The 72,089-nt window shown below is 39.8% G+C and overlaps 1 protein-coding gene across 3 annotated transcripts; it reads left to right on the forward strand.

Annotated features, from left to right (window-relative positions):
- Positions 1-6,531: 6,531 nt before the first annotated feature.
- GXYLT1 (glucoside xylosyltransferase 1) lies at positions 6,532-43,147 on the forward strand. 3 transcript variants are annotated; one of them, XM_053943800.1, is made up of 8 exons: positions 6,532-6,823; positions 14,574-14,666; positions 30,223-30,397; positions 31,345-31,470; positions 32,279-32,530; positions 38,572-38,695; positions 39,015-39,187; positions 41,284-43,147. In XM_053943800.1, the coding sequence occupies exons 1-8, from the start codon at positions 6,624-6,626 to the stop codon at positions 41,443-41,445; spliced, it is 1,305 nt and encodes a 434-aa protein (XP_053799775.1). In that variant the 5' UTR covers positions 6,532-6,623; the 3' UTR covers positions 41,446-43,147. The 3 variants fall into 3 exon arrangements, with proteins under 3 accessions (XP_053799775.1, XP_053799777.1, XP_053799776.1); XM_053943802.1 differs by lacking the exon at positions 31,345-31,470; XM_053943801.1 differs by lacking the exon at positions 14,574-14,666.
- Positions 43,148-72,089: the final 28,942 nt, after the last annotated feature.

Below are 72,089 nucleotides of genomic sequence, written 5' to 3' on the forward strand. Positions count from 1 at the left end.
GTCACCAAGCGTGAGGGTGCTGGGTACCTTAGGCACTTGTTTGTGACTTGGCTGTTCTATTCAGTGTTAAAGAAGCAGTCAGTAAAAAGGGCAATATTAGTGTCTTATCTCTTCCTGATAATTCAAGTACTAAGTGCTTTAAACTACCATATTTGACTGCTTTTGAACCAGACATGGTTTTTAATTTGTATTTATGAAAATTGAGCAACCCTTAGAGAAAAAGATGTAGAAAGACAAACAGTAAGAATTTATTTCTCTATCTCTGACATTGTCTCTATAGGTTTACATGTAAAAGTCTACTTGAAGGGGGGATAAAACCAGGGTACAGATGAAAATAAAAAGGTAAATAAATTGGCAAACTCAGTCAGCGCTTTACCTGGTTTGATTGACTGACCACTTTCCAAAACACCTCCTTACTGAAATAGTAAATAAATCTGTTGTCTTTTTCATACAAAATAGCAGTGACTGGCTCAAGTGTATCATCTGGCTTGCATTGCTAAATGGCTCTCAGAGACCTGACAACTCTCTTATACCTCTCTTTCCACTTACAAGGACAGCTGGCAGTTGTCTAATTTTTTGTCTAATTTTTTTTTAATTTTAGCTCTTTGCTAGATATAGTTTCCAAGATGCACTTTCCAAGATGCGCAGCCTTTTTTTGATTGGAAATAATAATAAAATGCATAAAATTTTTATATCAAATATGAAAAAAAACCCACCCCTAAAATAAAAGGAGTGGTTTTTTTTGTTTATGGTGTGAATATTTCCTGGGCAAAAGCATTCATTTTAAAGATCTTAAAAAAGGTGAATAGGATAACATACTTAGTACAAATAGTATAAATTCACTGTGTGGAATCTGCACTGTTACTGTGAAATGGAAAAGGTAAAAAATACCTTAGATAATTACTATCAGATTATTTGATACATTTCATCTTAAAAAATGAACTTTCAAGGCATAATGCAAAGTTACTGTTGTGCATGGTTACTGCTAGTAAGTAGTTTTCCTATTAGAGATAAAAAAAATGTAGAAATGTAAAAACCCTGATCTGGGTATCAGGACTCAAAACACCTGATGCTGTAGCAAACAACAGCAGGACACAATAAGGACTTTAAAGTATAGTTATGTATAAATAAACAAACAAGTAAACACCAGCCCTTCATGCCTTATTTCTGTATTTATTGTATATGGTACGTATTTGCATAAGTAAGTATGTTTGCTTTGACTCTTTGTAAAAGTACTTTAAACACAAATCATAGAATCACAGAATGGTTTGGGTTGGAAGGGACCTTAAAAGGTCATCTAGTTCCAACCCCCCTGCCATGGGCAGAGACACCTTCCTCTAGACCTGGTTGCTCAAAGCCCCATCCAACCTGGCTTTGAAAACCTCTAGGGATGGGGCATACACAGCTTCTCTAGGCAACTTGTTCTGGTGTTCAGAACATCTCCATAGCAAATTTTTTCTTTCTTATATCTAACCTAAACCTACCTTTTTTCAGATTAAGGCCATTCCCCCTTGTCTTACCAATTACATGCCCTTGTAAGGAGTCCCTCTCCAGCTCTCCTTTTGGCCCCTTTAGGTACTGGGGGGCTGCAGTTAGGTCTCCCCAGAGCCTCCTCTTCTCCCAGCTGAACAAGCCCAGCTCTCTCAGCCTGTCTTCACAGAAGAGATACTCCAGCCCTCGGGTCATGTTTATGGCTCTCCTCTAGACTCTCTCAGCAGGTCCTTAGGCTGGGGATACCAGAGCTGGATGCAGTACTACAGGTGAGGTCTAATGAGAGTGTAGTAGAGGGGCAAAATCGCCTCCCTCGCTCTGCTGGCCACGCTGCCTGCATGCAGCTCAGGACCTGTTTGGCTTTCCGGGCTGTGAGCACACATTGCTGGGCCATGTTGAGCTTCTTGTCAACCTCTGGTTTAGAGACAAGGATATCGCGTGGGATGTTTCAAATGTTTTGCACAAGTGCAGGTATATGACATCTCTGCATCCATCAACATTCTAAGCCCACTGCAGGACACCAAATTTGTCAGGCACAATTTGCCCTTAGTAAAGCCATATTGGCTGTCACCTATCTCCACTTTATTATTCCCATGCCAGGTACGGTCTTTGGAAAGTTTTAGATGATGCAAAGAAATAAAAGTCCAACACTGAGAATCCCTTCTGGACTGATGTTCGGGAGCTCCAAATGTAGAAATATTTTCAGAAAGAAAAGCACTTGACACAAAAACATTGAAAAAAAAAATTATCTTTGTGCTCCTAGAAAATATTAATTCTGCTTTTTTAATGTAGGAAACTAGTAAATAGTGTGCAAGTCTACATATATAGATGCTTATTGATTTAGAGCATGAAATTTGAACTTTCTTAAGAGGAACAATGCAAGTATTTTGACTAATGTTTAATAACTTACAGAGGATCTATTAAATAAATTTTGAAGTGTACTATTGATAAAGAAATAATTGATTCAAATTAGAATAAATTAGGAAATTTTCAAAGTAACACACCACTTCTTAAACAGTTTACAAAGCAGCTTACTTAATTTTTGTGCACTATTGTCCTAGATGTTTTTCCTATTTCTCTTGTCCTTGGGTGTTATTGTGATTATCAACATTAATTGAAAAATATTTTAAGCTCCTGCTTGAAGTAGGTTGGACACACTACAATGCTAAACAATGACAGCTAAATAGGAAAGGAATGGGGGAAGGTAATTATATTTTGGTTATCAATGAAAATTGATATTGAGAATTTTTGTTAATATTTTTATACATTAGGAAATTTGAAGGGGCAGATGCAATAAGAGTGGAAGGCAGTTGTACCAAACTAAGTCTTTTTCTTAAAAGTTAATAGGCAGGGAAAAAAGTGATTTCTGGCAGCAAGAGAAGAGTCAATTCCCCAAAGAAGTCTGATGATACCATATGTGCAACACATGGCAGCAAAGCAGTTTCTTCCTACTTACCCAACCTTGCAATCTATCACAGCCAAGTGCTGACACTGCAGCTTGTATGAAAGGGCACGTGAACATCAAAGAAATTGCCTTTGCCTTTGAAAAACCCTTAACTGGTCTGCATACGGGCAGTGTTGACACAAATCTATCAGCACAAAATCTTACTGCTTTACCAACTTAATTAATGGTTTAATTTTGTGAAAGAACAAAACCGGGGGGGGTGATACAAATGATTAGGACTGGTTTTTTTTTTTTGGGTTTTTTTTTTTTTTTTTTTTTTTTTAATTTAAGTTGATCTGATTTATCTCTTTATCTAATGACTTGTTAGAATGTTGGTTTCCTTTTCTGGCTCACAGTGACTGCTCTTATGACCCTTATGAACACACTTGCAGGAATGCTGGTTCTTTAAAAAAATTGATTGTCACCTGTAGTTTATTAAGATAGTTTTTTTTCCTGGATTTGAGCTGTTTTCTGGAGGTAGTAAATAGAATTGAATAATAAAGATACAAAAGATACATGGCTAAATAACTAAATTCTAGTCAAGAAAAGGATTGAAGATTTCGAATCATTAATAAAAGGAGAGAATCTTTCATCTGATTGTAACTCTTCATATTAAAGACTAGCAGACCTTGTAGCATAAATTGTTACATATTGTTCATAAACTATTCATAGTAAGTAATAAAGCTATATAATTATTAATCTTTAAAGAATTTATAAACTTAAATTGGAAATTATATACTATCTGATAATGTTGTTTTCCTCAATGATACAATTTAGGTATGGCATTTCAGTAACTTTTGCTTTTTTCCATATTCACAAAGCCAAGTTTATAGTAAGAAGCATTTTATGTTTTATCAGATGAACTGATAGTTAGATTAAATTGACAGATTTTACAGTTTGAAAAAAAGCCTTGTGTGTGTAGGTTTAGCTGTTTTTTTTCTCCCTAATAGCAACAGAGGGGTTAACAAAGATGCCTTCTCTCTGACCTTGCCTTAGTTATATTCTTAGAACACTTCACATATATTCTCATTCATTAATTATTCACATATTATTGAACAGCACTGAATGAAGAGAAGTCCTTAAATTCATACTTGGGTAATGACATGGTTGATGATAATAATAAAAAAATTCTCCCTCTGTTACCTCTCTTTAGCACTCCTTATTTATTCTTTTCTCCTGTAAAAATATTATTTCTTTTTCTGAAGCATGAGACCGTGAGTACTACCCACCTGCCACATTTATTCTTGGTGCTACTATAACACCCTTCAGACCTCATTTTCCCTGGCTGGAACACTCTTCCATATAAAAGACAAATGTCACACCTCAGCAGGGAATAACTGGTCTCTGCTTTAAGCTTGCTGTCAGTAAATACTCCATTATATCTCTCTACTCTGACTCTCATGTCTCTGTGTTGCTCATTCCCTGCCATATGGACTTGACAGTGTGTGTAAAGGGCTGTGAAGTGGGAGAGTGCAAGAATTCATGACACAGGTCAGCAGGTGCAATGAGAGCAATGAACCTGATTTTGAGCACAAACACAAAATCAGGAAAGCTGAATGGCAGGCTGTGGCAGAAAGCATAAGAAACATAGAACAGAAGGGCAGAAAGCCCAGCTAAGACCTTGAGTGCTTTCAGAACTAGTTCTTCCAGCAGTGCAAGTCAGTAACATCTTTCCAGAATTCTTTTTACAAATCCTCTGCCATTTCATCTATGACTCCCACATCACCACCCTGCTATCTCTGGCCCTGATTTCTCTTCATCCTCCCGAGTTCCTTATTTCTCTTGAATTCTATGTTTTGATTTTTTTTTCTCAGCCTCATTTTCCCTGCTTGTATCTTTTAATAATCATCCCAGTATCTCCACTGCAAACAGAGTTGAGTAGCCCATATTTTCTGAGGGCCACCTTTTCTCCTAATTTCTTTTTTATTTTGAGGAAGAGGTGATGAACAATTTTGGCATTACTTCTCTTCCAACTACCAGAGTCGCCAGCTGGCATCCTGCTTTCCCCTTCTTTCAAGCACAGCCAAGAACAGCAGTAAGCTACGGCTCAGGTTTTATGGGCATTCACATATAACATACATCCTTAGACCACAAAAGCTATAACAGAACTATTTTTTAATGGTTTACTGGAAATTATGTTGGCATTTTTCTTAAAATGGAGGGTCCTGAATGGGGATATTATCACTTGTTTTAAAAAAAGGATGTTTCTAGTCCATAGAAAAAATGTGAGCCAAATGCACTGTTAAGGGCAAAGAAGTAAGCAGAATTATTCCAAACTTGTATTTTTTTAAAGCAATGTCAGAAGCTGAGTGTTCAGGACTGAATAATGACTTTAAAATACTTACTTTGGCAATAGTATAGATTATTTAAACTGTTAGGCCTTTGCTCAGTGGTCTGGGCTAGAGAGAGAGGATGCACTACTGTGTTGGATTTAGCTGAAACCCAACCAATATTTCCCCCACCTAGCAAAATGTACAGCTATTATTTATTCTGCCACTTCCCAGACCTACGTTTTGTTGTCCAGAAGCATGACCTGGTGGGCTAAAATACCCCCATCTTTGCTAGAGACTGCAAACAAATCCTTCAGGCTCAGTTCTCCAAGCTTCTCTGGCCCAGCAGCACCCACCTGTTCCTCAGTCCAGGGTGCCACACAGTCACCTGTGTGCCAAGGGCAGCGAAGGGAAGGGGCCTGGAGTCCAAAGTGATTTGCATGCTCAGACTGTGTCTGTACAAGGAGCAAGGACATCTGTGTAACTTCCGTTGTCTAAGGAATAAGTGGGCATATAACAAAATGGGTAAAGGTTGGAAGGGACTACAGTGGGTCCAGCCTCCCTGGACCAGAGGGTCCTCCTAGAACACATTGCATAGGATTGTGTCCATATGGTTCTGGAATATCTCCAGTGAGGGAGACTCTACGACCTCTCTGGAAATCTGTTCCAGTGCTCAGTTACCTGCACAGTAAAAAAAGTTCTTATTTGTATTCAGGTGGAACTTCCTATGTACCAGTTTGTCCCATTGCCTCTTGTCCTACTGCCTGGCACCACCAAGAAGAGTTTGTCTCCATCTTCTTGGCACCTTTCCTTTAGGTATTTACACGTATAGAACATCCTTGTGTAGAAGCAGCTGTGAAGCTTTCACAGAGGAAAACTTAGTGCAGCAGAAACACTGAGAGCGAGGAAAGAGTTTCATTTTGAGGGAGCTTTAGTCTCACTTTTGCCTGTAATGAAGACACGCACTCTCTAACAGCTTTACATTCTTCTTATTTTGAGGTTCTCAAAACTGCACACGGATTCAAGGTGAAGCCGCACCAGTGCGGAGCAGACCGGGACTGCCACTGTCTCCACTTTGGATACTTCGTCGCTCAACTTCTCCCAGGGACCCACGTTTGGGAGGCCTGAATGGGGGCGAGACCACGCTGAGCGCAGGGCCGCGACGGAGGGAGGGGTGCAGCGGGAAAAGGGGGGGAGGGGGGTGTGCGGCTTTTTTCACTTTCGGGGCAAATAAACAGTGGGCGCCACTACGGCCCCGCCCTGCGGCCCGCCCGGCCCCGGCCCTGGTCCCGCCCCTGGCCACCCCCGCCCCGCCCTTCGCACGCCGGGACCGCGCTGGGGATCGCGCCGCTGCCGCTCCCGTCGTGCTGCTGCTGGAGCCGCGGGGCCGCCCGGCTGTGCCGGCGCCGGGCGGGAGGATGCGGCGCTTCGCGCGGGTGGCGCTGCTGTGCCTGGGCTGCGCCGTCTGCTCGCTGCTCTACGGCCTCAGCCAGCTGGCCCTCTCCCTGGAGCAGGAGCCTGGCGGCGGCGGCCGCGAGAGGCAGGCCCGAGACCCCGCCACACCCGGCGCCCGGCAGCAGGCAGGGAGCGCGGGCCGAGGCGAGGCGGGGACCGGCAGGTACGCGGCGCGGGGGCCGGGGCCGGGCGCGGGTGGCGGGTCCCGTCGCATTCCTGCGGGGAGGGCCGGGAGGCGCGGGAGCGCGCCGCTCTCCGTGCCGGCCGCGGGCGGAGCGGGGCCGCGGGCGCCCCCGGCTGCGCGGCGCCGAGGCCTGGCGGCGCTTTCGGGCGCAGCGGGCGGTGGTGTCTCTGTGCTCCATCCCGGCCTCTCGCGGGCCGGGTACTGGGGAACGGTGGTTGGGGCAGCCTTAAACAAGCAAGGAAAACTTTGAGGAGTGACGTTGCCGGCGACCGAGGCCGCCCCCGTGCGCGTCCCCGCGGCTGCTTGGTGGGACGGCGCAAGTGAAGCGACGAGGGTTGCGTTTCCTTCTTCCAGAGGAGAAAATTTCACGGTGCTTCTTCAGGTCTGAAACTTCGTAACTTTTTGGTTATCAAATATAATTTCAGTGAAGCAAACCTGTTTGTTATGCGATGCCTTAATACAGCCAGTCTTCCCACAGCAACCAGTGAGTTTAGTTCTGTAATTAAAGGGGTGCATACCCGAGCATCTCACACTCTGCATAGTTCTGTTGCCCTCTGTCAGCGAAAACTTTAATGTGGCCAAGTGGTGAGATTATGGAATGGAAATTACTAGTTTTCCTTTAGATTATAGTTTCACAATCCTGTTCACCTGTGGCTACCATAACCCTAAAGCCAGGAAAAGAGGAGTGACGAGAAATCTGTTGCTGAAAATGGAGGGAAAATTAGGACCAGACCATTCTGGGCCAGTGTAGCTCTACTTCTGCTCAAATTCCACAGCAGTTTAAAGCAAACTGAGTTTATTAGTTTGGCGATGGTCACTGCTTCCCAGTGCTGTACAAGCTCCTGCGCCCCCCAGTCCTTGTACTGCTTGTGCTCCTCTGAGCACACAGTGAGTTGATCTGGTGTGGTGACCTGTTTGAAAACTACCTAGTGTTTGGCCAACTCAGCGCTCTGTATTGCCTCATTATGTAATTATGAAAGTGTCGATGCTGTCGTAAAGGACTTACGGAGGATGGCAGGATGACAAACTCTGACTTAATAATCTTGGAATACCTTGAAACAGCATTCTGAGTTACTAGGGGTGGAGTCAGCGGAAATGTGAAACCCAGCTTTCGACTGGTGTAACTACTTAAAAGAATTTTTCCCCCGTATTTTTGCATTAGTTCAAGTGAATACAGATTTTAACATGAAAAAAAATGTAAGGATAATTGTGCCTCACTTCCAGTTTGTGAGGAAGAACTTCTTGTGAGTGGTTGAAATCTACTAGTTCTAAGTAAAAATACAATGAAAAAACCTGTATGTATGATATTTGTTTTACTAAAGAAAACATGCAGTTTAAATGAAGCAAACTTTTATTGGGTAGAAGATAATAATGTAAATAAATTATTTATACCATTGAACAGTGAAATGACTTTAAGCTGCATCATACTGCTAGTAAGCAAAAGAAGAACCAAATTTATTTTAAAAGCTATACTGTTCTAGTATTTGTACTAAAAGTGTAGTTTTTAAATTAAATATATGAGTGGAGAACCTCAGCAAAGTGCAAGAAGCTTCTTGCTGCAGTTATATCAGGTGAGATATAAATCACAGGGCCCCGTGGTTTCAAATAGAAAAGTTTTACTAACTGACAAAGTTCTTTTCTAAAGGTCTCAAGTGCCACAAAGCATTCCACTGTATACAGTTTTTTGGGGGTATAACTCCTTGCAAAACCAGTGTGTGTTGTCACCTGTGTGGGAATTCTTTACCTATAAACTGCTGTCAAGCTGAAGGCTCACTATAAACATCCCCTTTTGTAAGTTATTGAAACATGCTGTTTGTACAAAAAGTGCATGTGCAAAACTTTTTTGTGAGTCAGACTCTTAGAAAAGAGAAAAGGCTTTTGTTTAAGAAAAAGCTCTGTCCTGTGGCAGTTAAGAAATGTCCCACTGAACGTTCCTTGAGATACATTTGGAAATTATTCTTGACTGTTAAACTGCATTACATTCACTATTGTAAGTGACACACACATCTTCCTGAATATATTGGTGTTTTTTAGTTTTTACACATCAGCTACTTTTCCAGTAGATACTGAGCACTATGGCCACATATCTCTATTATGCCCACTTCTGATTGTCTGGTGATCATGTAATATCCCAAAGGGCGTGTAACCTTACAGAGTAAATTGCATTTAGATCACCTTCTAATCCTTGAAGTTTAACATTTTGTATGCATTAATAGTAGCTTTCATAAATGGGTTGCTTCAGCTGTGTTCACTGATAGCTTTAAAATACTATTCAGCAAAGCAAATATGTCATCTGAAGGCATTCATACACTCAGCAGTGTTTTTCTGTTTTCTTTAGTCAAGAAGTGTTTTCTTTGCCTGAATAGTCTAGTTTGGTATATTCCACAAGGGCAGAAAGCTCGATCATGCTCTGAGATACGAGAGGGAGACATTGAATTTTCTGTTAGTTTTTGGAAACGTGCAAACGAAAACTTCAAGCATCGAATAAGGCTTTGGACTACTACACCTGGAAGAATTTAGCAATGGTGGTGACATGTTTAAAAGAAAATAACTTAAAAGGATGTACCATATTGAAAGTAGAATTACAGGTTGAGGCAGGATCCTCCAATAAACATAGTAATTCACAGGAATTTATTAGGTAATCAGTTTGGTAAGGAGTTGTTTGTTTCAAACGCTGCTCTAGCCTGAGGAACAAGAGGATTGGAGGCTTGTGTCTTGAGACTTGATATAAACAGCTGAAGAACACTTTAAGAATTTAATAGCTAAACATCTTCATAAATGCCTTGAATGCAGGACTGGAAGGGATACTAAGCAAGTTTGCAGATGATACAAAACTGGGAGGAGCTGTTGACTCCTTCGAAGGCAGTGTTTTGTCAATATTGCCACTTCAGTTAGGTAGATAATGTTCATCTTTCTATTCAGGTCCAAAAAAGTGCTATTCTAATAGAAATTTTGAGATACACAGGAAGAATCAGTCTGTTATCCAGTTCTGTGAATTTAGTGAGGTGAGTGAATTTGACCCTATTAAAATGGAACATGTTTCCCTTGCACTGTAGTTTAGCATTTTTGTGCTGCCAGCCATACTGTTCTGCTGTGTGTGGCACTGATGCTTGATTGTACCAGTCTCTTGCTCTCTTAACTGTTCTGGCAGAGGGAGAGTTAAGTGGATTATAGTGCATGGAAAGGGTAAAAAGTATATCCACAAGCTTAGCAGAGGAGGGTGGTTATAACAAGGTTCTTTCCTTTGCCTGTTCACAGCTGTTTTCATGGGTATCAGAGCTTAACCAGCAGTTTCACTAGGTTTGCTTCTCAGCTATTATTTTAAGAAATTGGTCCAGAACCTGCCAAAGAACTTTAGCATATGAAGTAAACTTAAAAGGATGAAACATTCAATTATTTGAAATTGAAACTTCATTTAAAAACTCTGCCGAATTTGACAAGCATTTGACCAGCAAATATTATTTTGCATAGGAATGCTGTGAAGCAGTGAAATGTTATCAAGATTTTTCCAGTTAAAAAGTTGAGGTGAGAGACATCTAGGCATTGCATCGACTATCTCCTATCTAATAAAGTCATTGCTTCTATGACTAAATATGTCATAACAAATTTATGGTATTGCTGCAAGCGTTCAGAAAAGCTGTTGAGGAGAATTAGAAATTCTTAGTGCATTTTGGAGTTGAATTAAGCATTTATCATCCCGGTTTCTTACTCCTGTGTGATTATGAACAGGAAGGAAATGCATCCTTCCTGTTTTGCTGCACTTGTGGGCTATGCTGTAGGAGAGACGTGAGTCTGTTTATTGGTTGGTTCATGCAGTTGATAAAACTTAAGTTGTTAATGAAAGGAATTATGACAGGAATGTAGTCATCAGGGCTGCATCCCTCACCATTTGGACATTCTGCTAAGTTTGCTGTGGAGTTACAGTAGTACAAATGTGCCGCATGGATTGAAAAGTATTTCTGACAACCATGAACTCCATTAACAAAAGGTTACCACTGATTGTTGAGGGATTTCTTAAAACTTGACTTGCCTGAGCACAGGGCCTCAGTCTTCATGACTGCAACTTATGCACTGCTGTGTATTTTGAACACTAATTTGAAATTGTCCTTTCATTCCGAAAAGTTTTCAAGTCACAATGTAGACACTTCTTCTATGTCTGCAGTACTAAAATTTCTGCTACCCAGGGATGTCAAAGCTGGATTAACTGATAGAGGTAGTTAAGAAATGGCTGGTTGCCTAAGGAAGAGATGCTTTGAATTGGCAAACAGATCACTGAGAATGCTTCTTTATGACACCAGTGATTTTTGAAACTTCCTATTTCTTCTTTTTTGTATTTTTGACGGTGGTACGTGTTAGGAATTGTCCAGCCCAGTAGTGTGATGAAGTCAAGGCTGCTGCATTTCCATGTTCCTGGGTGTCCAGGCAGTAGCAAAGCAGAGCATTTATTCCAGTGGGATCATAGGCTCCTAGTGCATACACACATGGCTGGCCACAGAAATCAGCACACAGGTAACAGTGCTTGCACGACCACGAACAAGTGTCCTGATCCTGTTCCCTTCTCTGACTGATCAGGGTGAAAGGCTTTAATGAAAAATACATCAGTGTGTGTAAGGTGGATTCCTCCAGTAACTGGCTTTAGACACTTGGTCCATCCAGGAACTGGCTCCTGATCCTCTGGCCTCTGCTGTTGCTGACCTGTGTGTGAATCCTTGAGGCTTGCAGACCCAATTCAGTTTCACGTGCTCACACCCTCTTGGATGTGCAGACACATGTACAGGTGATTGTGCTGGATCTTTCCAGTTAATGGCCTTAGCCTTGTGGCATCAGGCCACAGGATTGCCTCATGAAAGGGAGTCTTCTGGATAGCTGGTCCTGACCTATAGCCTTAAACATTAGCCACTTCTCAAACCCCGGGTGGCCAGCTCAGACTTTCTGATGCTTCCAGTTGCCATCCCTCAGACCCTGATCTCTTGTGGCTATGTGAGAGAGGTTCTTTCAGTAGCTCAGACTCGCTGTTCTCTGCAGAGTCTGGCCCAGTCTTACGGCCTGTCTGACACCTGGCTCCCCAGCCTCCTGCTCTGCTTGCAGGCTGGTCTGGTTGCTGGTGGTTACGTGCACCAGCATGCACCCGCCCACGCACGGTGTGCACACATGTCTCTCCGGTCCCTGGCACCACAGGCTCCTGGGCCCCTAGCATCTGTGGCCATCTTCTCACTTGCAGGCACTCTGACACACCCAGGAAAACAGAAGTCTTCACATGTGACTGGAACCTCTTACCATCTCTCTGTTTTTTGCATTCTCCTTCCTCCCCAGTCCACCTTTGATCCTACAGTGAGTCCTACACCCTTTCAGGCAGTAACCCCATTAGGTAGTTGGTAAACTGGCCTGGAGAGTGTCTCCTGTTACCTAGGCTGGTGGATGGATCATCTGCCTGGTTCATGGGCTCTCTCTGCCCTTGCGAATTGGGGCTGTGTTAGGATATTCTGTGTGCCTTGTTTAGTTTGTTTTACCTCACATCATTTTCTGCTTTCTATTTGTGGGGACTCACCTTTAATCACTTAGCAATAATAGATGTGAGCAAAATATTCCTCCATAGTACTGAAGGTGACTATTCCTGTCCGACTAGTAACCTCTCTGAGGTAACAATGACTGTACCTGTTTGTGAACAGGTACAATGCATCTCCCTAGCTGTATAAAGCAATTTTTTGTAGTCCAAGCTTTCATCAAATTTCATTTCAAGTAAAAAAATACCTTGATGAGTAGGATTTTAAATGATGTCATTGTGAATGACAAGAAGAAAATGTTGTCCAGTTATTCCAGTCTCTTAATCCTTTATATGAAAAAACTTTGGGGAATATGGTAGCATGTGGTCAACTGAGGGAGTTTGCTGTTGACAGGAGAATGTCTTGAGCTAACATTAGGTAAATTGCATACATACATATCCTAGTAACACTGGTGTTTTAAATATGCAGTTTATGCATCAAACCCAAGGCTGATAATATTTTGCTAAATGGAATGTTTGAAAGGCCTAATGTGTCAGAGAAGTGACACAGCCATTACTTCAGATTTGCCTCTTGCCTTGGTAGTTTGGGTAGGGTAATACTCAAGACAGCTAAGAAAACTCTCTTTGACAACTGAAAGAGGAATCCTCTGTAATAATAGCATGATAGTCTTCCAAACCACAAAACTCTTTTGGAGAAATTGTCTATTAATTTATCTTAAAAGTAATGAGAAACAGTTATTTCAAAAAGCTAGTAGTAGAGATCATAAAGATTGTTCTTCAGATAAATGCAAGGTCTTATGTGCCTTGGAGTTTTTATAAAACTTCAAAAACTTCAAAGAGTAATGTAAGAAAGAATATGACAGAGACAACTCATGATTTTATATTTTGTTAAGGAGTAGTGCAGATATCCCTGAAATAGAGTTGCAGTCTATATTTTCATTTTTTGTACCTGGGTTTTTATTTGTGGAGAGCATTAAGTCATGAGATGAAATTACTTGAAAAGTCTTGCAAACACATTTATCTACAGAATACAAGGATTTGCTGTGATCTACCAAAGAACTGCACCATCCCTCACAGCACTTAAATGAGGCTTTGTGAAACACTGTGTTTATCAGGTCGTTTTTCTAAAGTGTTACAAAAATCAGAAATTACAAATCTTGACACTTTTTGATGCTATATTAAGCTATTATTGTCTGGTATTTGCAAAACATTGGCTTTCACAGGTTTCAGATTACACTACCAAGATGGTACTGATTAATTTCAAACTTGCAAAGCCAACTTTCAGTAGAGTTCTGAGCTATAGTCCTTAAATACCTTTGTGTCCGTTTTCTTCTTGCCCATGTCTTTCATTTACAGATACTAACTTTCAAAGGAGAATAAACACTACTGGCTTTGTATCACCAGGGCAGGGAGCAGAGAAGGTCACTCAAGAGAGTATCTCTTGCTTTACAATATTCTGCTTACTCATTTCAGATTGTAATTCTTGATTTTTTCACCACAACCTTTGAAATATACACTTTTGTTTCTATTTAAAAATATTTCCTATATTGCTGTTGCATAAAATGTAATGGTGAACTAGTAAACCCTGCTTTTTTTAGTTGTTAATGTAGCACAAGTCAATAAATTATTAGTCTTGCTATTAGTATGAAGAAAGAAAACTTGTGAAATGTTGTGATTATTTCTGTATTGCATTAACCATTTGTTATGAAACAGTGGAATTCCTTGGTGCTGCTAAGTCCTGTTTTTTATTAAAAATCTGATTTGCATATTTGCACTAACTAGAGTAATGGGCGAATAAAGTATTGTGTTAAATGGACAATGTAACCTCAAAAAAAAAAAGTTAGAGTTGTCTTCTGCTTTGAGTAGACAAAGGTATTGAAAAGGTGCAGTTCTTTCTAGCAATAAGTGTTGCCATTCACTCATTACCTATGGGCTTAATTTAAGCCTAGAACATAGAAGGATCCTCAAAAATCCTTCTCAGCCCCTCTCTTTTTCTCATTCTGAAAATATATGAAGAGGAAAGGGTAAAGGATGGGACTATTCTACCTCTAAAAAATTCTGATTGGCTTCTAATACCTTCTCCTTTGTATTCAAGTTGCATTACATAGCCAGTTTTCTGCCAACTAATTAACTGTTCAAGTTATGCTTGAGCTAGGGGACTATTCATTTAACTTTGCCATAAAATCAGTAACATTTATATAGGTTATTTTTGTCTTATTCTGTTAGGTGTAAGAATTTGTCTGTATCTTTCTGGAATTCCTATTGGATGCTGCCCTCTGATGTTTGTGGAATGAACTGCTTTTGGGAAGCTGCTTTTAGGTAGGATGTTGTTAAATAGTACTTTCTTGTTTGATTGCAGACAGATGTAGCTGATGTTTTTTGGCTCTTTAGTAAGGTGGCAAAACAAAATATCTTGATTACTTCACATGCATTTCACCTGCTTATACTGTGGTTGCCTTTAGCTGGCTTTTTTCTTGTTACCTTATGTTCTGGAATTGTAGACTCAAGTGTTACTACCAAGAGTAGATTTTTTCAATTATATTGGTTCATTAAATAGAAACTTGCTAAAATCTGTTAAAAGCCTGTCTGAGTATAGTCTGAAAAGTTAACAACAAATTATTTTCCTAAAATAATATTTGCTGCACACTAATACCCATGATACAACTTGTGATAAAATTATATGCTTAGTAAGTACATGTGGATTTTTTTAAATTCAAGTTACATGTTTATAGAATTTAAGGAGGGTAATTCATCCAAAAGCACTGAAGAGATCGTTTTGAATGTTAACATTTAGTATGTTAAAGAATAGACTGTCTCGTTAATGCTGCATCTTTAACAGTAAGTTTAAATGTTTTGATATGCTGGCTCAGATGTTTTAGGCTGTCACATTACACAGGTAGCTTGAAAAGAAGTAAGCTGCTTGTCATGTAGTTCTCTAACCTGCCTAGTTTTCTTCAGTATATAACCAAAGTTGTAAGTCAATTTTTCTTACATTTAAAATTTTGCTGATTATCCTTTGATATGGTTATCTGCTCCTGTTAGTATGAAGCTTGAATATTTCTGGGAAAGCAAAGGGGAAAAAAAGTTTAGCTTCATAAGACTTATTATTTTTTTGAAAATTATTGTGGGAAAGGCTTTAGATCCCTTATTCCTCTCTGCTTGTGTGTTTTCAGTGCTTTTTAAGCTCATCAGTTGTCAATAAATTCCTTAAAGAAGTTACTTAGATTGATTTTTATTCTCTTAGTGAACTTCATCTGCAGTTTGGAGCTGCTGAGTTTTTCTCATTGCCCTTGGTAGCGATCCATACTGTGTCAATCCATAGGGATTTACCTGACTTTGTTAGGCAGATTTAGCTATCTGAATAGACAGAAACAACTTTTTTTTTCCTTATTGGTTATGTTTTGAGAGTTTAGCTTTATGAAGTTTAGCGCAGTGGGATAAATCAAATGCTGTTGTGATTGAGGGTGTAGGAGTTTAGCTTATGCTAGGTGGAGGTACAGGATGTGATTGTGGCTTGGACATCTGGCCAGTCTAACACTTGTGTTAGACTGTGCTGAGTGCTGAGACAGGAGAGGTCTTGCTGTCTTCTGACCCCACTAAGCATGAAGAAGTCCATGAATACAAAGTAATGCACAAAAATAGCAGAAAACCTCCTTTCTGAATATTCTGTCAGGCTTGAGGCAAATGGAACCTTGGAACCAGAAATGGACAAATTCCTTGCAGTTTATTTGCACATACCTTAAGCTGTAACTTGTATTAATCTATTAAAAATTCGATATGTGGCTGTGAAGACAATTCTGTTGAGGTATGCATTGATTATGACTTCTGGATGAGGCCACTTTCATGATGAAACATGGTTCATGGTGAACCCTAATGTTTGCAGAATTTCATGTTTATACATTTTGAAATTGAAGGGAAAAAAAGCTGCTTAAATGAGTAAAGGTTGTGTGGTGCTCAGATTAAGCATTACACATTAAACTGGGTTGTTTTATTAATATCCTACTATTAAATTAATCCCCATATGTTATGCTGACTTCAGTGCTTGTTGAATTCCCCAGTCAGATGCTCTGATTTATCTCAGAGTTAGAATGTCTCCTTTCCATTTTCCACTAAGTTTTTAAAACACTGTGAGCTTTTGGATTTTTAAGTATTTTAGTTGAAAAAAAGCTTGTTATGTCTCTGTTTCTAACTTGTAATTTCACTTAGCTTTTTTCCCTGAATATCAAAACCACAGGGATTTGTTTACCCTTGACAGAACTTGGCATTGACACTTTTGAAATGCAGTTTTCTATGTTATTTCCTCTAAGTAGCTCTAAGTGTATTAAGTGAAAACTAATGTTGTATAGATTTTTAAGATTCAAGTATGTGTGATAGAAATGTTGGAGACATATAGAAGAATCTGGAAAATTTTTAATAGAGAGATATGTGTATATAGACTTCAGTAGGAATTATGCAATAGTTGAAGATCATTTGAAATTGATGAACTCTGAACAGGTGTTGGTTCTAATAATGAATAATAAGGATCTTCAGGTTAATCAGTGTAAGACCAATTGCTTTTGCTGTTATGTGGGAAGGATTTTGTAGCTATTCTGCACCCACATTTTTTCACCACCATTCTGATTATCAACTTTATTCTGGCACAGAGTATTTGTTAGCTTTCACCATGACAGAGGAAGCATGGTATTGCTTTTATGTGCAGTGGTATAGATTTTATCAAAACTTTATAAATGTTGATAAAGATAACATGAGGCTCAGATTTTGCATGGTCTATCTAGATGATGCTTTTCTTTTCTAGTACACCTTTTAAAGTGCTCAGTGTTGTCTAGCTGATATGGCTGCTTATTTCCTACTGGGACTGACTAAGAAGAACTTCTTAGGGGTCATTACTATGGCTATCTGACCAGGCTGATTTCAGTTGCTGGATGTTGCAACTAAGTGGGTTTTAACTTGTGTTGCCTGCTAAAGTAGACAGTTTCACGAAGTTTTTGGGTATATTGAGCTTCATGTGGTATGGTTATATTGAAATTAATTCTGATAGTCCTGAAATAAGGATTTTCTCTGAATTATCAGGCTCATTATAGAATGGGGCTTCTATTTTTATAGTCAATTTAAAATTACTCATATGTTGTAACTTCAAACCTAATCTACTAATTGAGTTGGCATTGATTAGATTACATTTGGACATCATATGCAGTGGTATCATTAGCGTACTTTTACAAAATAACCTCTTGATTATGACATGTTTTAAATGCAATACTGTAGTAGAATGTTAAGCTAAGTAAAAACTAGAATTTTCATCACTTTCAAATCCAGATAATGTCTGTAGTTACCTTGATCTTACTTGTAATAAGTGTGGGAGTGATTTAACAGCTGGATTTGAATCAGTGTAGCTTTGCTGCCTTCTTACTGTGCCTATTTGCTTTGTTTTTCTGGTGACTAAAAACTGGGTTAGGCTTCTTAGTGGTTGATTGACTTAGATCAAACAGGGTATTAAAAGGAAAAAGGATGCAATAAGTAAGCCATCTGTATTGTACTTACATATCTACCGTTTAATTCTCTGAGGTATATTGTAGTATCAGCTTTGAAATAATACAGTTTGATTATATAAAAATACTTTCCCTGCACAGTTTAATGAATATAATTAACATTTATTATGCTAATGATGAAAACCACTTCTATTACACCAAATTAGATGGAACTGTATACAGGATATTCCTGAGGTACCCTCTCACCTGTGCTTTCCATGTGTTATGTGAGAATAGGAGAACTTTACCTTATACAAATAAAGGTGACCTCTACTGCAGTTCCTTGTGTCAAGTCTAAAGGACAGAGCTAAGCTTTTGTGGAACTGGTGGGTATTTTAGTGCCAATACAATTTGTATTGTTTTTTTTTTTCCCAGGAAGTGCAGCTGGGATGCCATTAACGTTCTAGAAAAGTATAATCTGTCAAAACATACCTCTGTAGCTTACTATATACATATATATAGCTTATATATATATAAGCTAAGCTTATCTATATATAAGCTAACTTACTTATATACAATGTGTCATGGTAAACATCTTTAAATATAAGGCTGTGTCTTGACAGACAGGTTTTGGAAAACCTTGTTGTAGCAGATTCACTGAGGATATCCTATGTTCTTCTCTCAGAGGTTATTAACAACAGAATTAATCAGTATAGAATGAAAGTCAACACTTGGCACAGAAATTCTTCAGGGCAAAGCTTGTACCTGGCCTTTTGCTGCTGCTGAGTAGCATATTTTAAAATATATGTTTTTTATTCACATTGTCAAAAGTTGGATGTTTTAAATGTGTTTCCTAAACTCATGGGAGTATGTGTGGAGGTTTGTCTCAAGTGTTTTGTTTATTTTTACTGTCCCTACCCCTTGCGTGTAATTAGTATCCTCATAAAATTGAAATTCTCTTATTTCTTCCTGAAGACTCAAATCCTGTCATGGCATCCTGCTCAGTATCTTTTACTGGGTTACAGGTGCCTTCTTTCTCTTCCATTTTAATTACCAGAGGTTTTTCTTTCCCTGCAGGAGCTAGGACTCCCACATTATTGGAGATCTTTTTTTTTAGAAATTAGGTCTGCCAAGTTTTCTTTGTTAGTCTATCCAACATCCTTACTAAAATACAGTTTGTATTTCCCTCTATTGTTGCTTTTTTCCAGCCTTTCCACTAGGTTCTCCCACACCAAAAGATGAAGCTATTAGTAATTAGAAATGTGCATATAAAAAAAAATCTATGTTTGTGTTTTTATGCTTCTCAACAAGTTTTTTGAAAGTATCTCCTCACTTTTGAAAGCATCTTAACCCTTTCAGCACCTATATTTGGCTTTCAGTAAAAGTTCATACCAGAGCTGTGATTCCTGATATCAAGCCTGTTTAGGTTCAGACAAATTACTATTCTTGTAGAATAAATTTCATTTTACTCATTATAAACTCAGCAACTGAACTGCTAAAAAAGATGTATTACCAAAAGATCTTGTGTCACTTGGTCATAACAGATACCAGACTAGTTACCTACATGAGCACGGTTTTCCTTTTTCTGGCTTCTGGGAAGATAGCTGCATGCCTAACTGCAGTGGAAGAATGATGGGGAGAAGGGTTACAGAGGTGGGAAAAGAAGGGAGCAGTTGAAGGCAGAAAATTTTGGAAAAAAGTCAGTGGAAAAACTAAAGCCATGTAGACATAATATTGGAGAAGGAAGTGAAACAAATAATGAAAAACATAATTGACTCTACGGGTGGAACACATTCACATAGAAGGTGAGACTGCAGAGCTCAAGCTGAGAAGCTCTGCTGAACAATTTACGCTTTCGTGCTGCCTCTCACATCAGAAAGAGGAAAAAACGATGAAAGATGCTAGTAGCTGAGGGTTATCAGTAAATAGTGTTCCTGGATGAACATGAGGCTAGGACTTCTCTCTGGGAAAGGACAGAGGTATATGTGAAAGGGAGAGGAGCAGCACTGAGGCCTGCTTGCTAAAAAGGAGGCTGTGGTTCCCAGTGGTCTGTATGCAGGGAAGTCAAATGCTGCTTAAAATCACTAAAGGATGTCTTTTCATGGAGTCTGGAGTAAGGACCACAGTTCTAAAGTCTCTTAACTTTGGCCTTAATACATTTCTGAGATCTAATATGTCTCATTCCCTTTGTAGTGAATAGTCCACAGAGGGAATGGTGGCCTGTTCTTTCCAATGGCTTCTTGCTCCATCTGCTTCAGGGATAAACTTTATGTTGTGAATTTATGGACCTGAGTTCAGCTGTTTCCCATTTGGTTGTGTGAGCAGAGTGACTGTAACAGCATTATAACATAATCAGTTTTTTGTTGTGTGGCTTAAAAATGTTCTTTTCTTCACAGAGGTCACTTGATGCAGAAATAAAAAACTACAGTCTTTGAATCTTAGTGTATTGTGGAGTTTCTTCATCATAATTTTTGACATACTTTATTCATGGAAAGCTGTGTGTTACCTGTAGTTCAGGAGCTTGGCTTTCAGCTATGCAGTTTGTGTAGGTTTTGCCCTTATTTATCACATGACCTTGTAATATCACTGTAGGCTCTCATGACTTCAGGGTTAATTATTGTAATTCCCTTTTCAGTGGATTAGTGATGAGGTTAATCTGCTGCTTGCAGCTTGTTCACACTGTGGCAGTGTATTTATTTCTGGATTTCAACTACCCTCATCATATTCAGGTTGCATTGTGTTTTTTACATTACTACTTACTACATGGCGTAATGTTTTAATTAGCTTTATGTATAAAGGTCTGAATGGGCATGTCTTGATTATATTCTAAGATTCTTTTTTTTGTGAGTGTGTGTATTAATCTGAACTAATTTTCAGATTTTGCTTCAAGATTTATAAAAAGTTTTAATCTGCAGATTAAATAATCTGAATAGAGATGTTTACATATTGGTGTCTATGTCAGGGAGGTCTTAAACAGTCACTAAAATTGAAAGGGCATAAAAGATGATCCAGGTGACCACCATTCAGCTGTTGAGATGTAAATGGTTGGTGTTAATCACTAAGCACTTGGATATCCTAGACATCTTAGGACTAGTAGACACAAAATGATCTCTGAAATACTCAGCATCTGGAGATCAAGTGGAATATTCTAGAACTCCTTAAATGGCACTATACCTATGTCAAAAATCGATTCAGGCCTTAGGTGCTTACTTTGAAATAAAGTGGATTACTCTCTTTGCACCATAACCTGCTCATTAGATCTCTGTTGGCTTTAATGAAACTTCAGACACAGTTGAAGTTAGCATCTTCATTTAGGTACCCTATTTTGGATCTAAATCTGACCTAAGAGGTCTTTCAGCCATGTGATTTTTTATAATGCTTCAAACCTTCACTTAAGACTGGCTGCATAGTCTAATTAAAATTTTATTTATCTTAAATCCCTGGATTTAAGATTGGGGAAAAAAAAAGAGTTTTTTTTAGTTCCAGGGCACTAAATTCTTTCAAAACTCAGAATGTTTTTTAAATGCAGCAATTATTTATGGCATTAAAATTCAGTAGTTTTATAATGATAACTTTGCTTATATTTTGCCTTGTGGAAGTAAACATGAGTGTAGCTCTTCTGTGCCTTAAAGAGGCATATTTGCATATTATCCTTGCAAATTTAAAGGAAAACTTGTATGTATTTACATGGTTGCATAAATTGAGTGGAGATTATGTGCTAAGAATCACATCTGGTCATTTCTGTTTTGAAGCATCTCTCTGCGGCGTGGGTTTTTGCTCTCCCCGGCTGCACGCGGCTCTTGGGAGCCCGGCTGTGGCGTAGCTTCCACGTGCTGCCGGGGTTTGCTGCCGCGGGTTCCCGGACACGGCTCCGTGTCTCGGGCGCGTGGGCTGACTAGCCTCTGTTACCGTGCGCTAGGGATCCGGCAAAGAGGTGAGGAATTTGTCCATTTACTCTGTGCTTGGCAGGAACGGTTTATTGGTCACGTGGCGCGGTTCGATGGAAAGACGCGACCGCTCCCGGCACTCGCATGGGAGAAAATGGCGCCTGACTGCCGGCGGGATAGGGCTTTATAGAGGGGCGGGGCGAGAGGATCCACGGCCTGCCGGCCAATAGGGGCGGCTGCCGTGGCGGTGACGCCAGCAACAGCGACCAACCAGAGAACCCCGCAGGGGCGGGCACCGAGCCTCGGGCTGAGCGGGACCGTGTGGCTCGGGGCGGCCAGCACGGGGTTTCCCGGGGCCGGACGGCAGGGTGGTTACAGGAGCGGCACAGGGGTAAGGATCCGTCAGCAGGCAACATGGGGCCAGAAACCGCGGGGGGGGAACAACGCGGGGGAAACGCGGGATTACAGAACTTAACATAAATTAAAAACCCTAATCTAAACCCAGACTCCGGGATGCAACATCTCCCCACTTAATAAAATATAAAAATAAAGCAGTGGTGTTGAATCAGTCTCTCAAGCGGTGGCCTCTTCTCCCAGCTTCTTCTGGTGCTGCAACTGTGGTGACTGCTACGCAGGTGGAGAGGGCCTGGAGATGGTGCTGGGGCTGGTTCTTCTCAGGGTGTTTAGGGATAGGGAAACTAGGAAGCAACTTTATTACAAACACAGGAACTGGGGGTATAACTGGGCTGAGGTAGCTGTAAGGGAAGCATTGGTTAGAGAGAGGTAGAATCTTTTCCTTCCTTGTGGCGTCTGCGATTGGATGCAACCCCTAGGTTGGTGGGATCACAGGTTGCATCCACTGGCACTGTATCACTCTGACTCACTGACTGCTCTGCTGTGTAGGGTTTAACATGCCTCCTGGGGATCCACCTGACTCCTGAAGGCGTAGACACGCAGGCATATCCCCGTCCCCAAGTCAAAAGTGGAAATGGACCCTGGATTTCTTTAGAGTCCGGATCCCTCACTAACACTGGAGGCTGCTCCTCTGGCTGGAGCTCCTGATGTTATTTGAAATGTCTCAGGGCTGGCGGTTCTGGTCTGTCAAAGGAACAGTTTAGGAAATTGATGGTAAACAATGCTTTACAGAGCCTCTTGTGCGGTGACAGCACTCGCACATCCTTTCGCTGCTTTTTGAGGACTTGCTTTAGAGTCTGGTGGGTTCTCTCTATTATGGCCTGGCCGGTGGGGGAGTGGGGAATCCCGGTCTTATGCTGAACCCCCCAATCTTGCAGGAAGCTGCGGAACACCTTGGAAGTATAGGCTGGACCATTGTCTGTTTTAATAGTGGTTGGGACCCCTAAGGTGGCAAAGGCCTGGACAAGATGTTTCCTGACATCTGTGGCCCTTTCCCCTATGTGTGCTGAAGCAAAAACTGCCCCTGAGAAGGTGTCCACAGTTACATGGACATTCTTGAGCTTACCAAACTCAGGGACCTTGGTGACATCCATTTGCCACACCTCACAACTGCGGAGACCTCTGGGATTCACACCTGCTCCCAGTGTTGGTAAAGTTGCCTCCTGACAGTTGGGGCATGAGGCCACAATTTCCCTGGCTTGGTCACGCCGCAGATTAAACTGGCGTACCAGCCCCGGGGCATTCTGATGGAACTGCTGGTGGCTCAGCTTGGCCTGCTCGACTATGCTCGGCTGGCCTCCTAGGAGTACAGGGGCTGCCAAGGCGTCTGCTCTGCGGTTTCCCTCGGCAATAAAGCCTGGGAGATCCATGTGTGATCTCACATGTACCACATAAAAGGGATGCTCACGGTTAGAAACCAGGTGTACTAATTTTGAGAGCAACCCAAAGATGACCTGATTTGGTACCTCTTTTACAACTGCATGTTCAGCTCTAGACACTGCTCCAGCTATGTATGCCGAATCTGTTACCAAATTAAATGGTTGTTCAAACCTCTCAAAAGCTCTCACCACAGCATCCAACTCAGCCACCTGTGGGGAACCTTCTACTACCTTAATATCTGATTCCCACACCTGAGTCTCTGGGTCCCTCCAAGTCACCACTGACTTGTGGGACTTCCCTGACCCGTCCGTGAATACTGTTAGTGCTCGGAGGGGTTTTTTGCTCTGTAATTCTTTAGGTAACAATTTGAATTCAGTATTGAACAAATAATGGCCAGGATGTCTGATCTTAATTTGGCCTGAGAAGCTGTCTAGAGTGAACTGCAAGTTCTCATTCTGCCTTAGCAGGTGTTCAAAAGCCTCTTTGGTCATCTTCCCCGTGGATGTTTTGATGGGGAGATGGATACATGTAAAGTCACAGCCAGCTAGTACTTGCAGACGAGCCCTGGCCCGTATTATGAGCTGCGCCATCAGCTCCTGTGGCCTGGTGATACTCTTGGACTGCCTGTGGCCAAGGAACACCCACTCTATTATTAAGAGGGGGTCCCGTTGACCCTTGTCCCACTGAAATATCACACCATACAAATGGGGCAACTCACCCAAGACGATGAATCGGAAAGTCAGCCCTGGTTGGCAACGGTGGGCCTGCCTGCTCGTGATGGCTTTCTGGACCTTCTCGAGCGCTGCTCTGGCCTCTCGGGTCAGGACTCTCGGGGAACCTAAACCCTCATCCCCCTCCCTTTCTGCTAACAAATCAAAGAGGGGGGATAATTCCCCCGTAGTGTGTCCTAGCCATGGCCTGATCCAATTTAATGACCCGCACAGGCGCTGGAGATCATTCAGCGTCTTGGGGTTATCATTTATCTGTATCTGTTGGGGTCTGATCGTCCGGTTGTTAATTTCCAAGCCCAGATACTTCCAGGGTGGCAGCAACTGTACCTTTTCTTTCTGTAACTCAAATCCGGCCATCGACAAGGCCCTAACAGTGTCCTCCAGTGCTACTTGCAGGATCTCGCTGTCAGGGGCACAAATCAGCACATCATCCATGTAATGATAGAAAATACAGGATGTCCACTTGGCACGCATTGGGGATAGAACCCTGCCGACATACCACTGGCATATAGTAGGGGAACATTTAAAACCCTGTGGTAGTACCGTCCAGTGGTAGCGCTTCATTGGGGCTTCTCTGTTGATGGAAGGCACAGAGAATGCGAAACGGGGAGCATCATCCGGATGGAGTGGGATTTGGAAGAAACAATCTTTAATGTCAATTACAGCCAAATTGTAATTCTGGGGTAGCATAGATGGAGATGGCATACCCGGTTGGAGGGAGCCCATATCTTGCACTGCCTCATTAATTTTCCTCAAATCGTGGAGGAGTCGCCACTTGTCTCTCCCCGGTTTTTTTATTACAAACACAGGAGAGTTCCAGGGGCTGTTTGTTTCTACAAGGTGTCCTTTTTCTAACTCTTTGTTAACTAATTTGGTGAGCGCCTGCAGCTTTTGCTTACTCAGCGGCCACTGCTCCACCCAGATGGGCTTATCTGTGAGCCATGTTACTTTCTGTGTGGGGCGCTCTTCAGTGGCCGCACCAAAAAATGCTGGGGGACCGGAAATTCCAATTTGGCTCCCCACTGCAACATGGCATCCCTCCCCCATAATGTAAATTTGCAGTCGATCACGAATGGACGCACTGAGGCCAGCAGCCCATTCGGACCCTGAATTTGGACAATGTTTTTGGATTATCTTGCTGGCTGTGGCCCGCCTAGTCCTAAGACTGGTGTGGCCACGCTTTGCAGCTCCCAGTGTGACGGCCACTTGTGTGGTGGGATGACTGTCATGTCTGCCCCTGTGTCTAACATCCCCTGTAGGTGTACAGATCGCCCCTCGCATTTGAGTTTGCACCATATGAGGGGTTTTTCCTCTCCCAACTTCCCAGCATAAAACACAGAGAGCTCCAGGTCATTGCACAGAGCACGAGGAATGGGAATTGCTTGTGCAATTACCTGGCCCTTAGGCAGGAAGAGGGGGGGGTGGACACAGCGTGCTGAGAGATAGAAGAGCCTCGGATTGAGGGTGGAGATTACTGGAGGGACTTCTATCTCCAGTGGAGTGCTCTTTGTGTCCCCCACAACGAGGTACCTGCAATTTAAGAGATCTTCCTTTTTCCTGGTCTCACAGCGGCAGATGTACGATAGAAGCTCTGCATCTGCTATGAAAAACTGCCAGTCCTGGGAACGGAAATGAACAGAGTTAGTGAGTCGGAGTCGATAAGGCTCCCGGTTGTCACTAGTTGAGAGGCAGCCGCTTACTGATGGTACTAGATGGTGCATTGCGGCTCCTCTTGCAGCCGCGACTTGCCTCATTTTTGTCTGAACGCGTGGCAAGTGCACATTCACGGGTCAGTTTTTTTGGACCGTGGGGTTCCCATTCCCCCTCCCCCCTCCCGCTACTCTGGGTAGCGCAGTCCCTAAAAGTGGGCATTGAGCCTGGAAGTGTCCCTCCTGATGGCAATGGTAACACCGGCGTGTGGATGGAAGTCGCTTCAGTGCTGGGTTCCTCGAAGGAGCAGTGGCCGAGGCAACTTGCTTGTCCTTTTTCTTTGGGGCCTCTTCCTCTTCCATCAGGTGCGCCTTCAGTGTGCATTCCTCGATGATCTGGCTGAGGGTTGGCGGTGGTGAGGCCGGCATTGACATGATGACTCTTTTGCACATGGCGTTGGCATTCATGTGCACCACTTCTAGGATCATTCCTTCCCGGCGTTCAGGTACTTCTATGCGTCTCTCCACGGCTGCCCGGACCTGATCTACAAAATCTAACATAGGCTCCCCCACGGCTTGCTTGACTGCCGTGTAGGGTATCCCGGGATCCCTGGCGGGCATGCCCAGGAACGCACGTTCTGCTGCATTCCTGGACATGTCCAACACTGCTGTGGGAATTCCCCGAGCTTGCAGTTGCCCCTCACTCCATTCTCCCTCGCCCACAAGATGGTCTAGGGTGATTTGCTCTTCCGCAAAATCCAGGCCATAAGGCCCCTCGTGGATTTCGGGAAGCAGGTCTGCTGCTAGCCTTTTGCACCTCCTCTCCCACAGGTCGTATTCAGAAGGGAGAAGCAGGCAGTTGAATAGACGCTTAAGGTCAGCCGGCACTACAGTTTTAGATGTTAAAGTGGCTTTTAGAATCCCTTTAAAAAAAGGACTCTTTCTGCCAAATTTTTGCAATGTCTTGCAGACCTCTTTGAGTGAATCGTAGGAGAGGGGTGTCCACGCAGGGTTTTCCCCTCCCCTTGTGTAGGGGACTGGAGTGTGGATCAACTGCTCGACTTCATGGACTGGGCTCCGTTGCATCCCCCCTCCTCCCACCACCCCAGGTCTCCGAGGAGCGGGAGGACGCGGGGGCGGAGCGCGAGGGAGAGGACAGACAGGGCGGGGAGAATCCTCCTCCTCGGAAGGTGGGAAGGAGGCTACTGAGCCCTCCCGGGTGGGAGAGGGCGGGGCTGCTGACGCGGCAGGTAGAACATGCAAGGAGGGAACACCTACGCCTACCCAAGGAGGGACAGGGGGAGGGGTGGTAACCCGATGCCTTGAGTGGGCAGTTCCCGCACCCACCGGGAAGCAGGAGGGGGTGGGGTCATAGGGAACAAAGGGAAGAATGGGCTTGCCATGTGGCCGCCCTCCATCTTGGGAAGACAAAGAGATCGACCACGTGGCCTCGGCCTCCTCAGGGGGACAAAGAAAGGGGTTTAAAGAAACAGAACTGCGCGGGGTAGCGCCGAAACTGGGATTTTCAACTGGGAAAAAGGGATTGGAAGGAGGGTTTACGGTCATGGCCTCAGCGAATCGACCGATCTCGCTAAGGCGGGGACGCCGGGGTGGCTTGGGGGAGCCAGAGCAGGGTCCACGTTTGTGCCCTGCGTCTCAGATCGACGGGGTGCCCCCCCTTGCCCACCTGGGTTAGGGGAAGAAGGGGTAGGAGAAGGGGATGGGAAAACAGATTCAGAGGGAGTAACAGATTTTCTGGATGGTTCTTTCCTTTCCCCAACCGAGTTTCGCGCGGGGTCTGATTTTACTACATCTGTGATCAACAAATGGAATTTAGGGAAGCAGTCATCTATGGAGGGATCCCTACCGATCCCCTCTGCTAGCCTTTTTCCCACTTGCTCCCAAAATTCTGTTTTGCGCGCGTCCTCAGTAGACAGACGGGGGAAAGCAAAGAACAACCACCTGACAAATTTCTTAACTAAATTTTTTGGGTATCGGCCCTTCACCAAAAGGATTTCCTTAACTTGGGAATAAAATTCCTTTTGTTGGGCAGATAGCACGGTCCCCATGCTTCTTCCACCCAAACCACCTCACCCCTGGGGCAGTAAAAAAGAAAAAGAAAGTAAAAAAACACAGGCGACTCTCATGCTGCGCGCCGCACGTCCCAACCTCGGGAACACGGCCAGCCCTCCCCGTATTAGCTGGACACGTTTCCACGACTAATACTTACCAGACTGAAGCCTCTGCAAAGCAAAGCTGCCACCAGGGTCCGGGAGTCCCGGGAAGTGTTCTTTCTTCTGCCCTCCTGGCTGCGAAAGTTTGCACTTCCTGTCCCACGCGGGACACACTGTCTGGTCCCCCGTGGGCGACGGAGACTTCACTGACGTACTTTGGAGAGCCCCTGCTCTCGGTTTCCATCCGGCACGGAGCTGTGGTCCGGCGCGGACCACTGCCCGCTCTGGTTTGGCGGCAGCGCTCCCCCCTTGGCGGCGGCGCGGCCCCTGGCCGGCGGCGGCTTCCGGCGCTGTTCCTGGAGCTCCGCGGTGAACCTCCGTCCACGCGATCAGCTCAGCGCTGGCCTCGGCCCCGCGTTGGGCGCCAATTGCAGCGTGGGTTTTTGCTCTCCCCGGCTGCACGCGGCTCTTGGGAGCCCGGCTGTGGCGTAGCTTCCACGTGCTGCCGGAGTTTGCTGCCGCGGGTTCCCGGACACGGCTCCGTGTCTCGGGCGCGTGGGCTGGACAGCCTCTGTTACCTTGCGCTAGGGATCCGGCAAAGAGGAAGGAATTTGTCCATTTACTCCGTGCTTGGCAGGAACGGTTTATTGGTCACACATGGCGCGGTTCAATGGAAAGACGCGACCGCTCCCGGCACTCGCATGGGAGAAAATGGCACCTGACTGCCGGCGGGATAGCGTTTTATGGAGGGGCGGGGCGAGAGGATCCACGGCCTGCCGGCCAATAGGGGCGGCTGCCATGGCGGTGACGCCAGCAACAGCGACCAACCAGAGAACCCCGCAGGGGCGGGCACCGAGCCGCGGGCTGAGCGGGATTGTGTGGCCAGCACGGGGTTTCCCGGGGCCGGATGGCAGGGTGGTTACAGGAGCGGCACAGGGGTAAGGATCCGGCAGCAGGCAGCATGGGGCCAGAAACCGCGGGGGGGGGAACAACACGGGGGAAACGCGGGATTACAGAATTTAACATAAATTAAAAACCCTAATCTAAACCCAAACTCCAGGATGCAACATCTCTCTTCAACAAGTTTCTAAGAATGGGTGATTTGTCAAGTATTTCTCTATTGCTAGTAGTTTGGTAAAGTCTTTTCTAACTTCAGAATTGGTTTTGTGTGCATAATTTGGCATTAAACTTGTAATTTAAACCTACAGATACTTTTGGTTCTATTAGCCCTCTCCTCCTGTAGTCTGTGCAAAACAGCTCAAGTGGATAATACTGTTTTACACATGGGCTTTGAGTTGATGTGTGTTTAAAAGCTTTGAAAGCTTTTCTTTCTAAATCTGTGAAATCCAGGAGATTTTTGGTATACCCACTGTATTTGCCACCAAGGTATTGACCTGATGACAATTTTAGTCTATTTTATTAGTAGTGAAATAACTTTAAAATGTGCCCTGTATAATAAATACATTCCAGGCACATGTCACGATAACTATTGCACAGGTGTAGTTAGGAATAAAGGATTTCTCAGTCCCCACTCCTTGCAATGATTTAGCTTCAAGGCCATGGACAGTGTGTGTGGTCAGTGTACCTGAAGAATTTCCCTGAACCACTGGGAGCACTGAAGGGTGTGTTTGACAAAAAAGGACCTACTGGAGCAGAAAATGGACAAAACCTAGATCAGTCAAAAATGTTCTTAACAGAACTTCTTGAAAGTAGGTGTTATCTCACTTTTGTTGTTGAGTTCAACTCTGCTGTATTTGTCATTTTTTCCTATGTCTGTATGTAGTCCAGGGAAAGGGGAAAAACCTCATGTATAAACTTAATGTGCTGTCTGCCTTTGACATTTTGGTGTAACTTCATGTAGTCTTTCTTTTAACATAGCTATTTTGATGAACTTCTTTGCTAGTAATGAATAGTAAGATTGTAAACAATAAATGCTTGTGTATAGATCTTCTAGACCTTTTTTTTTCCCTTTGTAGGCTGGGATGGTGGCAGTGATTATGAGAATAGTTCAGGTGAAATGGAAGCATACATATGAGCATGTTCTGTTGAGCTATACTTTGCTGGTTTAAGTATGGTAAAGAGTATTTTGTTAATTACTTGCTGCAGTAAATAGTAGAGTTTTTCTTTAAGCCTGTGTTAGAAATAATGTCAAATGAAAAAATATTTTTGTATCAGATATGATTATATGAAAACACATCCTTCTGAGAAAATGCATCTAGCAGTGGTGGCCTGTGGTGAAAGACTGGAGGAGACTGTTACTATGTTGAGATCAGCCATTATTTTCAGCATCAAACCTCTCCATTTTCATATTTTTGCTGAGGACCAATTGCATGAGAGTTTCAAAGACATAGTAAGTATTCAAAAATGTATTCAATCAAATTGTAGCATGATTTGTAGCACAATGTTCAGCAATTCTTCTTGTTTGATAGTATGGCAGAAATGCAGGAGTCTAAGGTAATGAGGCATTATTATAGTGTTGGATGGGGATCTTTGAAATTTTTTCATGTGTAAAGAATGCCAGCTGCTGGTACCAGAGTTTCTCCTAGAGACAGACCAAAACTTTCTGATTTGTCATCTTGAATCTGTTAAATACAAGCCTGATGTTCTGAACACAAACCAGTTACCTTGTGTGAGCTTATTTAGAGTTGGCTTTACAAGAAAAATTTGTAGATCTGTCCTTTTTTTTTTTGTTTCTGTGCTTACAGCATGACTCAGTCTTACATTGTTTAGAGAAAGTGAAACGCCAGTTTTTGAATATGGTAGATATGGTTATGTCTAATTTTAGTAAATTTCAGTTAATTAAAATTACATTATGACTGGAGTAGCAGTTTTAGAACCTGATGAAGCCAAAACTGTGGAGGGTTTTACTATTTTTTTGCTTAAAATGTCATATTAACTGTGACATTAGTGTGTTACACATGCTAATTTATATACACTGTTATGCAAACAGTAGCTGTGGCAAAAAGGGAATAAGATTAAATTTGGAGATATTTTGTTGGTATTTGTTCTGTGGTAACTAGTTAAGAGGGGACGAGTTTTAATTTGTATACTTTTTGTAAATACTAATTTATTTTGCTTCCTCTTTCTTTTGCATGTGATCTGATATGATGTGTTTTCTTCATAATGGCTTGCAGGTGCCACTTTTTGTTCAAGTCTTTTGAATAGCTGACAAATTCTTGGATTTCTATTACAGAAAAGAGGCATTGCACTTGTGTTCAAGTATCAATTTGAATGGCGAATTGATTTTTTTTTTTAATAGAATTGAAGTAATTTTTGTGATTTGTTATTTTCACATAGCTTGAAGAATTCCCCTATGAAGGAAAAGTTAATTACACATTATATCCAATAACATTTCCATCTGAGAGTGCAGCAGAATGGAAGAAATTATTTAAACCATGTGCTTCACAAAGACTATTTTTGCCAGTAAGTTACTTTGTAGTAGGACAATCCAGAAGTCTGTTTATGAAGCATCAAGCTGTCCTTGTAATCTGATTTCTGTTTGGTTTTAAATGAAGAACTACTACTACTCATTAAAGTCACTTTTTTGACATCTGAAAAAGCCCTCTGAATTTAACATTCTTCTGTGGCACTAGTACCCTCTGGCATAAAAGTCCTTTTCTCACTTGATACATTATGGCACAGTATCCTCAGAAAGAAGTATAGGTCATGTCATCATCTCAGAGGTAAGATGGATTTATCAAAACACCTCATCTCCTCATTCAGGTGGAAAGTCTCCTGTATGCATGGGTCTGAGAAGTGCTAGAGAAAAGGAACCAACAAATGGGCTCTTGTTGCAGTGTTTTGTGCATATGCTCATCTAAGACACTTTAGAGAACATACTTCAGGCATGGGGAATTAGAGCCATGGCAGCTGTCTCCCAAAGACGGGCTCTTAACACTTGTTTGATCAGCTGCATGGGAAAGCAAGGGAGCAGGAGTGAGAGAGGAGCTCCTCTTAGAGTAATGTTACACCTGGCCTGCCCCTACTTCTAAGGAGCCCTGACATATGAAATGTAGAATGAGTGCCTTTGCAATGCTCTTCTATATGAAACTTATTTCCCTCTACAAAAATTGTTTAAAATGTGAGAAAAAGGAACGATGACAATTTTATTGACTGCAAAATGTTAGTGAATTTATTTGCATATGACAAAAATTTGTTTATTTCTTGTGTTTTTTGAAGAGAAGTTCAATAAAACTTACCATTTTGTTTTTAAATTTCTTTCCCTTCACAGTTAATCCTCAAAAATGTGGATTCACTACTGTATGTTGATACTGACATCTTGTTTTTGAGGCCTGTTGATGATATTTGGTCTTTTCTGGGAAAGTTCAACTCCACACAAATTGCTGCAATGGCACCAGAACATGAAGAGCCTCGTATTGGGTGGTACAATCGATTTGCTAGACATCCCTATTATGGAGTAACTGGAATTAATTCTGGAGTCATGCTAATGAATATGACACGTATCAGAAGAAAATATTTCAAGGTATGTGTGTTGTCTCAGTTGCATTTTTGGTGGATTTACATATTTTAATTCTATTTCTGCTTCATATTCATATGTATTTTTCAATTTTTTTTCCCCTGTTATTGTAATAATGCTCTCAAAGTACACTGTGTTTAAAATAGGATCTGTTTTTAAAATGTCATTCACTTCAAGACTTGAATTTCAAGTGTGTTGATTGATTTATTTTTTCTTAGTCCTGAGAGATCCTTTGACTTGATACAATTTGCTGTGAATTACGTTTGCCAATAGATATGCCCACATTATTTCTTCACTACAGGCATCCCAGAAAAACAATTATTGTAAACTTGTAAAATTTGTGTAGTTGTATGACCAGCAGGTGGTGCTAAAACATTTAGTAAGTTATTGAAAATGAAGATTTCCAAATTTTTATCTTTTACATTGTGGCCAGGTGATTATCACCCTAAGCATCTTTTTATTTGCTTTGAAGTCTTAGTTTTTGTAGACAAAAATGTTTGTCATGAAAGTAGCTACTGCTACATGCATGGAAGCAATACACACAGCAGTAGAAATAGTCATTGCTTCTCAGACTAGAGGTTTTTTCTTATGTACTTGAAGCACAAGTACGAAAGCAGTGTTGTGTGATTATGCTTGGGGGAAGGTACATCTCTGTTTAAGAGAAGTTTGATTAGGGAAAAATAATCATGCAGTCAAAAACTTCTGGAAGATGCATCCATAAGAGGAGCAATATAAATTTGCAGAAGACATTAATTCTCCCCCATTTCCAGTGTAATAAGCAGCTGTGATCATAGCATTCTTGCTATGTATTTTTCTTGAAGGAAATTCAGAGAACTTAAGAGAAATGGAGAATGGATTATCTCAGTTGTATATAAAAGTAGAAAGTTATGGTAGCTGTAGTATATGGCTGCAGTTTCTCCAAGAAAACTTCTCTGTCATATATATATATACATACATATATTTATATAGATACTTAGATATTGCATCAGTGAAATCTTGGTCTGTTTCATTTGTTTTACTGATTATAGCATATGGAGAAATAAAAGTACTAAAAAGTATAAAGAGAAAAACATGGGATTGAAAGCTACATATATCTTAAGCTCTGACAGTGCATTTCTGTATAGTGATTTATTTTCAGTGTGGTAAACACTAAGATAAAGTTGGTCTTTTATTCACATTGTGCCAGATTTCTGGTTTGGTTTCTCAGTACGAGTTAGGTTAACAAATAATTGGTAACTTTATGCATTTTTGGGTAAAATTGGAGTTCAAATTGTCAAAAGCATACAGATTATGTAGGATACTAAAATTGTCAATAAAATGAACTGTAGTTTTCTAGAGGACTACATGAAGTCCTTTCTCCTTAACACCTAAAACTTGTATTTTCTTCAAATTTAAGTGTATATATACTTAAAATATAAGACTTTATTAAGTGAAATAATTCATGAGTATTTTGAAATTCAAAATTAAACACTGTACTTTCCCTTGGTTCTAGAGGGCTAGAATATTTTTTCTGTGATTCTGTGAGATGTGGGCTATGAGAGGACTGAGCAGGGGAACCATTTAGTTTATTCTCCCTCAGTACCTAGACTGTGGTCCCACAAGCTTGTAGAGTATCACAGTGCCCGAAGATGCACAAGCTTTATTACAAAAACTACTGTTCATGGAAACTTGCAGAGACTATGTTTTCATCTTCAGGTTCCTTTAATATCTTATTATAAAGAGAATTGGTCAATATGAAAAGTTGTAGACATCAAAGCAAAACTTGGAAAAGGATTTAGTGTAGGTCAATCTATACACAGTGGGCCTGAGAGTGTATGACTTTTGCTTGTGACTGATAGCAAAGGAGCTACTGTTCTCAAACCTTTGGAAAAGAGGTAGACCAAATTCAGGAGCAGGGACTGTCCTAATACCCCTTGCCAGTGACACTGCAGATTCTTTTGGGTCTTACAGGTAACACGTCCATGTTGTGTGCCATTAACTATTCCAGTGAAATACAGTAGAACTAGAAGATGCTTCCTTGTCTTATGGGAAGGTGTGAATTTGTTTATATCCTTTCAGGAGGCTCAACAAATTCTTCAAGGAGCATATAGGTTCTGGGAGTTTTTGTATCTTTTTAAAAATACCTGTAGACCTTTTTGCATGATACTGTAGAGTATTTATCTGAAGTGAAAGTTTTGGATCAGGATATTCCTCCAGTGCTATGGAATTAAAACTGTGGGTTCTTTGTCTGTTGTAGCCCAAATTGCAAGCTGAACCACTTGAGGCCTTTAAGCATCTTTCTTCTGTTGTCTCATTGATTTTTAAGAGTCAGGAGGATCCAGAAGATGGATTAAATAAAAAATAGAACCAGAGACTTTAGCCAATGGTTATAATGTTCATCTGGGTAGCAATAACCTGCCATGTACTGCTCCAGGATTAAGTCGTCTTTTATCTACTTACCTCTTTGAGCCTCCTCAGTCTTTTCAGGAGTGTCAGATCAGGCCATTTCAGACAAGCATCCCAGCTCCTTGGCTGTCGCTGGTGCCTAATGGATGTTGTTCCTTCTGGTCCTGTCTTATTTGTCTTGTGTGTAGAGTCTCTGTGTGTATGTATGGCACAAATACATGCACTAAATAATGCATACATGTGTATGCTTGTATACAGATAGATGTGCATGCACAGATGTGGTGCTGAATGTTGTACTGCATTTTACTTGTCATTATACTGCATAACTGCACATGAGAATTCATAATGAAGCTTCTGATGGTTAGTGCCTACATGTTGTCTCTGCTAAGCAGCAGTTAGAAAATGGGAATGTAAAGCATTCAAGACTTTTTTTTTGTATTTGTATACATATAGATGTAGATTTTTTTTTAAACTGGAAGAGATACAGCAAATGCTACAGGTACGGTACTCTTAAACAAAAAGATCAATGAGGCAATGTGAATAGAGAGGAATGACTTCTATCACATTTATTAAGGTTAGTTGTGATGCCTGAGATGCAGGCAGTCAAGGAAGGGAACAAGCTCTTAGCAAATCAAACAAGCCCCAAATAAATTAACTTCAGATAGAGTGTGCAAAGCAGAGGTTCACAGATATGCTTTAGAAAAAAAAAACAAAAAAAACCCCAAAAAAACGAAGTTCAGAGAGCTTATCTGACCTAAACCATTATAACCTTTTTTTTACCATTCATTGTTGCTTAGGGCTGTAGTTTCAAGAAATAATGGTGAGCCTGTACAAAACCAAATTGCTTCTAAAAGGAAGGTTCAGGTTCCTGTTTCTTACCAGATGCTTTTCCCTACTTTTCTTATTTACTTGGTTGTAGCCTTTGGTGTTTGGTCCTTTCTGTGATTCAATTCAATTTGCTAATAGTAGAAAAAATAAATCCTTCTGCTGGGTTATTAAGTATATCAGCTTACATAAACATGCAGTCAGTGTTAGCAGTACATTGTTAGTGTAAGAACAGGGTAGAATCATGTAAACAGAAGGCAGGGGTCTGGCTCTCCCTTGGCATTAAGGAAATTTAAATTGGTCCGCTGTTTGTGGGATGCAGCTGCAGTTTGTTTAGATATTGCTGTGTGATTCAGAATTTTTTCTCAGCTTTATATTTTCTTCTTAGAATTTGAAAAAAAAAGTAAAGGCTAAATGCGACAGCTTTTTTAAGTCTGACTTCAGCCTTGGCCAGGCAGAAGTTTTCTGTTACAGAAATGAGTAATGACCAAGCTAAACAAACAATAAACCAACCCAAAATGTAAGAAAATACTTCAATGTTCCTGCATATTTTGTTTTTCCACATTTTCTTCTGCTCAAGTAAACTATAGTTTTGAGAGTTCTTAAGCTGTCTGTATCAGTTTGATGTCATCACAGAAATGCCTATTATGATTTGGGGTTTTTTTTCTCAAATTGCTAACATTCTTTGCATGTTGTGGAATACTGGAGGAAAGGCTTATATTCTGGACATTTTGAAAATTATTGTAGCATTTTTATTTTGAGTTTTTTTACTTGAGTGACTTCCAAAAAGCAGGTCTATCAGAATCCTACTTCTCAGACTGTTTCACCTTACAATGGAATATTTTAAAGAAGGAAAACAAGTAACTTTTCAAGTAGTTTCTCTTGCTCCTACACTGGTGTCATTATATATCACTGCTTTTTTATTAATATATAGCTGTTTTCTATTTATGCAAAGGTTATGGAAATATTACAGTTTCCAGTTCTTAAATCTGACAGCGCTATTTGTGAAGTAGTATTGCTTCTAGACATCTGACTGTGTGATGCATGTTCTTACCTGCTTTGCATCTTCTTGGGATATCCTCTGGATTTCTCTGCTATTAAAGCTTCACAAGTGAAAAGAAAATTCTATTAAATAATGACTTTAACAATTTAAACTTCTATTTCTATGTGTTACTCTAAAGCTGTATTTGTTACTGTATATTCTCTTACCATGATTTGCCTGGTATGAGTGAGCTAATTTAATTCTGTTTTTAATTCTTAGCATTTTGTCTAAACTTAAACCATAGGTCAATATTCTGTGAATTGCAAATTTCAGGTGAGGGAGTAATCTTTACTGACTGTGATTCAGTCTTATTTATGTGCTTTTTTGGAAGGGTTTAGCTTAGTGTTAAAGCCTGTGTTTTATTTCATTTAATCACTTTCCATTGAATCTGACAATAATTCTTACTAGCAAAGAATTTTCTTGTGCATTTCTTATGCCTGCACTCATCAAATACTTGCAGGCAATCATAATCATAAATTTTTTAGGAGAGTGGGGACTGTAATATTCTGTTTGGCTTCTTGCATAATATAAGGTATAGATCTTTTTCTGTATTAATTCTTGTCTGAAATCTTGTAGTATTTCTTGGTTTAGACTTCACTTCTGAAAGCCCTTCATATTTGATGGCTGAAATGTTTTGAGGGAAGAGTAAAAAACTGAACTGCAATTTTGTGCACTTTCTTCTTTGTCAGTGTAAAGCTCTGAGAAAGAAGTCTTTGATACTGTAAATCTCAAACTGAGTATTTTGCTCCTGGTAATATGTCTCTTAACATGATATTCCTGTATGCAAATCTGAAACTATATTGGAGTTCTAATACAATTTTTTTCTTTTGGCAACTTGCTTAAATAGAAGTAAGGGTACAATGTTTGTAGTCTCTATGGGACTTAGTGCTATTCCGTCCACACTCTCAAAACTGTGAAGTACAGGGTACAAAGTGAGCAGCCTTGTTCCTTTTCTGTTCTAGTTGAGCTTAAATAAGGTGTAAAGATAAGAAATTACCTTTAGAATATGTAACCATTTAAACTACAGATTTGAATCCCTTTGTTGACATGGAGTTCAGCGTAGGCCAATTTACTCTTAAGTAGCTGCTCCTCAACCAGAACCTTAGAAGAACTCCTTTTCTTTTGAAGTGATTCTGCTAAATCAAGAATTTGGGAATTGGTATCAGCTGTTCTTTTGGTTCTTACTGACTTTTGCTAGTGAAAAGTTGTCCTGTTGATGAGGAAATTCAAGTTCAGTAACTAAAATAAATAAGATAAACTTAACGAAAATACGTCTGAAAACCTTTGAAGGATTTCTGTATTTTTTACACTACTTTGTAGCCAGTATTTTTTATCTGTATGTGTTTAGAACTATTTAAGAATTAATTTTATATTGAACTGGTATGAATTTTTGTAGTTAGTGTTAGAACCTGTGTATAGTATAACTCTGTGATAAAGAGAGAAATTGCATGATGTGTGGATATTTAAATACTCCCTATTTGCTGCATGATTTAAACACAATTTTGGTATTAGATCCTACTGCTGTATAAAAAATCCCTTGCTATTCTTAGAATTCTTGGTTTAAGATGTTAGAGGGAAATTTTTTGATAAGTTGATCATTGAGAAATAAAACACATTGGAAATGTCTGTAACTAGTTTCCTTAGATAGGCTTTTTGGTTTAAAAGGAAGAAGTTGTCTATACATTTGAGATTTGTACTTTTGAAGGGCAAGCTACTGTGATTTGGTAAGGCATTTCCTTCTGTGTAGGTACAACTGTCCTGAATGTGTGTTGTTTTGCTTTGTTTTGTTTAATAGAATGATATGACACCAGTCCGGTTACAATGGGGAGAAATTCTGATGCCACTACTGAAGAAATACAAGTTGAACATAACATGGGGTGATCAGGATCTATTGAACATTATGTTTTTTCACAATCCAGGTAAATCCACATTGCTTTTCAGTCTAACACTGTGAAGTTATCTTGTCCATGGAAAAAAAAAATCCAGGAAAAAAATACAGGAAAATATTCAATAAGCAGGCTTTTGGGTAATAGCCTTCAAAGGACTATTCACTTCTTGAGTTCTCTAAAAGCATTTGAGAGACAGTGGTGGAGCTTGCTAGAGTGTAATTAACGGTTAGATTTCAAAACAACTGTACAGAAATTATAAAGCTGTCCTAAATAAATAAATAAAATTAAATTGGTTTATTTCCTGAAACAATTTTGACACTTAATCCAGAGCTCTCATTTTTCCACACAGAAAGTCTTTATGTCTTTCCTTGCCAATGGAATTACCGGCCTGACCACTGCATCTATGGAAGCAATTGTAAGGCAGCTGAAGAAGAAGGTATATTTATTCTTCATGGAAATAGAGGTGTTTACCATGATGATAAACAACCAACTTTTAGGGCTGTCTATGAAGCGATAAAAAATGTAAGTGATTTTTGCATTGTACTTGTTATTCTTTCATGTATGTTTATCTATAGTGGTACATGTATTTTGTAGGCATGTTGATATTCAGCTTGATTGCCACAAAGTAATTTTTTTCACTTTTAAGTAAGGTCAAGTATTTTACCACTTTTTTCTCCTTTATTGATTGGATGGAGTTCCAGTATATTCCTGTTTTGATGAGCATCTTTTGAAACAGAGTGTAGACTATATCTAGGTTGGAATTCTAAGACAATGCCTGTAGTTGTCAGTGTTTATTTAAAAGGCTTTATTCTCATTTATTTAATAAATCATCCCGTAACTGTTCCCATGAGCATTTGGACACCTTAGAATATCTGATTAGGAAGGGGCCAACAATGATCACTGAAATCCAGATACCTGGCCCTGCACAGGACCATCCCTGAGAGTCACACCAGACACCTGAGAGCATTGTCCGAATGCACAATTGTATCCACATTGTGCCAGGCTTTATGCTGTGACCACTTCCCTGGGGAGCCTGTTCCAATCTCTTCTGAGTGGTTGGGGAGCCCAACCACTCTCTTCTTCTATCCTACCTAAACCTCCCCTGACATAGCTTCACACTGTTCCCCCAAGTCCTGTCACTGGTCACCACAGAGCAGAGATCAGTATCTGCCTCTCCTCTTCGTCTCACAAGGAAGTTGCAGACTGCAATGAGGTCTCCCCTCAGTCTCCTGTTCTCCAGACTGGGCAGACCAAGTGCCCTCAACCACTCCTCACAAGGCTTCCCGTCAAGGCCCTTCACCATCTTTGTGGTCCTCCTTTGGATACTAATAGCTTTATTTCCTTGTATTGTGACCAAAACTGCATGCACTACTTACTCAAGGTGAGGCCACACCAGTGCAGAATAGACAGCAACAATCTAGCTCCAGGCTGAACGAGCCATCACCAGACGTTTCATTTTTTTGGAGATTTTAAAGTGCAGAAAAAAATCCCTTGTTCCTAAAGTTTGTATATATTTACTGCAACACTTTAATACCTAATTGTATCCAGATTTGGTTTGTAAATTTTTTTTTTATATACTACGTTTTGACCTTTTCCAGAAATTCAGTGTATTAATATGTTGCTGTTCCTTTAAAGATGAAGCACAATGTCATCATTCTGCAAATAAGTCATCTAAGGAACTATTTATCACTACCTCAGTATACTCACTGAAGAGCTGTAAAACTTAGCACTGATGCACATTTTAATATAGCAGGCTACTGTGTGTGTATAACCTACAAAAATCAAGAGTATATTTTAATGTTGCTTTATTACACATTGTCATATAGGTATAAAAGTGAAGAAAAGTACTTTTGGGGGTCTGAGAATACATTGCAGGAAAAGTGATTGTATTTCCATAAAAATATTATTTCTTTGTTTCCTTTGAGCATTGTCAAAAATAGAAGAAAAAATTATTTCCTTTTATTTATGATCCCATTTCGTATGCAGATGTGTCAGAGAGAGTACGTAAACCACTACTGATTTAATGGTAATAAGATGAACAAAATGATGTTACTTCAAAATACTGTTTTAACTTATCATTTGTTTATAAAAAACATTGCAGTGTTGAGCTAATGACAATTTTATTTTATGCCCATGTTAAACATAGTATCTGTTTGACCATCATTCAATTTAATGAAACTTCAGTACCACTTTTTATACTGTTGTTTCATTATAATTTGATAAGACTTGTATTACTTAAAGGTTATATGTCATTTTAGAAAGTTACCATACAACAAAAAAAAAAATCCAGAAATCATTTTAGAGTTTTAAATTTTTAACTGGGTAAGGTAATTTAATTTTTTTTCCTTGCTTTCCTTGCTTGTCTGAATACGTTCATTTGCTTAACATAAAAAAAAAAATCTTTCTTGTTAGATTTATTGAAAGCATGAGATTATACTTTCGTAATTTAGAGCTATTTCTAAATTACTGCATTCAGAATCACTCATGAGTTCTTGAAAACATTTAATAAATTTATAGACAGCAAATATGATGCTGAAAATAATTTTTATAAAACTCTAATACCTCTGAGTAATGACAATCTTCCATATTAACCTTAAATTTTTTTAACCTCTTTGCAGTATTCATTTGGAGATGACCTGGTTCATTCACTGTTGCAGCCCCTGGAACGGGAATTACAGAAAACCACGCATACATACTGTGGGAGAGTATACAAAGTATTCATAAAGCAGCTAACAAAAAGCATAAGAGACTTGTATGCCAGAAGATCAAAGGGAAGGTGATTTTTGAATCCTAGCTGTTATATCAAGAGACTGAATTAACATAGCTGGTCAAAAGGTGCAAGAATACTATTACAGCTTGAATGGGCTCTTAATGTGCCCAGAAAAAAGTTTACTAGCATACATAAAAATGAAGAAAATATTCATGTAATGAAGAACAAGAACTTTTTTCTGCAAAGGTGACTTTCTGCTTTTTTGAAGTTTAATTAGTGCTAATGTTTGCCTCATACCTGATGATTTGGGTGTTACTGGCTTCTATGGTCAGTAATTTTAGTCTGCATAATTCAGTTATCTAATGATAAATGAACAGGGAAGAAATGAAGATGACTCTGTTTGGGAGTGTACCTCATATATTGTCTAAAATTCTGTTAAACTGTGAATGTAGCAATAACTGAGTCAGCAGCACTAACCTCACTTTAAAGAAGGTGTGAGCCTTTATGTAAACAAAGTTGTTTACAAGTGCAGAAAATACTCTCTTGTCAAAGAAATGTGTTGTAATCATTGACAATCTGTATGTGCCTTTATATGTTCATCTCTTACATGTTGAAGTACTGTTTTGACAATCTTGTTTTGTTTATCTCAGATGTAAACTGCACACTATAAATATGATTTTCTGAGATTTGAATGACTAGTATGTGATACTAGTTTTCTCTGTTAGTAAATAGAGAGACTTTATATTAAAAATAATTTGTTTCAACATGGTAGAGCAGAACTGAGGGGGTTTTAAATGAAAATGCAGTTTGAAGTTGCTTGTCTTACAATACTTCAAAAAATTTCATGGTTTTACAGCTTTATAGGGCATTTTGGAAGTAGAAAAAAAAAAGCCCAGTGGTGGAAAGCTGTTGCAGTTGTATTTCCATACTAGGAATTATTACCTGATGATTGTTCTAGAGTATGTAGTACCTAAAAGTGAAGAGCTGTAGTAAGAGTTCTGATGCTTCATCAGACTGTTAAGTAGATGGGTTTTTTTTTTAGAGAATATATCCTGTTATAATATTTTTTTTAATAAATGGCTTTAAAATAGTTTTGGGGCAGACCTTCAACTACATGAATGTGTTACTGTTGATTGGGTGATAGTGATTTGCAACAGGTAAGGATTAGATTTCCTCCAATTATCTTAGTGAAAAAAAACTTCTGTTTAAGTAATAAAAACTTTTTCTCCAGAGAAAACCATGAAGAAAAGGGGTGAATTCTAGTGTTACAGTAAAATATTTAAACTTGCATGGTATGAAATGTATTTGTAAAGTATATATGAACTTAGATAACCTGTCTAAGTGAGATGAAGTCTTCATAAAGTGAGCTTTTGGATTCCGGGACAGTTCCTGTGTGTTGAACATGGAGGATCCACTCACTGACTTGCACCTTCATCCCAACCCCATTTTAGAAGCTTAATGTTTGTAGCTGTTTCCTTGTCAGACTTCCAAATCCATGTGAGCTGGACAAATGCTTTAGTAGTACAAGAACATGCTCCACTGTCAGCAGAGTTTGTATAGTTTGTATCCTGCTTCTAATTTCCCTGCGGGCTCAGGGTATAAATTTCTGGGATGGAATCTAGGAAGCCTGTCATGTAGGTATCTTTTCCTTGCTGTGTAACCTTTTGAAGCCTGAAAATGTAGAAATCTCTGTGAAGGTGAATACTGTAACTGACTGATTTTACAATATGCAGTGCATTATTTTTTTACATAAATACTGGTTTTTGTATCAATTTGTCTTCAGATTTTCTTTTTACTTGTACTATGTGTTTGTATTTTAAAAAAATCTTTTGTCTTCTTTTTTGTGTTTGTCTTTGCAGAAACTTTCAGTTTATTTATCTTTAGTGTATTTATCTATTATTTATCTTTAGTGTATTACAGACATGTCAAGATACTCTTAAAACCTAATGGACCATTTAAGAAAAAAGGGGAATGTGGACCTTAGCAGCAATCTTTCCACTTAAATTTCAAACTTTGTGGGGGAGTAGAACAAAAATAATTAATATTGATGCTTATTGTAGCACAAAAATTCTTATTTTGTGCTTATAACTAGAAATGTTTACTTACCATATTACAAGTAGCAGAATATGACCTTATGCCCTGGGTTTTGATTAATTTTTTAATAGAAATGAAAACAGCTCATCTCAGTTCACCTCCAGGTAACACTCATGAACACTTCAGAAAAGTTTTAAAAAAAGCAAGAAGTTTCCATTAAGTATTCTGCAGAGTATTTCCCTGTTTCAAATACATTTTTAGTTCTCTAATCCCTGTGTTTTAAATTTAGGAAAACAACCTACATTTACAAAAAAAAACCCCGAAATCTGGCTTATAAGGGAAACATTTAGAGACACTAAAAAGATTGGGAATCCAGATAATGTGATAGAGACCAGTTATGTTCCCAAACTTCTCAATACCTGATTTGTAAGGTTAGATACTTAGAAGTGTAGACCTTACATCTAGCTTGGGAATTCTTATTGCTGTCTTGTTTTAGAAACATTGCTTTTTATACAAACATAGTGAGTACTAACAAATTACAGACCTTTAGGAATCCAATTTTTAATGATTTAATTGTTATAAAGTTATTTTAAAGTATAAAGTTTGATAGGAAAATATAAACATCAGGAAATATATGTTCAGTTTAACTGAAGATAAATCTGTCTTCCTTATGCTTGATTAGTCTCTATGTCATGGTACCATTATTCTGTCTCTTCTAAAGGGATCACTGTCTCATGGTAAAGAGATCTGTATAAAGATGTTAATACCTTATCTGGCTGAACTTCTGTCACTCACTGTAGACAGTAAGAAAAGCAAGCTATCTCTTCATGGGACTGAAACATCCTTGTGTGTGGTGCTTGTGCCACTACCAGTTAATAAGGCTGCATAAGCCTTATGAAAATATTTGTCCAGTTATTTGCAGTTGTGCCGAAATTTAGGCTGTAGTGACCTTTAATGCCAGTTGAATTGGTTTTGGTAAGCTTTTGGTTTAAGCTTAGCGTGATTAAGAAAACAGGTTTAGAGTGGGGAAAGATATTTTTTGTTATTCTTATTTTAAACATATTTTAAAAGAGTATGGAGTTGCCTTGTGCTGGTTTTGACCTAAATTTGGTCAAGTTGTAAACTTCTGGCAAAATGCTGATTGGAAAACTGAGCTGTCAGTGTATTTCTTGATTTGTACCAGATTTCTGTCCATACCAGACATACTCCAACCATTCAGGCTTTCCGCTCTTCCATTTGTACAATTACATAACAGGATGACTAAGAAGCCAGCTGTCTTTCTTCTCCTCCTCCCAAATTATACTTCCTATCTACACAGCATGGAAAAGAAAGTAGCTACAATCTAGTGGTAGGAGGAGGATATGGTCTGGTCTACTTGGAAGGTTTAGAAGCAGAACATGCAAGAGGTATAGCTGAAGGTGGAATGTGTTAGCTGTATGTGCATTATTGGGCTCTTCTTTTGAGTGGAAATAACAGTGAATTACTGCTGCTTATTAACTCACATTTATGGCTGTGATGGTATTTGTGGCACATTAAATGGGGTGAAACTGAGCACTAACTTCAGCTTATCTGTAGGAAAACACTAGACTTCTGGTTTCTTCTGCCTGGTTTATAAAGGTATCTCCAAATGTATAGACATACGTAGAATTTCTACTCCTTAGAAGGCTTAAGTTTTTTTTCATTGTCTGTTTTCTGGTTCAAATTGAAGGATTTTCAACTATCAAACAGGTTTAACAATATCCATTTACTGACAGTATGATTTATTTTTTTACACAACTAAGTGGAGTATTAATGTATAATTAAAATGAATGTATAGGCTTTTTGTCCAGATCTTTTTAGTAAATTATCAATAATTTTTGAATAGTTACTATTTTATCATTCTCGCTCATGGTATCTAATGTGATTATGATAGTTATTTTGGCTTTCCTGCCCTTTGCTACTTTGTGAATGGATGGCATTTGAAACAGCTCCAGTGATTTTGTGTTAAAATAAGTTTCAGAGAACTGTAATGTGAATGTGTGATTTCTATTAGCAGAAAATGGATTCTTCTGTAGCAGGGACAGTAGAAGTAGGAAGTAGTGGGAAGATGCTTCTCATCACCATGGATCTTGTATGTGTCTTACAGGGTTGTTGCTGTCAGTCTGAGCATTTTTCTATGCACAGGAACTTAGAAGTGATTTTTCTGTTTTATTTCTAATGTCTTTGAATATCTTCTATTTCTTTTTTGGAAGTTCAGTTTTGTCCAGCTTCATTTTTCTGTATATTTGAGAAGAATAACAGAAATTCCTACAGAGTAGAAGCACAAGTTATTTGCTCAAGTTGTCGAATGGGCAAAGCGTGAACCCAGTGAGTAAAAAAAAAACTAAACATGAGTTTAGTTATGCATCCTAGGTCCCCTTAGGAAAACAAAAAATGTTTGATTTTTTAACACTACAGAGAAACATTTTGACAGCTTGCTTTCTGTATTCAATTGCCAAATCTTAAGTAATGCAGGATAATTTCCTATAGAAATGCAGGTTGCTTCACAGTTGCATTGTAGTCCTAGTAGAGTATTCAAAACTATTACTCAGGTTTCAAACCAGAAGATGTTTACAGAGGTAATAGTGAATTTTCCACTTCAGGAAGTGAGGACGAAATCTCATTTTAAAGTAGTTCTCAAAATGTCTCTCTTGTAACCATTTAGTGGATCTATACAAGAACAGCTTGTCCTGCAAAGTTGTCACGAAATTTAAGATATGTTGGTCTCCTACGCCTTTTCAAGCCTTCATGGGCCTATTAAAATTTTAAGTTTCTTGAAGGAATATTGAGTAATTGGAAAGTCTTCTGTTAAAATTCAGTTGTGTCTCTTCAGTTTTGTGGTTGCTTTATGCACAGCTGCAGTCAATTCTTGAGAGAGTCCTCATTTAAACTTATGAATGTGCATCTTCCTGTATATTTGCTTGCAAATTTCTGCAGGGCTTCTTTATGCTCCCTTCTGCCTTTTCCCTGCACTGCTTTTAAAAGAGAATCACCAAGCTCTTCTTTCATTTGAATGCTTATAAAAATTGCAGGAGGTATTATTACAGGTCTCTTTGCAGAACCTGTAATTAAAGGAGGACCTGTATCCCTGCTGTGGTTGGGTTTTATTTTTTTTTCAGACTGCTATTTGATGATGTTCAGGTAGGAGGAGGTCTGCAGCCATTAGTAAAGTCATTATGTTCTTTGAGTGATCATCTGGTAGTTTCTTCCCTGAGTGTCTGTTCTCTTAGGGTAGATGCATAGCTGGGGCCTGCCTACTTCATCCATATGATGCAAGTTTCTTTAATCAAAGCAATGACCATCAGTCTGTAAAATCTGGATTTTAAATGCTTCTATATCTGGGTGCCACCTTAGTCGCACAAACCAGGGACCCAGTCTATTTCCACTTACAGATCATAGAATCATAGAATGGTTTGGGTTGGGAGGGACCTTAAAGCTCATCCAGTTCCAACCCCTTCTCCTGGGCAGGGACACCTCCCACTAGACCAGGTTGTTCAAGGACCCATCTAACCTGGCCTTGAACATTTCCAGGGATGGGGCATGTACAACTACTCTGGGCAACCTGTCCCAGCATCTCACCATTTTCACAGTAAAGAATTCTTTCCCTGATACCTAATCTAAGCCTTCCCTCTTCCAGTTTAAAGCCATTCCCTTATCCTGTCACTAAAGCCTTTGGGAAAATTCCCTCTCCAGGTCTCTTGTAGGCCCCCTTCAGGTACTGGAAGGCTGCTCTAAGATGTCCATCTTTTATTTAATTTCCTTGATTTAGTTTCCAGCTAATCCATAGGAATAAAAGAGAGATAACAAGGAATGCACAACAGGAGTTAGATAAATACATATTTCTGAGATACAGTTAACAATTTTGAAATAGTTCTCTATCCTTGAATCTAACTTCTGATTTGGTGGATGTAAGGGTTAGTGTCCTCTGTTCATCAGATGATTTGACTTTTCCCTGTGTCAGCCCCTTATGTGGAGGGATGGGCAGATAATTCTTAAAAGACTGATTCCTTGTTCACTGTGAATTTCAAAGAAAAGAACTGTAACTTGTCACTGTAGATCCATAGTATCACCCTATCTAAACTCTCTGAAACTAGGAATAACTGCCTCCTTGCTGCTGTATTGTACTGGTTTTATTTGTTTCTTAATGGTCATGCTAAAAGGGGAGGGGAAATGATGCAGTTATTTGCATCTCCTTGTTATTTCCTGGCCTGCTGTCTTTGAATTCCACATGGCCCTTAAAAACCAACAACTAAACCAAATTTCAAAGTCTGGGTCAAAGCCAGAGATTAGCACTTGAACACCCTCATTTAGGAACATGGGTCATGGGCTGTACTCATAGATTAGACATCAGGACAGTTTCCTTGTTCTGTTTTACCAAAACAAGCCTACAAAAGCAGGACTTCTGAAATCTATGATACAGTTGCTGTTTTAAGCATGCCAAACTTCTAAAATAGAGGCATGTTATATTCTGAAAGCATGTTAGAAGCCTTTAAGCATATAATATAACCCTATAGTCTGTAAGTGTTATGACTACTTTTCAAGGTACCTGTTGAACTAATATTCTCACTCAAATTCCCCTTGCCTCTTTTCCATGGATAATTTATTGGTTTGTTTGTCCCCTTAGAGCAAAAGAAAAATTTGGCAATTTGCTTTAATAAATGTTCACGTGAAACCAAACAGAATTTTGCAAGGAGAGAAAAGAGAGCATGAAGTTTGTTTGCTAGGGGCTGTTTCTGCTCTTTAGGCCTCTCTAAGGCCACAGAGTGCAAACTTGGGGTTTACCTGTGGCTTTCTCACCACTTGGAGAAGTGCTGCTAGATTGTGCTGTCTTTAATTTTCTCATTACTGGCATTGAACGCTGATAGCTAAAAATACTTTTTGTGCCTTCCTAAGTGGCTTTTCTATTTTATGCAGCTTATATTAAATTATTAAACTGAGATGAGCAATTTATTATCATTTTCTACTACCTTCATATTCTGGGAGGTCTTTGCCTCATGTTCTTCCTTTGGGTCATTTAATATCATGCTCTCATTTTCAGAATTATAATCTGGGTACAATAGATCCATTTCTTCCTCTATGTCTTATGAATGTTAATGTTCTGCCAGTCATTTCTGTACACATTTTACTAGAGTAATTCACATTAAATCAGTCTGTAATATTTATAAGAATAGCTTTGGAATACAAAAGTAGATGTAGAAGTTATCCTAAAATGCAAATCTTTGTCGTTGAATTAATGAGTATTTAGGGCATGTTTTTTTAGACTTCCAAGAAAATTAAAGCAATATAATCCATTTCAACTCATGATTTAAGACTAGGAAATCAAATTTAGTTAAAGCTGATGTTTTAGCCTTATAACGCTGACCTGACCTACTGTGTCTCATTGAGCATCTGGTATCTAAGAAACTCTGCTTGCCTGTTGGATTTCATGAAACTTCTGTCAAGAATTTAATGCAGTTCTGACTAGTCACTGGTATTGCTATTTTAAAAATTTAAAAATATTTTGCTATATTTTACTTTATTCTTCTGTTTTACATTTTTATGCTATGGATAGTATTAGTCAAGGTTGGATTTGGATTGCAGATCTAAGCCCAAGAAATAAAAAAAACCCCAATTTTGCTTCCTAAAGTGTGTTATATATGTTTGTCTTTTGATTTGATACTATTCATCAGTCTTGTGGGTAAAATTGATGTATTAGGGATTTACTACCTCTCATCCTTTCTGCTTGTTCTTCCTGGTTTGTCTCTTCACTAACCCTCCAGTCTACTTGCTGCCTGTCTTCTCCAGCAGTTGGTGTCACTCTACCTCTCTGATCTTTCTGGAACTCACTGGCAGTTTTATGTGTTCTGCCACCAGAATGCAGAACTGTGCTTTCAGAACTGTTTGCTGTGATAAGGTAACTGTAGTAGTTCAAGCCAGAAGGGTTCCCTGCAGCAGGCATGCTGCTTTCTCCACAGAGCTACTGCATGAGCACCATGTCTGGGCACCTAAGTGTGTTCTTGACCCAGTGTAGTTCATAAGCATTGCTGTGTGTTTCTTGATTGTAACTTGGGGAATAAATTTAGTTTCCCTTTCAGCTTTGTATAGACTATTACAAAACTGTAATCGTCTTTATTTTTCTGTAGAGAGAAAGGCTCTTTACCAGAGGCTGCTTTTAGGAAGAAAGCTTGGCTGTTGAATTACAATTGAAAGGAGGTGATCTGAGCCATTCTGCTTGCCTGAGGCAGGCAGGCTCAGCAGGGCTTCTGAGAGCAACGAGAGCACCTGGCTGCAGGGGCACCTGGTGTCAGAGAAGGGCTTGGTCTGTGCCCTGTTCCTGTACGTGCTGGATGACTTCTAGGGAAGAAGCAATCTTCAATCAACTCTTCTTTCTGTGAAGGTACAAGGATAGAAAATTGATTTATGACTTCAAAAGGCCCAAACAAAGTTTTAGAGGGATTGCTGAATGCAATAGAGTACACAGTATATAAAATTTTTCTGGCTGAATAATTAACAGCTGCAAATAGCCCATTGAAACACACAGGATTTTGAGAAGTACCTTCTTCACTGGTCCATAAAAATAATGGATAAACTGAGCAAAAATTAGTGATGGTAGGATACTGCTTAAAAACTAGATCAATATCTTATTTTTGCAGTAATCCTATTTTGCTTATTTTGATTATTCTTTGCCCAGAATGATAGGGTATAATTAATGAAAATTGATTTAACTTGAAGAATAAAGGATTAACAGTTTTCTATTGTAAGAAAAATGAAGCAGCTAGCAAATTTGCAGTATTTTTATGTGCTAGATATGAAGCAGTCTCTAACTAATAAGAAGTCATTTCTACATTTGAAGTACAAATAAGAAGTACATTTGTCAAATAATACATTGGAAATTTTTTATATATTTGTACAAAATAAACTTAAGTATTTTTATAAATTTTAGAGTCCAAGTGGCAATTAATACCTTTTTTGCAAAATACTTGTATTTTGAGAACACCACATCCTATGCCATAACTTTATAACTGTTAGATGTGAAAGTGCTTGTTCTCCACATAGAATAGTATTGTGTCTCTGAAAAGGTGTAATTTTTAAGGAGTATGTTATGTAGTGCCTTGTGCACTCTTCATTTTCATCTAAATTATGACTCTCTGAGGATGCGAAGTTATTTTTTTGTGTCAGTAAAGCAAGTGTCTATTACCCTGAACAGTACAGGAAAATGCAGAGAGTTTTGTCATGATACCCACTGGCACTTTGGCAGCCATTAGAGGAGACAAACTGAACTGAGTTTCTTAAACAGAACCATATAGCAGTACTGTGCCTGACTGAAATCATTGGCTCATGCTTCAAAACACCCCATAAGCACAAAGGAAATACAGTAATACACAGTCTTCAACAAGAAAGATAAATACAGACCTTCTGACCTCTTCAAAAATCCTCCTCTAATTAGTTTTACTCCTAAAAGTAGATGTTTCAGAAGCTCCTTGAAGTCCATTAAGGATTTTGCTATTGATTTAATATGAAAGTGTTCAGATACCCCAGCAATGGATGGCAGCATAAAGCACTGATAAATCAAATAATAAAGTTTGGCCTTGGGGGGGAGGATGTTAGTTCATCTAGTCTCATCAGTCATATATAACAAGCCATCAAATTTCTCCCTGTTACAGCTGTAATGAACCCAATAATTTATTTGACCAAAGGATAACTACTGTCCAGCTAGCCCATATGCGGGGACTGCTGGGCTCCAGGACGGTTTGGATGGATGGTGATGAAGGATCTCTGAAGCCAGGTCTCTAGAACATGTGGTTTATTAGAAGGGGTGAAGGGCCCTGCTTGGAGTTGCTAGCCGCAAATCGTGGCAGGCCCAGGGAGAGCGGGGAGAGAGAAAGAAAGAGAGAGGGTCCCAGGTGAGCGTCCCACGAGGAAGGTCCAAGAGGGCGTCCGGTCCCTCGGCCACACCTTATCAGGGGGCTTCAAGGTGGGCTGGGACAGGACTTGGGCCAATGGGGTTACAGATACCTGATACTTCAGGGGAGGGTTACGCATGTGGGATGAACCATACATTGGGGGGTGAGACAGAACATTCCATTTGACCTTAGGATCTATCTGTAGGTAAAGGGCATTGTTTAATCAGAAGGGGGGATTGCTTTCAGCTTGGCTGTATTATTGTTTTTGAGATGCTCAGTAATTAAAGTTTGGTATTTCAAATCTTGTTCTCATCTCAATATCTGTATTTTCTGACTCTTTTGCCAGGCCATCAATTTTATAGGGCTTTCCTATTTCATCTTCCCCAACACCGATGCCTTTCTGAGAAATGTCCAGTCCTGGTCTGAGTGCACGAAGAAAGAAAATGCTTCCCTTTGCCTGTTTGTTTGCCTTTGCTCTCACAGTGATGACTGTGTGTACCTTATGTCTCATTTGAATTTTTTTCCGGTATTATGTTTCAGCCATGGATTCTTTTTATGCTTCTCCCCACTGGGGTAAAGTGGTCCTTAATATGCTGCAGTTTCTCCTTATGGTGATACTTAAATGTAGCAATCAAATAACTTCTCAGTTTCATTTTGGATAAGTCAAACAAATTGAGTTCATGAACTTTTACTCAAACACATCTCAGGTTTTGTGGCTCTTTTTAATACCTTCATCAGTTTTCCTGAAGCCTCCTTAAAATATGGGCACAACATAAAATATGGTATACAGGATTTCAGTATAGTATACAGTATAGTTAAGGATTTGGTAATTTTAATACATAGGTAAAATTTTCCTAGTACTTTTTAAATTTGTACATTGAGTGCTCATGTTAGCATACTTTCCATTCCTGGGCTTGGATCTTCATTCCTTGCTGTGGGGGCATTTGTCTTTGTTAGAGTGAGCTCAGCCTAATGCTGTTTCATCACAGTAATGCAGATTCAGCTGTGGAATTGCTGCTGTTATCACTGTTTATCATCTTACCAGGTATTGTCATCTTCAAACTTCATCAGCCATGATTTTATATTTACTTCCAAATTATGAATGAAAGATTTTAATAATATTGTCCTTCATAACTTCACTGGAAACAGCTCTTTGATAATGATTTTCTATCAGAGATTATTTGTTAAGAGTGGCCAGTTAATCTTGCAGGTTTTTTGTGTTTCTGGTTTTTGTCCGCATAGTATAATTTCAGCTTCATAAGAACAAAAAAATATATTCAGGAATAAATATCATATTTGTTTGACAAGCTTTATTTTCCTGGAAAGCACATTGATTACTTCTGATTGTGGTATTTTGTTTTCATTTCTTTCCAAATAATTGTGTTGCAACTTCTGTAATTTTTTTTTGGGTGTGTGACAATAGTCTCATAGTAGTTTTAACTAAAAGTTATTCAGCATTTTAAATAATATTAAAATTATTTAGATTGTTTTTTGGAGTTTTCTGGGAATTCTAAGACTTGTTGAACCTATTAACAGCAGTGTTCTTCCAGAAATCTTTTCATGGTTTCCTACTGTAAATTGTCTAGATCTGCTGAATTTGAAAGGTTTATACTTCAATGTTTGCTTAATTTTCTTCTGGTTTGCAAATGGACACTAAAGTATTTCAACACTCACATGTGATGCAAACATATTTTATTTCTGAATTCAGAAGATTTACTTGAATGCCTTCACATTATCAACAACATTAATTAGTAATGAACACAGTTTTAATTTCTTATGTTCTTAATTTATTCCCAAAAGTACAGTATTGTATCCTGCTTAATTGGGAAGGGAGGTGGTGGGAAGAAGAATTGCTTTTCAGATCAATTCATTGGTAAGCACAAATACCAAAATATCATTTTAGAGCTGGTATCTTGGAGATGTGTTGGAGTGATGTCTTGCTAAAAAAAAGGAGATATCCTGGACATTTATGTGCTTTGGGATCATGCTACAAGTTTCAGAGGGGCTGTGACACAGTATTGAGTCAAACAAAAAATCAATACCCATATCCCTATCTTTCCTTCTCCCTCTCTTTCTTTGTTTTGTGCACAAAGTTGCCTGTACATGTGTATGCATTCCTTCCCCCACCTTCTAGTTTTTTTAATACCCAGATTGAACATAGAAATGAAAAAGTAACTTTTGAGACTTGAATTATGGATGTTGCACCCACTTTTCACAGATGTGAAATAGCTGGTAAACTGAGTAAGAGTACATTTTAGAGCATAAGCAGCAGAACCCAAATACAGAGTGGTTTCTAGAACTTCTAAAAGCATCTTAGAATCACAGAAGGATTGAGGTTGGAAGGGACCTTCAACCCCATCACCTAGGCAGGGCTACATAGAGCTGTTTGCCCAGGACAGTGTCCAGTTTGCTTCTGAATATCTCCAAGGACTCCACAACCTGCAAGGGCAACCTTTGCCAGAGCTTGGTCACCCTCACAGTAAAAAACATGTTTCCTGATGTTCAGAGGGAACCTTCTGCATGTCAATTTGTGCCTGTTGTTAAAATTATTGAATATCAAACTCCTCAGGGAAGGTACATATTGCCCATTCTCTTCAGAGAGCAACAAGGAGAAACTTTGCTGGCGAGGTCAGTACCCGCCTCAGAACAGAGTTGGTGTCTTGCAGTGTATTTTCTCCTTAAAGTTAACAGTCTAGTTATATCACCTCAGCAAATTACTAGGAAATAAACAGATGATGAACTTTGAATGAATGGAGAAGTTTTTCCATGAAAATGTTTCTGCTACTGATAGTACATTCAGTTTATTTCCATCAGAGTTCTTTAGCTTTTGTTTCTGGTGTCCTTGAATGGGCCTGTAAGTTGCTTTTTATATGGCAATTCTTTGAGTTGAAAACTTGAATTGATACAAAATTATGTAATTATTGTTAATGGTCTTATGTATAGTTATATTGGCTAACAGTTCTGAAGTAGGTCATAATTATTGCTGTTGCAGTCATGTAAAATACAGGTGCAACTCATATCACTATAATAATACTGAACCTCATAACTTTGTAATGGAAGAGAAAGATTTTTGACTGTTGTTTATACAATATACCAGGTACTACTTTTCAAATATTCTTTGGTGCTCCCTGCTAGGACCCACCACTGAGGCAGATTAGAACACAGCATCCTGCTGCTTTTGCAAATGGCCAATTGTTTGAGTCATTAACCTTTAACATTTCAGTCTTTCACACTGCCTTAATGAGGGACTCATGCATCAGGAAATTTATAGCTCCTTTACTGAAAACATATATTGGATTCATAACACCAAATTCTCTGAATTGATGGTTCTAGACCACCATTTAAAGGAAATTCTGTAGCTTGATTCATCTCATCCTAAGATAGACATATAATGTAAATCAAAGAAATTTTACTCTAAAAGCAGGTGGTTTTTCCCTTTCTGATAGAGATTAGGAAGTGAGCTTAGAATCAAGTGCCACAATGCAGGTTCCTAATGTGAGCTAAGGTGAATCCCAGCTAGAGCCGGATCCATTTAAGGCTTATTCCTTGCTATTCCAAATATTTGTGAATATGTCCAGGAAATAATTTTTCTTCCTGAAGCATTTTTTGAAATTATTTAAATGCTAAGTGTTGGTCTGTGGCTAAAGAGAAATCAGTAAGTGATTCACGTTCCACTTCCTGGCAGGATAGCATCCTGCATTAGCGTTTCTGATACAAATACAAATGTATTTCCTTTTCCCCTAGCTACTATATCTGAAAAATCCACTCTTATTAGTTACTCTTGTTAGTAACCTCTAAGATGATCTAACAATGAACAGTGAAGTTCAGATTGGGCGTTAGAAGAAGGTTCTTCATTGAGAGGGTGGTCAGTCATGGAAACAGACTCCCCAGAGAAATGGTCACAGCCCCAAGCCTGCCAGAGCTCAAGGAACATCTGGACAATGCTCTTAGCCTTTTGGTTTAGTTAGTCCTGTGAGGAGGAGAAAGTTGAGCACATTGATCCTTATGGGTCTTTTACAGCTTGAGATATTCAGTGATTCTAAAGAAAATTAGCTTCAGGTCAACTGACTGTTGTAGCATCTACACATTACGTTTGTAGACTATTGCTGATCTGAGAGTTTTGCTGAAATGTGAATTATGGCAATCTCTATGTCTGCTTCTCAGTCAGCATTTCTCATTCTGGCTGCTGGTTTGTTTCCCAAAGCCCTTTTGATCACAAAAGAAGGCCTATGCATTACCTTTGTGTAGGTAATGCATAATTAAAATAAAAAATACTGAACTTCAGAGACTGATAGAAGACCCTTCTGCCTTTCATTTCTGGGAAGTAATCCATCTATGCTAACAAAGACAATTAGGAAGTTTACAGAAGTTACTGTCTTTTCATTTGTGCTCTGTGTACGCTCATAAGTACTGACTAGAGAGCAGCTTGAGCAAGTCTCTGTCAAATACTCACATTTGAGATCTGGATTTATTTTCAGCATTGTGGAAACCATATTCACTACCTCCCACCTACTCTGATACAGGGTAGAATAGACATAGAAGGCCAAGTAACTAAATTTCTGGGCAAAGGTAACTGCTGAGGTATCTCCAGTGAACTACAAGCCTTGAGCTTGACCTCAATGCCAGGGAAGGGCATGGAGCAGAGCATCTTGAGAGCAGTCATGCAACATGTACAGGACAGGTAAGGACTCAGGCCCAGCCAACAGGGGTTAAGGAAAGGAAGGTCCTGCTTGAGCAACCTGAGCATGTTTTATGACAAGGCAATCCACTTGGTGGATGGGGGAAAGACTGTGGATGTAATTTCCTTGGACTTCAGTAAAGCCTTTGAAACTATCTCCCATGGTGTTCTCCTGAAGAAACTGGCTTCCCATGGCTTGGACAGCTGCCGTCTTCACTGGATTAAAAACTGGCTGGATGGATGGGCCCAGTGAGTGATGGTGTTACATCCTGTTGGCAAGTGGGCACCAATGGGGTTCTCCAGGGCTCAGTATTGGGGCCAGTTCTGTTTAGTATCTTCAATGATTTGGACAAGAGGATTGATTGCAGCCTCAGTAAGTTTTCAGATGACACCAAGTAGGAGGGAATGTTGATCTGCAGAGGGATCTGGACAGGTTGGATCAATGGGCTGAATCTGACAGTATTGAAGTTCAATGAGGCCCAGGGCTCCACGTGGATCACAATAACCCCACACAATGCTACAGACTGAGGGAAGAGTGGCTGGAAAGTGGTCTAGTGGAAAAGGACCTGGCAGTACTGACTGACAGCAATCTGAACATGAGCCAGTATGTGCCCAGGTGGCCAAGAAGGTCAATGGCATCCTGGCCTGTGTCAGGAATAGTGTGGCCAGCAGGACTAGGGCAGCCAGTGATTGTCACTCTGTACTTGGCACTGGTGAGGCTGCACCTTGAGTGCTGTGTCCAGTTCCCCCTGAGAAGGAAGGAGCAGCAGAGACATATGAGAAGCTGACTGCAGCCCCCATTCCTCATCCCCCTGTTCAGGGGCAGAGGAAAGGGACAATTCAGGAGTGACCTTGAGTATGGGAAGAAGGGAGGGGTTGGGGGAAGGTGCTTTTTAAGATTTGGTTTTATTTCTTCCTGCCCTACTCTGATTTCATTGGTAAGGAATTAATTTTTCCCCAGGTTGAGCCTGTTTTGCTCATGACAGTAACTGAGTCAGTGATCTCTCCCTGTCCTTACCCTGACCTATAAGCCTTATGTGCTATTTTCTCTTCCGTGTCCAGCTGAGAAGGGGAGTGATATAGCTTTTGGTGGGTGCCTGCTGTTGAGCCAGGGTCATCCTACCACACAAGGTTTAGTGACAGTAGCCCTTCCTCACTACTTCCAGTCCTGAGTTTTATAAGGAGATTTTAGGAGTGATTTATGAGTGGATTAAATACTATTTTCCCTTTGATACTGTCAGGCATTTTGTTTTCCCTGGGGCCGGCTCCACTGGATTCAGAGCTTCCCCTGCCCCATGACCATGGCTCTCTGTGGCAGCTCTGCACATCCAACACACCTTGTGCCACTCCTCTCCCCATTATGTGTGGGGTGAACCTGCAGTGTCCCCCAGCGCACCTGGCTCTGACGACAGTGCCCAGCGTGGCTGCAGTCATGCTGCAGTGAGGCAGAGTGTCAGCACCAGCCCTGGGTTTAGGGGCTGGTGTGAAACCCCTGCAAATCATGGCTGTGGGAACTGAGGCTCTCTGGCTCCTAGCAACCTCAGGAAGAGGCCAGAATGCACACTAGATTCCTTCTCATGGTCCTGTTTATCTGGTCCTTCATATGCTTGAGGGCATCCTTGTGGGATCTCACATGGCAACAGAGTTTTATTCTCAGCTGTTCCTTTTTCATCTGGAGATTGCAATAAAACACTGAGGGGTATTTTTTTGCCTCTGGAAGATGTAGCATTTATATTTTGTCACTGAAACAGTTGTTACCAATGCCTATTTGGGTCTCTTACTGCTAACCTGTTGGGTGTCAAACCAGCTTGCTTTTTAGCTTTTGCATTGGTATCTTGCTGCTTTGAATAGCAGGATTTTTTTGCTTTGCATTTCAATAATGAAGTAGCTGAAAGTCACCTTTAGTATAGTCCTTAAAAGTAACTAATGTTTTCATACCCCAGGGCTTTGAATCAAGGGTTTTAAATCAATATTTCCTCTATAAAATTACTGTTTTTTCTTCACCCTGCACTCTATGGACAGAAAACTGGTGGGGTACATTTGAGAATTGTAGAGAACATGGGATAGGCAAAGAATTAGGTGTTGTGTTCTCTTGGAAAATGCATGAAATTAAGAAAATTAAGTGGCACTTCTCAAAAAACACTCTAGTATTATTTTTTTTTTCATGTAGCTTTGTTCTTAAATATCTCTTAGGCACTAATTGAAAAGGAAACAATTTTATTTTTCAGGATGTAGTGAAATCTCAAACAGCAATTAAAACATAGAATGGTTTGGCAGTCTGTAATGTAACTGGTTCTGTGGATAGGAAGAGCTCACAAACTGCTTTGCATTTCCTTCAAATTTGGTCTTAATTTTAAGAGACCATTACTGCTTACAGTCATCTAGGAGCCCTAGATTCAGCATAATCTCAGGGGAAAGGGAGCACAACAGTGCAACTTTAATAGCATCAGATGTACGTCTATCTCAAGCTTTTTAGTTTGCTTTCTGAATCTGTTATATTAGAAGTACTACTTCAAGTTGCATTATTTGAACTTCTTCATATATATATTTTTGAGAGATGTTACTTGGTGCAAAACTGAGTTTTCTAAGAAAACACATTAATTTAAACATAGCATTAGTTTCGGTTTTCTTGTGTGTGAATTCAAAATTTTCCTGTGGTCTGGAGTAAAACAGAAAGAACATGGCCATGTTTTTGATGCCCAAAGCTTTTGTTTTGTTAAAGAAGTTTTTCATGATGGGTTGTTTTTTTTGAAAACAGTTGCTGTAGACTTTCAACTGGTCACTCACTCCAGTGAAGTGATATAAACCCCAGAAAAATGAAAAAACACACGTAATTCAATAGCTATGAGAAATAAGATGTTTCTAAATCTCTTTAGCCTCTGTAACTGCAGAATAAACTGAATGATACAATTTTGATTTTGTTACTTCAGCAGATGGGAAAAAAAATGCATCCAGATGTTTTCATGCCAGACTAGCATGAAGAATCACAGTACTGCATTCCTTCGAGGAAGGAGAATGACTTTTCCTGCATTCTGTCTTAGACTTCCTGAACTCTGTGAAAGTGCTCAGTGAAGGGGGAAGAGACAGAGGAGTGCTGAAATATTCTGCTTCCTTTATATATTAGTGTCTCACTTTTAGGGTGAAATCTGCCTACTTTTGGTGGTGTTCTTTTAGTCTAGTTGTTTTCACTAGTCACTGACAGCTTAACTGTTAAAGTAAAATCCAGTTTGTAGTCTCCCCTTGACTGTTATTCTTTTTAATCTCCTCTCTGGATTTATTCCCTTGTTCCCCTGACTGATGGAGGCTGCTGGCTGGGCCACTTCCACAGCAGGCTGCTCTGCTTGGGACTTGTGGTGCTCCCCTGCCAGCATCCACAGTTTGCTCCACCTGCCTCACACCTTCACCCTACACCTGTGTGTCCCCCTGTGGTCTGTCCGCAGCCTCCAGACTCACCAACCAATCCTTAGGGTCACCCTGATGGGAATGTTTCCACTGTTACTCAGCCTGTTTGCTCAGAGTGTGGGAGGCTGTGATGGAGGCTGCAAACCCACCTGTCTGCTCCCCTCTGCTTCTCATTTGTTTCAACCTCTCCTCATGTGTTGCCATCAGCCTAATTCACCAGTTCATGGCAAAAGACAGCTCTTTACTGCTTTATACAATTTCAGCTGCTGGACATCAATTCTGAGATAAACCAACCATCATATAAATGGTATCTTGACACAGCAGCAGCCCACAAAGTCCAAATGAAATGGCAATGACAAAAGCAGCTCTGTCCAAATTAGGATGATGATGGCAGCTCCATTCAGTTAAGGATTCCCTACAGACCAGACCGTGACTACCCTTTCATTCTGGGGTCTTACGCAGGTGCTTTTGTAAACTGGACCAAACCATGGATTGTAGATCTCTGCAGGCTATTAATAGAGCTGTCTCACTTGGTAATGATTGATATGAAGTAAGTTATGCGAGGAACTCTAATTTCTTATTTACACAGGCCTGTAGAAGGGCAGTGACTGTGGCAAAGTACAGCTTTTTCCTTAAAAAGAAGGAGTCAGAAATGGCTTGTGTTTCTTCTGGCTGGTTGATGCAATAAAATATCCTTGCACATCATGGACATGATTTAGAGCTCAGGGGAAACAATCAAAATATTTCTACTACTCTTAAAAATAGGGAAGGGTTTAATCAACCTTTTTTCTAATAGGTTTCACTGAAACCATGCTAAGTGAATGACAGGGCTGAAGTGAGCAGAACATTGCCAGCCTTTTCCAGCAGGTCACAGAGATGTTTGGTCACTCTGCTTCCAGGTTTGCATTCATTAGTATCTATCCACCTGAAAAGCTACTTTGACAGTCTACTTTTCTTCATTCTAGCTCCTCTTGTGAGGCTTTAATAAATATGTAACCTCTCACTATTTATATCACACTGTTAGTTTGATGTTGATTTGGGGATTTTTTTGTGCAGGTTTTGTGCACCTATCACTTTGTTGCCGTTCTTTGGACATGTACCAGTACCTCAATATCCTTCTTGTAATGAGCAGCCCAAAATTAAATAGAGGATTCAAGGTGTGACCTCACCAGTGCTGAGAAGAGAGGGACAGTCATTGTCTTGGTCCTTCTGGCCACACTATTTCTGATACAAGCCCGGATGCCATTGGCCTTCTTGGCCACCTGAGCACACACTGGATCACATTCAGCTGCTGTTGAGCAACATCCCCAGGTCCTTTTCTGATTATCAGGTTTTCAGCCACTCTTCCCCCAGCCTGTAGTTCTGCCTGGGATTGCTGTGTCCCAAGGGCAGGACCTGGCACTTGGCCTTGTTGAATCTCATACAGCTGGCCTCAGCCCATCAATCCAGCCTGTCCAGATCCCTCTGCCTTCCTTCCAGCATATCAATGCTCCCACCCAACTTGGTGTTGTCTGCAAACTCACTGAGGGTGCACTTGATCCCTTTGTCCAGATCATTGATAAAGAAACTGAACTGAAGGACTCCCCCAGTTCTCTGGATTCTCCTTCCAGCCCCTCTTGTAGATGGGCATCATATTTGGAAACTTTCAGTCACCTGGGACCTCCACATTGGCCATTGCTGCCGATACATGATGGAAAGTGACTTGGTAGACAATTCCACCAGCTCCCTCAGTACTCTTGGATGGGTCCCATCTGGTGCCGTAAACTTGTGTGTGGCCAAGGGGTGTAGCAGATTTCTAACCATTCCCTTCTGGATTATATGGAGGCTTCATTCTGATCCTTATCCCCATCTTCTAGTTCAGGGAAGATTCCTCACCTCTGTAATAGTCTTCTCCCACAACAAAGAACCAAATCCTCTTTGGTAATACTGTAATTAGCACAATGTGCTAATCCCTAGAATACTCCTGTTTCCACTAGGACAGAAATGTCCTTTTCTTGTAAAGACAAGGACAAAATTTTCTAAGATTGTGATTCAGGTCCACTGTCAGTCTTAGAGCTGCTGTGGCTGGGTAGAGAGACCTCGACAAATGAGAGGGCCAACTATATAAAGTTCAATAAGGGAAAGTGCCAGATTCTGCGCCTGGGGTAGGGCAGTCCTGGATGCACAGATAGATTGAGGAATGAGATGCTGGTGAAAGCAGTGCTGCAGAAAGGGACCTGGACCTGGGAGTGCCAGTTGAGGGCAAATTGAATATAATATAGGCACAGCATTGCCAGCCAGGCAAGGGAGGGGATTGTTCCGCTCTGCTCTGCACTGGGGAGACCTCACCTCAAGTGCTGGAATGCCACAATATAAGAAAGATATAAAGCTATTAGAGAGTGTCCAAAGGAGGATTACAAAAATGATGAAGGGCCTTGGGGGGAAGCCGTGCCAGAAGTGGCTGAGGTCACTTGGTCTGTTCAGTCTGGAGGAGACTGAGTGAGACCTCATTGCAGTCTGCAACTTCGTTGTGAAGGGAAGAGGAAGGGCAGACACTGATTTCTGCTCTGTGATGACAGGACTTGAGGGAATGGCCTGAAGCTGTGTCAGGGGAGGTTTAGGTTGGATATCAGGAAAAGGTTCTTCACCCAGAGTGTGCTTGTGCACTGGAACAGGCTCCCCAGGGAAGTGATCACAGCACCAGACCAACAGAGTTCAAGAAGCATTTGGACAATGCTCTCAGAAACATGGTGCAACTCTTGGGGATGGTCCTGTACAGGAGTTGGACTCAGTGATCCTTGTGGATCCAACTCAACATATTCTGTGATTCCAACTCAACATATTCTGTGATTGTGTGATATTGCTGCTTTATATTGCCTATTGTTTAGTGGACAAATTAGAAGAGCCTTGTTTACTCTTCTGAGCAACTCATAAAGGGGATGTCAGGCTTATGAAGAGTCCCTCATTCTCTTCAGGACTGGGAAGGATCCATTACACACCTTATGTGCTCTTTCAGTTGGTGACTATGAAGTCTATAGTCTGTAAAAGAGGTAGTTTTTTCTCATTTTCTACGGGAGATGGTCTTAATGTTGATTTGGGCATTTAGAAATCTGAAATGTGAAGTTTCTATTCTATTCATAGGACAGAAATCTACCACTTTCCATCACTCTTGTGCTGATCAATGTTTCATGTTGGACATGTAGAAGACAGGTTATCCTCAGGCTTGCTGGGTGCTTCAGGAGTCACTGGCATCACTTTTCCTAATTCTCAGATCCTCTGCAGCCTGTGACATGCATGCCTAAGCCTGATCTGCTTTTTAGATTTCCCCAAAGAACTTCAGCAAATAAGGGCCCCTCAAAAGGTTCATCTTCAAATGGCTACTGTCCATGAGCAGGATTTGCACAGAGATGTGGCCCCTGAGCATAATAATTTTCATTTTCCTAAGGTGTAGGCATACTAACATAACTTCTGAGCGGGTTATCATAACAGTGTTTTAGCCTGAGCTAGCGGGTCTGCCAAATGACATGTCAATATAGTAGCATATAGATATACATATATAGGCAGTCAGATTCTGTACTTTTAAAAATCACAGCCATGCTAGTCCCTCCAAAGAAACAAAACTCCATGCTTTGCTTTCTCCCTGTAGCTTTTGACAACTTACTGTGAACCCTGGGTCTTTATGTGTCTCTCTAATTTTAGACTCCATCCAAAGCTCATGGTCATGCTTTGTTGGATGACAATGACCTTCCATATATCCTAACTATTTAGAAAACTTAAGGTAAAAATGGTTTTCTTGCAGCTTTTGTTCTGAAACATTTGCAGGGCTGTACAGCAGATGGTGCTCTGTTTCCCTTTCTGCTAGAGGCTGTTGTCATGCGCTAAACTTTTTGAACTGGAGATTATTAATAATGTTTTCTGTACTGGCTGAGAAATTGGAGCCACATATTTTCAGGGATGGTTTACTTAGCCATGCACTGGTTTTGTTTTAAGGAGTAAGAGAGCATAAAGTCTGTTTGTGGGTTAATTTACAACACTAATCTATCTTCCCAGTGCAGTTAGAGCAGAGAAGTGACTTACATTTATTAAGGTATTCTTTTCATGTTTGCAAAACCAGTACTTGTTTTAAATGGGTAATTATTCACTGAAATGAATGAATCACAAAGGAAAATACAGGTTGAATTTAAACATTGAATCACTAAAACTATCAGAATCTCTAAATCCAGCAAAGAATTTCACAACTTAATTAACAGAAATGTTTATCCAGGTACCTGAAGTTGTAGGAAATAAAAATGTATTCTTTGTTTTTATGCAGAATAGTTGAATTCCTGCTTGAACTTTTTCAGCACAATAAATTCTGTTTTCTGGCACTTGGCACAGTTGGCCCAGGCTTTCAGGGGCTTGTTTCACAAGTGATAGCTCTTAGATGACTAGAAGTGGTGTGGAAAGACAAATCCTTTTGAGGATTTGGTGAGAAACAGCTCCATAAGCTTTGAAATATTGCAGACTGCAGTAATACCATAGTAATCTTCAACAGCATTAACAGCTTAAACAGACAAGCCTATATAAATTAGTTTAAAATCAATCAGGTAGAGAACTTCACTAATTCAAATTAATAACTCTATGGGCTGTACTGTGAATTATCAGATTTTGCAAATTAGAAAGTAAAAGCATGATGCAAGGCTCATGGAAATCAAAGGAAATACTTCCATTAGCATTACTGTGCAGACATTATCCCCTTACCTGGATTTCCGTAACAAAGACACCAAGAATACTGAAGCACAATTGGTAGCTTGCTCATATGGATAATTTTGCTCTATTTACTGTCATTTTATGATATTACCTATTTCAGCCTTGTGCTTGATAAAAAATGTATTGCTCTTTTTGTGGTGTTAGAGCTGAGAACACCAGTCATTCACCTGAGCCAGTGGTAGATGCTGTGTAAACATGAACTGGAAGGACAGTGCCTGACCTTCCTGCCCAGCATTTTGCCACTGGGAGGCTGTCTTGTGAACAGCCTATCGATAAGAAATTTTTCTCTGAACTTCTGTGATTCTATATATAGTATTTCACACAGGGATCTCTACATTTGTAATTCAATCAGAAAGAGCAGCCTTATAAATTTATTATTTGTCTTCTTCATTCAGAATCTTGGAGTCAGTCCACCTATGAAAAGATAAACAAAATTCCATTTCTGTTGATATCTACTCATTAGCAGAGTATATATCTCTTAAACAGATCCAAAGTGTCTGTTTCTCATAGAAGATTTTATTTTCTAAAAATAAATTAATGGGTTTTTTCTTTTAAGATGTGAGGAAGGGTGGTATGAACATCATCAATGAGAAAGGAATCAAAATCTGTATTTGTCTTTTCAAGACAATAAAAAAAAATTGATAAATTTGTTTTTCTGACTTGGAAAGCATTTCCCCCAAGTTGTTACCTAAGAAATGTGTCTTCAGTTGGATGGAAAGTGAAATATTAAATATAATTGTGGTTTGTCCCTGACTTGGAGATATGAGGAACAAGACATACAGAACAAAAATAAAAAGAGGAGATCAATTTCTTCTCCACTTTAACACAGTTCCATGTAGACATAATTATCTGGTGATGTGTTACACCTGTGTATAATTTCCACACTCTGAGGAGCCAGGACAGACTTAGACAGCTCAGATTAAGGTAAAATCAATCCAGACTGGCAACAGATGGGGAAAGAAACGTGGCATTTCAGAGTGCAGGAGGTGGCAGAAGTTAATCAGGCATTGAGTTCATTCCATAGGGTTTAAGACTAGGACCAAAGGGGGCTGGATTTTCCCTAATGCTTGGCCTTCATTGAAACCACGTGAAATACAGTAAAAGTTGTATATCTCATATACAAGCTGTACCACAGCCCTCAAAAAAAGTACTAAATGGCTAGATTTCCTCTGTCACCCACAAAGGAAATTCTGTGGACAATGAGAAGGGAAATCTGATTCCCTTTGAGGCCCCTTGAATTCTATGCCAATATGTTTTAATCCAGCAGAAAATTCTGACAACTCTATTCCTCCTTCCTCAGTTGATTTGATGAAAATTAACTTTCAACATCCCTATCTGATCAAATCACAAGCTAAAATTATGTGCAAGCATGAAAAATGATGATGGTTTATTCCATAAATACACACTTGGTTGTAACTTTCAAATTATGTTAACAGAGTTCACACAGTCAAATCCCTGCCATTAAGAAATGGTATTTCATAAGAAAGCTGATAATAGGATACAAAGATCCTGAAATTATTAGATGATGACTTGTTAATGGGAATTCCTTTTTGTCGTAACCAGTGATTTTCAGTTTACTCTAACAAAGATATCTCTCTCTGATGGGAGATGGTAGTATAATAAAAATCTGGAAATTGTGTAAAGAAAAGAAACTAAAGATTGAATAATCGATTCAATGATTTTGTCGTTCCAGGATGATTCCATTTTAAAGACATTGTTGGGGAAAATAAGGTAATTCCAAGGCAGAGCCTATGCCACTGCATATTGCATATTTGTCAAAGCCCACCTCCTACTCTTGTCTCCTGTGGGAGTGCAGTATCTCCCTTTCAAAGCATCACTAAAATCCAAAGAAGGCTTTGTACAGGAAACTTTCTGCCCCCTCTGGAGCAGAAAGAGCAGAGCTCTGGCTGGCAATCTGACCACACTTCAGGCAACAGCAAAGGTCTCAGAGAAAGTTCTCTTACAATTGATGAGAAAACTTTATTACCGTTATTAAACTTTATTAGTATTACACTATTATTAAACTTTATCAGTATTACAATTTTTCCAGGGATTGAAAGACCATTTTTCACCAAGTCTAATTATTTGAGCTGACCAATATATCAGCATACTTCTCTCATCAACATTTTAATTTTAGCTTTGTAATTATAGGTCAGAATTTCTGTGTCTTTCTTTTCTTTGTTTTGGGTATACTACATTAACTAAATATCAAGAGGTCAGGTTTCATTGACAATTCTCATGTGTATTTGTGCACTGGTAGCATAACATAATGTTTGTGAGGGCAAAAGAAATGCACCTTCAGATTGCCATAGGAATGCTCCCCACTCTCTGATGTCCCAGCAGCACCAACTGGGGCTCAAGCTATGGGTAAAGGAAGGGCTTTTTCTTTACAGCCTGCACACAGAAATAGCCTTGGTGCATCTGTCTTCCTCAGTGGGACTTATCTGCATTCCTTTCATTAACTGGTTTTAATGGAGGAGAAGGAATGTCATCTAAATGATTTTGGCTCCTGAGTGAAAACCTGTATGATTTTTGAACGAAAAACACTGTAGTCACTGAATGTCAAAGCAGTGATTAAAAAGCAAAAAGCTGACATGCTGACATGGATACCACTGTAATAGGGTATGTCTCAGTGGGAGCCCACTGCCACCATCAGCTTTTCACGGTTTTTGTATTGCTAATATGAAACGAAATGCACCACTAGGAATACTGTTGCATATCGGACTATCTTATTTCATAAATAATTACTATATTACCCTTTAAATGTCCCAGTGAGTCTAGCAGCATCAAAATATGATGTAAAAACAATAAAACCAAGCAAACAGCTATTATTGAATTGTTAGGTATGTACAGTAGTTTTTCATTCCTTTCTCTTTGTTTTTATCCTGAAGAAATTAACAGTTTGCAACACATAGGGTCATTCAACCACCTCTGTGGTACCCTTGTTTCTGAATTGGAACAGGGTAGGTAATTACTACTGGGAATGTGTTGTGGCAGGCTTTAAGAGTGGATAAACTGGAGAATGACTTTTGATATTCAAATTTCCTCTCGTTTCCATATTCTGCTGCTGGCACTTACAAAGGAAGATGTATGATGCGTCTCATCATGCACTTGGAAGTGCTGAGAACTCACACATCTTCTCCCTTCTCAGCTCTCCATCTATGAGCCAGTTGGAACAAATTTTAAGCAAGAAAGATGAAAACAAAGTATATATGAAAAGTCACATTTTCTCATTTTCAGGAAATCATGGAGGATAGTTATTCAGAAGCCATAACCTCTGTGGGAAGAAGGTTCATCAGTCAGTGGCCTTAAAAAACCTGTCTATTCTATTTCATGGGAAGATCTGCAATTCAAAACAAATTCCTAGTCAGAGCAAATATATCAAAATTAATTAAATTAAAATAAATATTCTGGATAATTTATTTTTACTTTTTTCTTACATAATTTTACTTCTTGTTGGGTTATTAAGTAATTTTAAATATTTGAAAAGAAAGTCATTAAAAAAAAATTCTCCTCCAAAAAATTGAATATGTTCTGTTCTTCCTTATCAGAAAATATTTCCAAGGGAAATTAGAGTCAAGTATTGTTGAAATAATAAATTAGACCATTCCCCAGTCAGCATTTTCCACTGGAGAAATACTGTATCATAAGATCTATGAGGGTGTCATTCATTCAGAATAATTTCAATAAAAACAGAAAGGTTAAGATTTATATGATTTGTCTAAAGGTGAGAAGTTCTATTTAAAACTGTGTCAAAGTTCATTTGGGAGATACTGTCTGATCTTTACAGATAGACCAGAATATAAATAATGTCCTGGCAAACAGTATTAATAATGTCTTTGACAGAGATATCATTAATAATCATAGTTTATATGGCTACAATTCCAAAATAAAAGGTTATCATGGTGCAATAAACCAAAGAAGTACACTCAACTAGTTTATGGCTTCATTAAAGTGGTAAGCTATAATTGCTACCTTGCAATCAGCAAATGCAAATGCTCTATTTGTAGTGCAGTCAGCTTTATTTAATGTGTAACTTTCTCTTCAGAGAAGCTTATCATATTTTTCTTGGATTTCAGTGCACTGGAAGTTTATTCTCTGGCAATATACTAATAACCCAGAAATGGAATTGGGATTATGAAGTATCTGATACCTTTTTTGTACATTTATGATGTGCCTCAAGTAAGAGCACTGCTTGTAAAATACAAAAGGGCTAAAAAGAATGTAGTTGTCACGACAGTATATGTGTCCAGATTGCAAGCCAGAAAACTGTCACTGATAGTTGGGATATAATTGACCACAGTATATGATAAGCACATTATTGATTGATTAATGTGACCTAGTTGTATTTGAAATGTCAAAGAGGAAAATTGAGTTGTCATTTTATATCATGTTCTTTTTCGAGTAGCAGATAAATACTATAATTAATGACTTTTCACTAAGGTTATCTAAAAAATTTAGGGAATATTAAACATCACATTATTCACAGTCACCATAGGTGAATATAATATTGATGAATATTGATAAATCTTTGCTTATGTGAAACAGGCACCAAAAGAAGTTCATGTACTTTAATACTTGCTTTTTAATAAGACATCTTTTCTGATCACATTTTTAAATCATTTAATTAGGTGAATTGACTCAATTTACCAAATTACTTTTACAATTTAGTAAGGTTTTATTTGTCCGTGGCAAACTGGAATATTGAACTTGAAGGCTTAAGTTTGCTTCTGTTGAAATCAATTGTGAAACTTCTGTTGTCTAGAAAAGGATTGAGGGTTGACATGCCTTGAAACCCTTTTCCCTATTTACACAAAAGAGCCCTGAATTTTCTAAGGTAGTTGAAAAAATGTGCTTTAGCAAATGAATTTCCAAAAAACTTTCTCAGCCTTGAAGTAGAACTCAGAGTCCTCCAAGATATTATGGATAAAACAAAGCCAAAAAGCATCTGCAGCAAAACACTGATATGTTATCACTCACCATTTGCCTAAAGTATACCTGCAAAGGGAACTCCGTGACACTAGGGGACTTCTTTGCCAGAAAATGCAAAGTCTCCAGCATTTTGAAGGAAAAGGGAAAAAAAAAAAAAAATCAAGAGTCAGAAGTTTAACTGAATTGCTTCAACCTTCATATTTAATTTTGGCAAATTTCGATTTGTGTCATGTCTTTCAGGTCACATATTGCTTGGACTTCATATTAACATAATAAATTCAGTTGATGGTGATATCTTATGAAGTCCCTGAGTGTCCAAAGTTCTTTCAATGTTTTGACTTTATATCAGTTCAGCTGTGTAAATGCAGGATTCCTGTGCGACTTCAAGTGCCCTCGTCATGGACGTGGGGTTACAGTTGTGACACTTGAACTCTCAAATTTTGTGGAGTATACCCTCAAGTATTGAGGGAGATATGTACCCTCCAGGATCAACACCCAAAATGCAGCTGGGGTTCCTTAGCTAGCTCTGAGCACCTGCATTCAGGTACAGATCCGAGCCCTAAAGTGGCTATAGTACAGTGGGCTTAATCCTCCTTTTCCCATGTGAGTACTGACTAAAACCGCAGAGATAAAATGGAACCTTGGCCACCTAGTTCACATGTAAATATGTATTCGTAGGCATGCAGATTCTCATGTTTTAATGTGGGGCTGAATTGTAACCTTTGTTATGTGGGCAAACATTTTTCAGACTTATATAAATCACTGGAAGAGTGCTCTGGTTTTTCTGGGATAATTTTAAAAACATGGGGCTTATGTACTTTGGCAGTGTCCTTGGGAAAGAAGTGGGCTTCATCAGAAAAGTGAGGGTATTAGAGAATAAGCCAAATTTACCACAATACATTTTAAATTTTCTTAGATTATCCATTTTTCAAAGCAAAAAATACCAGGTAGAGGCTTGCTATCTTGTTCTCTAAAAAACAAAGCCTAATCCTTTCAGAATTTTGACATGGCAGATCACACTCCATCCTCAAGTCCAGTATTACACAGAGTCTTGAGTTCTGCATCTGGGAGAAGCTTAATTTTTCACCTGAGATTAAATGAAGAAGGACTGAGCAAAACCTTAGCCTCTCTCAACTACTGCAGCAAGCATGACACACAGAGGCCAGGCAGTAAGCAGGAGTCAGTTTACATTGAAATAATTGCTGTTCTTATCCACTATCACCCACCAGGCTAGGTCATAAATATAGAAGGCATCATTATAGTCCAGAAGTTGCACTGCCTGGTAGGAGAAGGCCATTCTTTATCAAAGTGATGCCTAAAATGCAGCCTAGCCTACAGTTTATGGTGAATATTGTAAGGATCACAGATACTGCTGCACTGGAGTAGAGGTGCCACTGACAGAAACCAGGGAAAAGCACAAGGGTCAGGTCTGTTTCTCTTAACCCTGAATCACCTCATCATCACCCCTCAATCATCTGCAGCTAAGTCAAAGGACTTGCTCCAGGATATTCTCCAAAATAGCTGATTATATTTTTACTTCTCTGTTTTTCCAATACTGGGATGTTTGCATGCAAGCATGTGTGCAGGAGTGTCAGAAAATGGAACACAGGACCCCTTGGGTGGGAAGGAACATCAGAGGGACACCTCACACAGCCTCCTCCCAAGTGAGCTGGTGAAAAGACTGGTGAGAGCAAACAAGTGCTTATTCTGCCTCTGAACTCCATCATCAGGAACCAACCTGCCATAAAGCTCCTTAATCTTCCAAAGAGTTGGAAAACAAAATCATATCTTTCTAAAGGACAACCAGTTGTTTGACACAGTTATATACTCTGGGTGATGTTTTGAGCAAATGTTTAATTACAAAAGGATGGTACCTAAATTGCCATAATTAATGTGAACCTGTGCTAGAGTTCACAGCAGCCAAGACTTTTTACACTGCTGAATCACTCTCATTGAAATACTCAGTCCTTAAATAGCAGGAAAAGCTGCTATTAGAAATCTCTGTAATAGCTTTTATGAAAGCTATGGCTAATTTAAAGCCCAATTAAACCCAGAAATCCAATTATTTCTGAATAACATAATTGCAAAAATGTAACTAGCACTGTAAGTATGCACTAGCTATTATGGAAGATGCTTTAATAAAAGAAAATCAGCTCTGAGCCACTGAAAAGACATGTTCTTATTGTAAGTATGGTCTGCAAATTTGAAAATTCTTCTATTTTCACGGCTTTGTGTTGAGGGCATGTAAACCTTGGTGCTGTGTAACTGCTATTACATGCATTTTATGGGTCCAGTTGAAGAGCAGATAAAAGATGCTAGAGCAGAGCCATTTATACAGGTGCTTGAACAATCTCTTTGAACTGTTGAACGAGACAGTAATTATTAATTAGCTGTGGGTGTGGGTGTGATTGTGCATCTGGCCACCTACACACACAGAAAGGTTAGAGAAAACAAGGCAGACCAAGCTCCTACCACAGTCTGATGGTTTTGCTCCTGCTGGGAAAGAGAATCAATTGCTCATAGGCTGTGCATGGCTTTGCTGCTGTCCTGGTGGGCAGCGGTGGAAATCCACCACTGATCTGCTGCCCTGGAGCCTGTGGCTGCAGCTGGTGACCTCATGGGGCCACTGGCCTTGTAGCACTTACCTCAGCTCTGTGGTGCCTTAGCAAGGGTAGTAATGTAACACCCTGCTGCTCCTCAAAAGCCTTCACAGGCACGCAGGACAGAGAACTTCTGCTTCACTCAGCATTGTAGGGACACTACCTGCAGTTCTGTGCATTCAGGATTTTGCATGCATTATAGGCATGGACAAGTGAGGAGGAACAATGATGGCACTGGAAAATACTTCATAAATTCAGGGACAGACTTTTGCTTTGACATTTCCATGGAAGTAAATGAAGCAGAGGTTCACTTCACCTAACCTAGCTATTTGCACTAACTATACACTTTTTTACCCCCAGGGCAACAGTTTAAATTTCAATTACTATTTAGGAGAAATTTCCCTCTTCAATTAACTGGCATTTTGCTGGAGTGAGTTTT

The sequence above is a fragment of the Vidua chalybeata genome, chromosome 5 (assembly GCF_026979565.1).
Source record: "Vidua chalybeata isolate OUT-0048 chromosome 5, bVidCha1 merged haplotype, whole genome shotgun sequence".
NCBI classification, from domain to species: Eukaryota; Metazoa; Chordata; class Aves; order Passeriformes; family Viduidae; genus Vidua; species Vidua chalybeata.

Coding starts and splice junctions, on each gene's coding strand:
- GXYLT1 (XM_053943800.1), top strand. CDS start 6,624: ATGCGGCGCTTCGCGCGGGTGGCGCTGCTGTGCCTGGGCTGCGCCGTC. Junction 30,398..31,344: donor ATGAGAGTTTCAAAGACATA/GTAAGTATTCAA, acceptor ATTTTCACATAG/CTTGAAGAATTCCCCTATGA. Junction 39,188..41,283: donor TCTATGAAGCGATAAAAAAT/GTAAGTGATTTT, acceptor ACCTCTTTGCAG/TATTCATTTGGAGATGACCT.